General features: G+C 32.2%; 1 protein-coding gene and 1 long non-coding RNA gene across 3 annotated transcripts; one reads left to right on the plus strand and one right to left on the minus strand.

The window, feature by feature from the left end:
- Window positions 1-10,661: 10,661 nt before the first annotated feature.
- Window positions 10,662-21,967, plus strand: LOC121125964 (uncharacterized). The gene is made up of 4 exons (XR_011782282.1): window positions 10,662-11,021; window positions 11,164-11,322; window positions 11,395-11,492; window positions 20,867-21,967. It is a non-coding gene; the product is annotated as an uncharacterized lncRNA (long non-coding RNA).
- A 19,882-nt stretch (window positions 21,968-41,849) lies between these two features.
- LOC121126090 (uncharacterized) lies at window positions 41,850-44,627 on the minus strand. 2 transcript variants are annotated; one of them, XM_040721390.2, is made up of 10 exons: window positions 44,487-44,627; window positions 43,820-44,374; window positions 43,599-43,766; window positions 43,507-43,545; window positions 43,276-43,446; window positions 43,181-43,204; window positions 42,942-43,112; window positions 42,856-42,894; window positions 42,623-42,793; window positions 41,850-42,105 (listed from the first exon to the last, which is right to left on the minus strand). In XM_040721390.2, exons 1-10 carry the CDS (start codon window positions 44,545-44,547, stop codon window positions 41,939-41,941), a joined length of 1,566 nt encoding a protein of 521 aa, XP_040577324.1. In that variant the 5' UTR covers window positions 44,548-44,627; the 3' UTR covers window positions 41,850-41,938. The 2 variants fall into 2 exon arrangements, with proteins under 2 accessions (XP_040577324.1, XP_040577322.1); XM_040721388.2 differs by having other exon boundaries at window positions 43,181-43,216.
- Window positions 44,628-59,459: the final 14,832 nt, after the last annotated feature.

Below are 59,459 nucleotides of genomic sequence, written 5' to 3' on the forward strand. Positions count from 1 at the left end.
ATTTGACGGTAGTGCAGGCAAAGGTTACGCCAAATATATTTTATGTACTGTCAACTTCCAAATTATATGCAGCCGTAATATATTCATCATATCAGGATATAAGAAAAAGGATAGTTGCAAATATAAGAAACACGATGGTTGACATTTGCTCCACAAATCCTGAGACATAAAAATCTGAGTAAAGGAAAGAGGTGGATTTAATATCCACCTCTTTTCAGATCGAGGCTCTGAAGAGATGGTGAATGGAAAAGACCACCCATGAATTCAGAGTGGAGGAATATTCGGAAAGATGGGGTCTGGATTTTAAAATGAGTCCAAAGTTCAGGTGATTCGATCCACAGGAATAAAAGAAAAGACATCAGGATAAAGTCAAGCATTAGGCCTTCAAAGCTCGTGAATTAATAAGAGAATCCTGCCAATGGTGTAGAAATGAGGTACACTCGAGAGAAAAAAAGTCCTGCAAAGGGCTGTAAATGCAACAAATGTAAGGAAATTGGAAACTGTGGGTAAAGTGTGCAGAGGGCAGTAGAGTATGGTTCAAGAGGTTGTAGAGGAGTTGCAACGATCACAGGGCTATTTCATAGCAAGGATTGAAGATAATGCTACAGCAAAGAAAACTAGTAATTGTGCTTGGGGGACGGAAGTGATTGAGGAAGGCTAACGCCATAGTTTCAATTTAGAAAACTATGCCAATATAGCAGTAGTTCCCAAAATTGTTTATGATCGTCTTTTCAATAAATTTTAAGGAACCCCACGAAGTTACTGAACTGACCGAATAATCAAACGTTACCTGTGATTGTTATATTCACTAGATATATTAAGAAAAGAGACAGGAGGAATCAGTAAGAAAAATATGTGATTTTCTTCTTATTCTCTATTACTTAAAAAAGAGACCTGTAGTCCCTTAGGAGTGGCAAAGTTTATTCAGCGAGTGATCACGTATCCTGTTAGTTCTCCAAAACTATAATGCGTCAGAAAACTATATGACACCTCTGTGTAAAAAATCCGTTTAAATGCCTTTAATGCCAAAGAAAACATGATCATTCCTAAAAGATGTAATTTAGTCGGAGAGTTAAATGTTTTGTCATATTTTTCGTTGCAAAATTTTTAATAAAATATACAAATGTTTAATTAGGATTTGATGCAACTAAATTAATGTGTAACTGCTGAATAGATGAATTACAAGGTGGTGCCGCCAAAGATTACACCAGACAAACATTATGTACAGTCAACTATGCTTCCAAATTCTATGTACCTTTGTATAATATATTTGATCATATATAACAAACACAGCGACTCACCATTACCTTAGAAATCCTTAGCCAACAAAATCCTAAATTTGAAGTGGTTTAAAAGTCTCAATCCTCTCATTTAGAAATAATTACATGGTAAATTCTGAAGGTAATTTGAAAAAAATAGCCGGTCATTTTCATTAAAAAAAGTGATTTTTTATATGCCAGCTTAATTTATCAAATCAAATGAAATATTGTAACTGAACATGAGAGCAAGTCAGACTGGAGGCAGACACCGAAACTCAGTATCAACCACCAGTAGCTTCTACTCTGTTCAAGAAGCTGCAGTGCTAATCTTTCAACAGCTGTGCCCAGAGCGACTCTGTGTTTTTCACTCCTTCAACTGTTAAGAAGCAGTCAGACACTAATCATCTTCTTAATGTGAACAATCTCTGATCTAACTGTGTGTGTCTATCAAGTGAGCAGTGTCCCCTGGCCTGTGTGCACACGCTCTGTCTTTGAAAACAGACACGCAAGCCTGCACGTATTGTGCATATGCGTGGCTGTGCACTACATTATAAGCCTCTTCCCGTGTCGTTGGGGATCGCCAGTCTCTGGTACTGTTATTTTGGGGGTTGCAGCCTGAAAAAGTTGGGGTACCCCTGGATTATTTAACCATCTGTTCCTTAAATACCTCGTCAGAATGGATTTAATCATGGTTATAGCTATTTTATTTTCTGCAATGACTAATTGATAAGTTAGCTACAAATATCTGGTTTTTCCATTACAGTTCCATTATTTATTATTGGAACCTATTACTTTTTGAAGTCTCATAACTAATGTTGTCCATGAGGTAAAGCATTCAAGACAGACTAAAAATACAAATAATAGTTTTTCTCTATACACAAAAACATTCCAGAAATTATCATTTATGCATAGTAGTTTCCCCAACACGCAATAATACTTATATATACGCATAGCTCAAACTGAGTGAGACTTTTGTAATTATCCTATGTATAAATAATTGAGGTAAATACTATTCTCTTCACAATTGCTGTATCCTTATTCAACATCTGTTGGCAGCAGAGTGAGCTTAAAAATAGATTTTGGGCTTGAACCGTCTAGTAGTCTGCCAAAGGAAAAATAAACCTCTATCTGCTCATTGCATTTTAAGTCCTTCGATGGAATCAATTATAATGAGTTTAATTATGGTTATAACAGCTAAATTATTTCAATATCTAATTGATAAGTCAGACAAAAATATCTGGGTTTTCGATAGTATTTACATTATTTACTATTGGAACCTATTATTTTTGAAGTCTCGTAACTTCTGTTAAACAAGAGGTAAAGCATTACAGAAATGTCAGAGTGAATCAATTGACTATCTGCTCATTTCACTTTAAGTCCTTCGATGGAAACAATTATAATGAGTTTAATTATGGTTATAACAGCTAAATTATTTCAATATCTAATTGATAAGTCAGACAAAAATATCTGGGTTTTCGATAGTATTTACATTATTTACTATTGGAACCTATTATTTTTGAAGTCTCGTAACTTCTGTTAAACAAGAAGTAAAGCATTACAGAAATGTCAGAGTGAATCAATTGACTATCTGCTCATTGCACTTTAAGTCCTTCGATGGAATCAATTATAATGAGTTTAATTATGGTTATAACAACTAAATTATTTCAATATCTAATTGATAAGTCAGACAAAAATATCTGGGTTTTCGATAGTATTTACATTATTTACTATTGGAACCTATTATTTTTGAAGTCTCGTAACTTCTGTTAAACAAGAAGTAAAGCATTACAGAAATGTCAGAGTGAATCAATTGACTATCTGCTCATTGCACTTTAAGTCCTTCGATGGAATCAATTATAATGAGTTTAATTATGGTTATAACAACTAAATTATTTCAATATCTAATTGATAAGTCAGACAAAAATATCTGGGTTTTCGATAGTATTTACATTATTTACTATTGGAACCTATTATTTTTGAAGTCTCGTAACTTCTGTTAAACAGAACAAGAGGTAAAGCATTACAGAAATGTCAGAGTGCATCAATTGACTATCTGCTCATTCCAATTTAAGTCCTTTGATGGAAGCAATTATAATGAGTTTAATTATGGTTATAACAACTAAATTATTTCAATATCTAATTGATAAGTCAGACAAAAATATCTGGGTTTTCGATAGTATTTACATTATTTACTATTGGAACCTATTATTTTTGAAGTCTCGTAACTTCTGTTAAACAAGAGGTAAAAACAAGAAGTAAAGCATTACAGAAATGTCAGAGTGAATCAATTGACTATCTGCTCATTGCACTTTAAGTCCTTCGATGGAATCAATTATAATGAGTTTAATTATGGTTATAACAACTAAATTATTTCAATATCTAATTGATAAGTCAGACAAAAATATCTGGGTTTTCGATAGTATTTACATTATTTACTATTGGAACCTATTATTTTTGAAGTCTCGTAACTTCTGTTAAACAAGAGGTAAAGCATTACAGAAATGTCAGAGTGAATCAATTGACTATCTGCTCATTCACTTTAAGTCCTTCGATGGAATCAATTATAATGAGTTTAATTATGGTTATAACAACTAAATTATTTCAATATCTAATTGATAAGTCAGACAAAAATATCTGGGTTTTCGATAGTATTTACATTATTTACTATTGGAACCTATTATTTTTGAAGTCTCGTAACTTCTGTTAAACAAGAGGTAAAGCATTACAGAAATGTCAGAGTGAATCAATTGACTATCTGCTCATTCCACTTTAAGTTATTCGATGGAATCAATTATAATGAGTTTAATTATGGTTATAACAGCTAAATTATTTCAATATCTAATTGATAAGTCAGACAAAAATATCTGGGTTTTCGATAGTATTTACATTATTTACTATTGGAACCTATTATTTTTGAAGTCTCGTAACTTCTGTTAGACAAGAGGTAAAGCATTACAGAAATGTCAGAGTGAATCAATTGACTATCTGCTCATTCCACTTTAAGTTATTCGATGGAATCAATTATAATGAGTTTAATTATGGTTATAACAGCTAAATTATTTCAATATCTAATTGATAAGTCAGACAAAAATATCTGGGTTTTCGATAGTATTTACATTATTTACTATTGGAACCTATTATTTTTGAAGTCTCGTAACTTCTGTTAAACAAGAGGTAAAGCATTACAGAAATGTCAGAGTGAATCAATTGACTATCTGCTCATTCCACTTTAAGTTATTCGATGGAATCAATTATAATGAGTTTAATTATGGTTATAACAGCTAAATTATTTCAATATCTAATTGATAAGTCAGACAAAAATATCTGGGTTTTCGATAGTATTTACATTATTTACTATTGGAACCTATTATTTTTGAAGTCTCGTAACTACTGTTAGACAAGAGGTAAACCATAACGAATTGTCTGATTGAATGAATGGATTATCTGCCCAGTGCAATTTAAGCCCCTTGATAGAAACACTTATAATGAGTTTAACCATGGTTATAGTAACTAAAATTATTGCAATATCTAATTGATAAGTCAGACACAAATATCTGGGTTTTCCATAATATTTACATTATTTATTATTGGAACTTATGATTTTTGAAGTCTTGTAACTTCTGTTGGACAAGAGGTAAATTATTACGAATTTTCGGAGTGCATCAATGGACTATCTGTTCATTCCGATTTAAGTATCTTGGTGGAAACAATTATAATGAGTTTAATTATAGTTATAGTAACTTTTTTGTCTGCAATATCTTATTGATAAGTCAAGCACAACTATCTGGGGTTATCCATAATATTTACATTGTTTACTATTGGAACATATTTTTTTTCCTTACATTTCATAACTTCAAAATAAGAAAAACAAGTTTTGGTTTGCTTATGCTATGCTTGAGTCTTCAGGTTATCTCGTTTCTATTGGGCTATGATCTAATTTCTTAGGTTTTGATATTTGTAATTTTTGAGCCTGGAGTAAAAGACTACAAAGAAACATAAATTTTTGGAATTCATATTAGCTATCAATATAGTGTTATTAAGATAATATTTCTTGATGGAAATTAATGAATTTATTAATGTAAAAAGTCACAACATCAATCCTGATGGAAGGCAATTTCACAGCTCAAAAGAAATAAGCTTTAAGTGCAGCAATTTGCCATTAATCTGGTAGAAAGAGAGCATTGAAAAGGTATATAACAACTACATTGTCGTTAGAAATGATAGAACCGAAACGTTTTACCAAATTTTGATAAATATCAACTTGACTAATGCAATATCAAATTCATAAATGTATCAATCACAAGAAGAAACTACGTTCTAAACAAAAGATAGTAGGAAAAGGACTAGTTGCTGCATTCAGAGGAGCTACGTCAAGTTTCATTAGACTTTACAAGGTTTGGATCCACATTAATTATAACATTACTAGATATATAAATAATCACTCATCATAGCCATATTCAATGGAAATTCAATAACCTCAACCAATTTTCCATTCAACTCAATGAATTATTTATCATGTTGGATAATTATGATATTGAGCGTATTATAAATATTAAGAATCTGCCAAAACTATGCAAATACACAGAGGCACATAAATATTCTCCAAAAGAACCAAAATATAGAAAATAACTCAAAATTAAGTACGAAGATTGTCACTAAATACTACTTTCATCAACGAGATATTTATTTTAGGGTGAACTTCTTCAATTTTTGACAAATATCAGAACAGAACTAAAACTCATACGCACAGAAATAATAGTTCCAATTAAGGAATGTAGGCAGCTTTAAAACATCACCTTTCCATCCTTTTCTATATTTAGATCTTTAGAATGTCGGCAAAAGTTCAACTATCTATTTGTATGGGACACATGAATAATGTGCTCCGCATGGTTTCGTACGTTGATTGATATTTTCTATGACTACTTAAAAAGGACGTATCAATTTCAACAACTACAACAATCTTTACACTTTATAAAGTTATTTTTATGAAAAATCCTAAATGATTAGGAAATGAATCAAATTATTGCTTTATATGATTGAAAATATATATTTGAATAATTGCATTTTTTTGAAGAATTGGGATTAATTTGATTTATAATAGATTTACTTTGTCATCACAATCAGCTTAACTTATTAAAGGCACAAATGTTAACATAAAAATAGTCCTTTAATTTTAGTTGATTAAGCTTGTCTAAAAAATAAATAGGGTGTTGACCAATGAATTCCTTTCACAATTATTTTTGCAAAGTTTAAAAGGCAATCTTATTAATCACTTACCCCAACCAAATAAATACAGGTAAATCCAGAATAAGGTTTTCCTCTCAAAAAAACGTGGAGAACAATTTCAAATAGTGAAGACATTCCTAATCCATTTTTCTATAATCAAAAAATAGTATATATATATATTTTAAACTAGTTAAAAAAAGAAACATTGTCTATAATTTACTTACATTAGTTTCCACCATGAATACATCTTCAAGGCACTACTTTATGTAGAAAATGAGACCTCTCCTCCAAATAAATAAGCTGTCATTGTTGCAAATTATTTTCGATGGGGAATAATCTGCCAATTCCTTCATTGTATTCCGACTTCAAGAACTTTCACTCTTTTGAAAAAAAAAAGTAGATTGATTCAGATTCATTATTTTCACCAATCCGCACATTTAAAATGTTTACAACACAAAAAGCCTGCTTCAGTTGAATTGGAAAGTCTAAACTCAAATTGTATAAGTTATTAATCCCCCCCCCCGTCCCTCCATCCCAAAGAACATCAACATTAATCAGGAATTAATTGTCTTCGTATTTTTTAGAGCTATCAATACGTTTCAATACTTACAAAATTATGCTGAGCTTCTCTGAACAATATAAGTTTTTTTTTTAAAAAAGAAAGAACCGATAACCAGACAGAATAGACCGTACACTGTACAGATTATGAGAGTACCGAGGAGCTATGAATGTTCCTTATTCATGTTAGGGGTAGAGTAATACACAGAGAGTACCTTTCTATTTTAGAATCAAATCAATACTGATAGCAATTTAATACTTTTGGGATTGTGAATGGAATATTACAATTCACACATGACTACAAAAATTAACGTATACAATACGGAGTTATATGATTCTCAAAACAAAGTAGCTTATATTTTAATGACTCTGAACGATGTATTCAAGATTTATTACCATACCACGGTTCTTTATAAACATTAATAAGTTTTTTAAAAATATTTATAAAATTTGTTTGTATATTTAAATGAATTTTCATATTTCAAAAAGTTAAAATCCTAATCCTATAAACGACGGAACTATAGGCAATTCAATTATCGCAACCTTTGATAATAAGGAAATTATATTGTGAGGAATATATTATTGGAGGATGAGGAGAGGTTGAAGTATCATCGGAACCAGGTTTATATTGACCTACTGTATATGTAATTGTTATTGTAATTATGTTATTTATCTTTGTAATATAAGTAATGTATGTCAGTCTTTGTATTTTTAAGTGATGATTTATGATGTAATGGGTTGTTTTAACGTTGAGATGAAACAAAAGCTAATATTTGAAGCGTTCATGATAACGAGTAACGAATAAACAGATGTCATTTCAACATATGGCTTTATATATGTTGAAAGGCTCTCAAATGTTTTAGGAACAAAAATAAATATTAAAGTTAATTGGAAGTTTAATTTTCAGACAACCTCCAAATGTTATAGAATGAACAGTGCAGCGCGCTATTTAAGAAAGTATACAACTTGTACACATTTATTTCATAAATTCCTCAAACTGGCATCAATAAATAAGGAAGGCCTAAGCTATTCTGTTAGTAAATCATCTCCAACGTAATTTATATCCATGGGTAGAATACTTGTTCGACATTTTGTTACTAGATATCTTTAAAAAAAAATATAAGTAACTCTGTAGTAGTCTTTTCCAAGATTGTCATTTCTAGCTATCAGTCATTATTTTCTTCTTTCTTATAAATATTATTTAATCCTAGGTATTACTGAAGAAAATTAAAAGATATGTAGGACCGTAGGGCTGAAAGACTGATGGAAGTCTTTAGGACCGTTGAAAGGGTCAAAAAGATCAGACTGATAAAAAAAAAAAAGACTTAAAGGGGGGTAAAGAAAAACTGATAAGGCACTCAGTCCTAGATAAACAACAAAGTTCGTCTCAGCGTTTTCGTTCATTATCGGTTGGTAAACAAAATAACCCGGATACATTGCCATGACCAAATAAGTGGGAGAACCTTCTTAAGCAATTGAGGAGCTCAGAATAAGAAACTTAAAAGTATATATAGTACATTATAAAGAGTAGTTTTTTTACTGATTTTATTTGTCTATTTTAAATTCTTTGGTGTTGAGTAATAACCAAATTGACATGCAAGGAAAGTACAAATGGAATTCCATGGTTTTTTCCAATATAGATAAAAAAATATTACGAATGATAGCCCAAAAGAGCCTTGGGATTAAAAAGAAATGCCATTAAACGGAAGGGGAGGAAAAAATAGGAAGTTACTTCACGCTCTGATGAAGCATTCATTTATTATCGGGTGGCAGACCTGATGTAATCTGTCTTCTAGATGTTGAATCCGAAGTTTCCTCGTTTTGTGACAAGCATGATTCTTTTGTCTGTCGCAATCATTCTACGGCTTCTTTATGGGGAACGGTTCCACAAGAGGGATATTGAAGCTTGTGTCGAAGAAAGTAGAATATTCTAAATGTAGAAAGGTTGTGGTATATAATTATAATCTCGACTTGTGGTATAAACTTTTTTTAATAAATTCATATAGTCCTAACGAAAAATCGCGTCTGGTTTTCCAGCCAATAATTAATATTCAAGGAAAAGAGCCTACTCTACTTTTATTAATAAATGTGGATCTTGAATCCTCAGGAAAATATGCAAATAAGTATGTTCTTTGGAAATTGATTTAGTAGACACTGTTGGTATTTTTATTCAAAGGGAGAAAAGAAAAACAATTTTCAAGGATTCATTTGTCTATTCAATTTTCCGTTTTATTTTCTAAGGTTAACGCTACATATGATCACCCTGAACCTTCTTCAGACTATTAAATATTGGAACTTGAGTGTAGTAGTATTTCTTCAATCACGTATATTCAAGATACCAAAGTGGATTTTAATAGAGGATAAAAGTAAACAACTTCGTCAAGTACAGGATATATTGAAAGGGAATTTAATGCATCCTTTATGGGACGGAGGGCAGCCAATACTTTGAAGCATTGTATCCTAGATTCTAGTAATAATATTACATTCTAATTTAAAATAAAAATCAACGAGGGCAAGTCACCCCCGACACTCTCAGATTTGGATGATTTTTGGCACACAAGCTTAAATGCATGAGTGTATTAAGTGTGTCAAATATCAAACTATAACTCTGAGTCATTTCTGAGGTATAGATACTTGACTCAGGCCTAAATTTTCAAAGTCACTTTATAATATTTTTACCGAATCCTACTTCTTCTTGTATTTAATTTAAATTTAAAATATGACAAATTTGAAAAGTCCATACTTTTTTATATATATATTTTTTTAAAACTTAATTAAATATTAAATTTTCTAGTAAATCTTCAATCTCCCCCTGCAGAAACACTTGATATAGACTTTATGGATATCCTTTTCTATGCTATTTCAGTTTAAAAAACCCCAAAAGGTTCTAGAAAATCTTGGAAACCTATTTTAATGTAATTAAATAAAAGCCTTGACTGTTTTTTACATTATAACTCCGTATTGTAACTGTTACTTTTTGTGGTCATGTGTGAATTTTAATATTCCATTCAAAGTCCCTACAGAAAGGGATCAGACCAGTATTGATTTGATTCAATAACTGGAAAGTACTACCCACGTCTCTTAAATATCCATAACTCCTCGGTACTCTCATATATCTCTATGTATTGACAATCAAAATAGACAATATTCACCTTTTACATTTAATTTTATAATGACGATGTTGTTATTTAATTAATTGAGGGGAGGGGGATTCATAATTTCTAAACTGAAATTTCAAACATAAAATTTTTTGAAATTAAATTTTTCTAAGAAACATTTCAAAAATCCACAGAATCTCACAAAAAATTAAATTATTAAATTTTTTTCAAAAACAAATACTTCAAAAATCCTCAGATATTCACAGAAAATAAAGTTTTTTGGACAAAAATTTGAAAATTAAATTTTTTGAAATAAAAAATCAAATATGAAATTTTCTAGTAAAAACCCAAAATTTTATAATTTGGCGGAGGCTACATTCCCTGGAGCCCACATCCAGCGGACATCCCTACCTTTATAATGTTGTAGAAATGTTTAGATGACTGGAAATGTGATACGTCCTTATACGTAAAAAAGAATTTACTCTCAACATATATAAGAAACACAGTTGCCGCTAGTATCAGATATATTGCATTTGTGAAGTTCACATGTAACATGATATAGCACGCATATGCGAGTACTCTTTAAAAAAAAACATTAACAAGTTCAACTCTAGTCGACAGTCCACTTATTCCTCATCATGTTGATTGTTTACTCAAAGTAAAGTAGAAGAATTTCTGGCTTTAAAATAACTTACAGCATTTTTTACTCGTTTAATACTGTGTAACTCAACAAATAAAATACGAATCATCTCAAAAAACGGTTCGATCCTCATATTTGAAAGCCCAACGTATGCAGATAAATTTGGATGATTTGCAACAGAATCTCTATGTTCTTCATTCATAAATTCAAATGGATAAAACAATATATGATGTAGTAACCGTAAGCCTATCTCCTTATCTTACAAATTGCGTTTTCATTATATATCTGTCTATTTTGTATTATTTATTTCTTTGTCAATGAGTGGATCCTCTACAGATTTCGTGATATATTTAATGAACCTATATCAATCTTCATTTTTCAGAGGAGAGAGAGTTCTTGAAATCGGAATATAATGAAGGAATTCGAAGACTATGCACCATCTAAAATAATGTACAGCAATAATGTCTTATTCATTTGGAAGAAAGTTATCATTTTCTTCATAAAGTAGTACCTTGAAGATGTATTCATGCTGGAAATTAAAGTAAGTAAATTACAAAAAATGTGTCTTTTGTTTACTGTTTTAATATATATATATTCCATTTTTTTATTATAGAAAAATGGATTAGGAATGTCTTCTCTATTTGAAATTGTTCTCCACGTTTTTTTGAGAGAAAAATCTTTTCTGGATTCACCTTTATTTAAATGGTTGGGGTAAGTGATTAATAAGATTGCCTTATTAAATTTTCAACAAATATTGTCAAAGGAATTCATTGGTTTTATTCAATCTTAATTTAACTTAAATGTTAGAGCACTGTATTTTTAAATGTACAAATGTCTCTTTAATAAGCTATGCGGATCAAGATGAACAAGTCCATCTTATAAAACAAATCAATTCCAATTCTTCCAAAATAAAAAAATCAACTTTTTAAATATATATTTTTTAATCTTTGAAAGCAACCATGTGATTCAGATAAGATTGTTATTAAATATAACTTTATAAAGGGTTAAGATTGTTGAAAAATTGATACTTCCTTTTTAGGTAGTCATAGAAAATATCAATTAACGTTAAAACATTGCAGAACACATTATTCCATGTGCTGCATTCACCCACATATAAGTAGAAAGTTGAACGTTTGCCAATATTCTTAACATCTAGAAATAGAAAGGGATGGAAAGGGTATGTTTTGACACCTCCTATATTCAATATTTTGAACTATTATTTCCGTGCAAATGAGTTTTAGTACTTAGGTACTTGATGCATAGTTTTCAGCAGAAAGTGGTAAAATGAATAGATACCATCCATATGCAATATTCTGATATTAAATTGTCGCCAAAATATTTTTCTACAAAAAACAACACAAAATATACATTTTTTAACTTTTTTATTGAAAATCAAAACTATGACGAGCATATAGGTATAGAGTAGGTATAGAGTACATCCCAGGTGTCCTTTAGCTTCTTACGGATACGCTGAAGACTCCGTAAATTCACTCCTAAGGTTGAAGCAATCGTTGAATTGGAGATTTCACTTCCATTATTAACCAATGCAAAGACTACGGCGGACCTCGAAAGCTCCTCGTTCCCCTTATAGCTCTTTATCTTCACATATGATGACGGCATGATGCTAACTGAACTACGTATCGTCAGCTGACGAAAATAGCTTTCCTATTTGGTAACCGGTTTTTTATTTGATAATGTTGTCTTCAAGTGATCAAGGTTTAAAGTAGGCGACAATTTAATCCCCGATCCTTGTATTGTGAAACAAAAGTATGAACACTTTTTCCAATATTCCGGATGTTTTCTTCGTATTGTTTCTCTCAAGCTGTGCATAACTTCAAAATAGTACATAGTGTCAAGGAAGTACCGGAAATTGTGAAAGAAAATACAAATTTCCCATTTTATCATTAAAATGTATGTCCATTAAATGCAATACACATATGCCAACGTTTTTTTTGGTCTACGAAAAAATTATATACGGACTTTTTGGCAAAAGCCTTTGTCTTTTCCCACAAATTTTGTTTTATAGGTTCAATACACTCAAAGTTGACTTTTTGTGACTTTTTCTTCTGATCTTTGTAAATGATTGAAAAGGTTCACTCTGAGATCCATTTCTCGGTTATAAGATTAACATTATCCTCATGTTTGAAATTAGTTTTTAAATTTATTTCCATATTTTTTCTCTTTTGGAGAATATTTAAGCGCTTCAGGGAATGTAAAAGGTTTTTGCAGATTTTGAATATTTATGATAAGCTCGATATCATTGTTATTGAATTTCATTGAATTTCCATTGAATATGGCTGTGATGAGTGATTATTCATTATGATTATATGTCGTCTCATTATGATATAATCAATATGACTCCTGTAACTGGTAAGTCTCTCCCCATCTTTGGTTTCGCAAGCAGTTTCTTGTTCTGCTTTATCGTATTGGTGTTGATGAGCACAGTGATTTCTAGGTTGTCTATTTTGATATTAAGATGTCGGTATTGGTCATCCAGCGATGGTGTGCGTATTAATTGCGTACTCTTTAATACTCTGGCTAAAAAATCCATGTCGCCATTGTTGTTGATGAAATCTCTCGGGGTTTTTCATAGTGGTCTTTTGTGTTTACGTTACTAACGTTCGGAATACTTTCCGTCAAGAAAGTACCGAGAATTATTAAATAAAACACAAATTTCATATTTAATCATTCAAATGTATTGTGTTGCCTTCAATGTAATCTCCATTGGAAATAATACATATATGCCAACATTGTTTCCCGTCCTCAAACAAAGAATTTTAGCATGACCTGTTGCTCCTTCCATGATCTTTGTTTTACGGATTCAATAGACTGAAAAGGGTTCCACGGAGGTTCAGTTCGGTGGTAGAGGACACCCTATCTGTGATCTACAAATGTCATAGATACCTTGACTATTGTGTTAATAATTTTTTATAATGACTTAATTCTGATATATTGATTTCAGGATGTTGAAAGTTTAATTTGTTTAATTTGGTTCAACTAAAATATTACACTTAGATAAACTCCATATCTATAAAAATATCCTTCACAATTAGCTGTAGTTAGCACACGATTATTGCTAATGATTACTTCAGTACATAACATTCGTTCAGTAACTTTGTTTATTATACGTGCATGCCAAGGGATTGCAACATTATTTGGAACTTCTTGTACACTTCCCGCTTGCTAGTTACACGAGATTTGTGTATTGTTAAATACTCCACATTGTATGCCTACCACGGTTGTCGAACGGAAAATAACATTATTTAGCACCAATTCTAATTTTTAATAATATTCATAAATATTTTTGTGGTAAAAATTAATGAAGACTAAATGAACAAACTTTTGCCTTTAGCGGAAATTACTAACAGTAACAAGATCCATATAGCAATCACCTTCATAGCTTAGCCTTAGATTCGATTTTTATATTTACTATTGAAATATTTGAAGAGTTTATTGACTTTCTGAAATAGTAATTAAAATTTATATGCATATACATATGTATTTAATACTAAAAATAACTTGATTAAAAACAAGTGCTTGAACATTTACTTACCTAAAATGGCCTGAGTATTCATTCCACAATATTCGGATTGATATTTTTTCACATCTGTTCCAGAATAAGTATTTGTCCAAAATAAGAGCTACAACTCATTTGTAATATATGTATGTAGGCAATTTGAAGTATTTAAATATTAATAATACTTAACCCTACCTTCAAACCCACAACCTGATTATTTTCCTGGGGTTTTAAATAGTTTTAAGACACTTTGCACTTTATAAGGTGTTTATATATTATAGACTTATAGCTTTGTAAATCTAATGTTATAGTCTGTTGTGTATAAATATTAAAGTCATTTTGCGTCAGTCTTTCCACTGTTTCGACATTCGGTCAAGCTTGCATAGCGCATAAAGTCTTTATTTTCTTGTGTCATAGCATCAAAACCTCATTGACGATTTGCCGGATTCTGGATAAGAATTCTTGTGTCCTGACTCCGTCACTTTGCTCTCAGTCTTTATTGCTCTTGTCTACCAATCACCTTTAAATGCCGTCTCAAATTCCTCAATAACATTTTCAAAAAAACCTCCAACTGAGTCATTGAATTGTTAAACGGGCCTCGTGTGTTGTCCCCCCCAAATAAAGGTTTTTTAGTGGATTTGTTGGATGATTGAGAGGCCAAGGTATCTGCAAATCCGTTGAATGCTCTTGCTACTTCCTGTAGAAACTAAAGCACAAAACATAGGCACCCTTTTTGTAACTGGGGGTCCATTTGACAACTTGGAATTAGCCGCCGTAGATTTTTTTTTAATCGAAGCTGTCAAGAAGGGATTTGAGCTTTTTTTCACTATTTTCGGTTCTCCTTTTTTGTGTTGTGGGTCTAGTGATGGTAATTTTTGACGAAGTAGATTCCTCTTCCATTCTATGGTCTCTTGTATCTTTTTTGATTCAAGTGTACGAATGTTTCTTCGGTGTTTACTTGCTGAAGAGATTCCACATGCTTCCTCGTCCCCAGTATCGCATCGCTGTCTGAAGTTTAAAATATATTTTATTTTTGATTGAAATTATTTACAATGTTGCTTTTAGCCAAGAAATGCCGTTGGGACCCATGATGCTCATTGCAGCTATACAATAATCTTTATTCAACAATAGCAATCATTAGTAAAAAGAAAACCATTCTTTTTAATTGATTTAAAAGAAAATAATAATTAAAGTTTATCTTTTAGCAAACCAAACAGAGAGTACAAGACTGTTGGACTCCACAATTTCCATTATTTTATCCACATTTTCGTCATTTGGCTTTCCATAGCATTGTGCATCTTTGACGTAATAAATTGCAGAAAGTGAATAAACAAAGACGAAGTTTAGTATGATTGGCTGTTATAGTACCCGAACCATAAACACTGTTCACATTTTCAGTCTTGTTTTTATTTATTATTAGTTATCAAACTTGATATTGAGAATTTGTTGAAAATTTCCTTAGCTTTGCTTTTGATTTTAAAGTTGATAAAATGTATCCATGTTTTTGATTGTATCTGAAAAATTAATTTCATAAAAAGTTTATATGGTCTTTAAATTTTCTGGGTTTTTTTTTGTTTTGATTGGAAAATTATATCAGCTATATGGTGACCACAATTCGCTATGCAACTTTTGGCTTTTTAAATACATTTTTCATGACATCCTGCAACATTTCAGGCTGAATTTCTTCAATTTCGAGAGGAATGTTGTCGGTATGATGTTTAATCGTTTGGGGGTTATTCACATAAACTTTTGATATAAAAAACCCCGTAAGAAAAAGTATGGTGCTGTTAAATCTGGAGATCTGGCTGGCCATGCTAAATATGCCATTTCTCAAAATTAGTATTCGTGGAAAAATGGCATTCAATAATAATTGAATTGTTGAACGGCCTATGTGTCCCGTGGCCCCTTTTTGCTGAAATCCCATGTCCTCTAGACCTTGCTGTTTCATTTCAGGCACAAGAAAAGTTCGGATCATGTCTTGGTACCTTTCAGCATTAACAATGACCTGAACACATCGGTTATTTACAAAAATATAGGTACCAATAATGTTTCTAGCATGAATACCACACCATACAGTTGTTTTTAGTAGATGCAATGATGTTTCATGAATTAATTGAGGAGTGTGTATTAGCCAAAACTGACTGGTCTGTTAATTGACGTGGCCACTAAGAAGAAAATGGGTTTCATCGCTCATTATCAATTTAGACGAAAAATCTTTTATATCACCACACAGTCTTAGGATTGCATTACTGTATTCAACCCGTTGATCATGATCTCTGTGTAATAGTTTATGGACTAATTGATTTTTATAAGGGAACATTTTCAAATCAGTTTTAAAATTCGCCTTAAACTACATGCAGAAATGTGAAACTGGGAAGCACTTCACTGAATTGATGTTTCCTGAGACTCTGCAGTACTATCCCGCACCAGAGCCACATTTTCAGCTTTTTCGAGACGTCCGTTGTCTTCCAAAACGAGGTATGTCTGCTGTCTTACCGTACTGTCCAAAACTCGCATGTTAACGATAAATTGTGGTTTTGTGAGGCACTGGACGATAAGGATATTTTTGATAAAATTTCCGCTGAGTGGCCATAATAGAACGATTATTTTTAATAAACATTGTCACTATTTCTGGTAGTTCTTGGGGCGTATATTTATCGATTATAAAATTTGGGTGTCTGTACAACACAATAGTAACAGCGAAACTGAGATACACGTCACATCAACAGATGGCGTGCAATCGAAGTAGTAGTGGGACTTTTGCCCACCCGTTATATAATGATGTACTTTATGTAGAGGGTTATTTTATACAAAGGATTTTTCAGTAAGATAACTTCCACTTTTTTTTTATAAATAATTTACAAACGGTTAAAATTTTTGTCAAACTTATTTCTTCTGTACCATATACATTTATGCAAGAAAACCGATTTCTCTAGCGTGAACCGTTTAAGTTTACCGAACCGATTCAATCGATGAATACTGTTATCTAATACTTTTACAATAAATTGCATCAGTTTGTCATTCAGTATTTTCTCTGAATGCTCTTCAAACGTCGTCAGCTTATTGCTGTATACCAATAACTTCACGTAACTCCAAAGAAAATAATCTAAAGGTGTTAAATTGCACGATCGGGCGGCCAATCAACTGGTCCATTTCTCGAAATAACACACTCACCAAATTTGCTTTACAATAAATTGATTTGACAAGTGGCATCATTCTGTAGAAAGCACATCTTTGCCAAGTCCATAGCGTGTAATTGGGTAAAAAAAAACAGTTATCAAGGTGTCCTAGCAAATTTCAATATACTGTAACTTGTGATTTGCCATCATCAAAGAAAAAATATGGTCAAATGATCCTTCTAGCATGAAGTCCACAACAAACAGTAATTTTTTCGGGATGTAATGATGTCACATAAAGCAACTGTGGATATTTGCATGACCAATTACGCATATTCTGCTTATTAACAAAGCCGTTGAGCCTAAAATGAGCTCCATCACTTAACATGATTTTGTGCTTAAAATCAACAATGAACGGTTATTTCGATAATATATTTGGATAATTTGCAACGCTCCACGATCAAATATATACGAATGAAGTTTCTAAATATTTATCATAGAAGAAAATATACATGGCGTCATTTTTTCCACCATTGAAAACAAAATTGAAGCGTTCCTAATCTTAAAAAAATCTTTTATTTCATCAAGATGTTTAATTAAAGTAGGCCCTCTTTGTTGGTAAATGTAGAATTTACCCCTTTTTGAATCCAGTAGATAAATTCCTTTTGTGTGGAACGTACAATTTTTATGAAGGCTTATTTGTAAGTTGCTTTTGTAATTGTTATTAAATGTAGCTCAATTTCTGAAGTGTTGTTCCCTCTTGAGGGAAAAAATGGACGTAAAAGATATCGAAAACCTGGATCGCAGTTTCCTTTTGGGTCTTCTGATAGTGGCCAAATTAATTAACGTACAACTATTTGAGCTCCATATACTCATTAGGCAGTGAGATACAATGAAGTAATTATATGGAATGATACTATTGGATACGGATAGTGCATGACGAGGTTGATAGTTACTTTAATTCTGACTTTATTATAAAACAACGCGTCCTTTATATACATTTGGAGATGTAATCTCTCGGGACTTTTCATAGTGGTCCGGGGCTTTTGTGTTTACGTTACTAACGTTTTGAATACTTTCCGTCAAGAAAGTACCGAGAATTATTAAATAAAACACAAATTTCATATTTAATCATTCAAATGTATTGTGTACCCTTCAATGTAATCTCCATTGGAAATAATACATATATGCCAACATTGTTTCCCGTCCTCAAAGAAAGAATTTTAGCATGACCTGTTGCTCCTTCCATGATCTTTGTTTTACGGATTCAATAGACTGAAAAGGGTTCCACGGAGGTTCAGTTCGGTGGTAGAGGACACCCTATCTGTGATCTACAAATGTCATAGATACCTTGACTATTGTGTTAATAATTTTTTATAATGACTTAATTCTGATATATTGATTTCAGGATGTTGAAAGTTTAATTTGTTTAATTTGGTTCAACTAAAATATTACACTTAGATAAACTCCATATCTATAAAAATATCCTTCACAATTAGCTGTAGTTAGCACACGATTATTGCTAATGATTACTTCAGTACATAACATTCGTTCAGTAACTTTGTTTATTATACGTGCATGCCAAGGGATTGCAACATTATTTGCAACTTCTTGTACACTTCCCGCTTGCTAGTTACACGAGATTTGTGTTTTTGTGCCTCTATCTCTGGGTATGTCATATCACGATCTTGCATTATCACTTCACGCACTGCATCAATTATCTCTACCACAATGGCTGTTTTTGGACGACCTTCACAAAATTCATCTTTGAGTGAGCGTCAGCTACTATTGATACTATTGAATTCAGTAAACCAGTTATTCACAGTGCTATAGGATAGTGCTTCATCGCCATACAAAGATTTAAGTTCATCAATTCACTCTTGTCGTGATAATCCAAGTCGAAACTCGTGACATATGAACCGAAACTCACTTCGTGTGCCTAACCTTCCTGTCGGTGCCTCTTTATAGTGACATCAACATCCCAGGTGTCCTCTACCTTCTTACGGATACGCTCAACTGTCCGTAAATTCACTCTCAAGGTTGAAGCAATCGTTGAATTGGAGATTTCACCTCCATTATTAACCAATGCCATGACTACGGCGGACCTCGAAAGGTCCTCGTTCCACTTATAGCTCTTTATCTTCTCATATGATGACGGCATGATGCTAACTGAACTACGTATCGTCAGCTGACGAGAATAGCTTTCCTATTTGGTAACCGGTTTTTTATTTGATAATGTCGTCTTCAAGTTATCAAGGTTTAAAGTAGGCGACAATTTGATCCCCGTTCCCTGTACTATCGAATAATGTGAGTCTCCATGTTCAGCGACGAATGGAGAAACATATCCAAATGGGGTCCCTAGGCATTAGCTATTTAGTCTCTGAATAACTATGGAATGTTCTTCCACAATAAAATTCATTAGAAAATCGATAGTGGTAGAATCTTGTAGCTTACTCTTCTCCTTTCATTTCAACGAGACTGTCTCAATCATTTCGGATCAGGCTAATATAAAGGCTTAGTTGCTAATCAACTACAATTAAATATGCTTTGGAACAAAATTAAAATTTTGAAATTATCTATCGTTACTGGGATGGGTAAATGACCATGTGTCAGGATTTGTTGTCACCAAAAGCTTTAAAGTGCTTGAGATTTTATCTCTTGATGATTTTACTTCAAACTTGGACCTTTTTATTTTAGAGCTGTGAACTGTCCAACTAGTCCATCAGCATCCTTCTAACGGAAGACGAATCCACTTTATGATTTTCATTTCCTATTTCTTCTCATGATGTCTTTTTACCACTTTATCCATGGCTAATATGCAGTCAAACATTAGATATTTGAAATTATTATGTATTGCTTAAGGATTTATTGGACTAATTTCTCCCCATTAGCAAGATTGATTTATTTTTTATCAAAAAAGTTTTCCAATTAACTTGAGGGCATGTAGTTAGTTAATAACTTTGGGATTGTTAAAGTCCATTCAAATAGAGTTCCTTAAGTTAGTGCAAACAGAACTTGTAATGAATAGTTTTTGGATTTTTTCACGATGCTCTATCAATTTATCAGCGGTACGATATAATTAAATAGTTATAAAGAAAGATTATTTAGTCTGAGGTACTTAACACATCCTTATCACCTTTCGCCGCATCAATATTGTTTTTCCTCGCTCTTTTCAATTATGGATGGAGTTTCTTCATTTCTTCAGTCATCAACTGAGTCATGACTATGAATGAGGTACCACTAGTCAATAAGTCCTTTTGAAATAGAGTGAAAATTATATGTCACGTAATTGATCAATCTTAAGCCTAAAAGGGATATTTCATATAACTTTCAACAATGTTTATAAATTTTTAATAATGTATTGGTATAATTCAGTATTTTTGGAAATAATCTTATTTAAATCCCCCTATAAATCCAATGAATTTCTATCCTCATCAAAATGTGAAATCAAGGCAACTTATTCATCACTTTATTCCACTACTTAAACATGTATTTTTACACATTTTATGTTTATTAAATTTGTTTTATAATTATCTCATTGCTATATTTTCTTTTAATTGATTGATTAATTTATTTTAGTTATTGTATTACGACATATTTATTTATGTAACTCATCATTCAATAATTCCACTCTCTAACAAATATATTATAGGGTAATATTGTCGACAGACACACGTAATTTCTAACCTTCCAACATTACCTCTCAAAATTTCATCGCATTCTGACAGTTAATATAGAGATTCCAGACGTTTAAGGGATTCGAGTTTTGTAATTGTCAAGACAATGGATCGAAAGTAATTTTGTGGTTTGATTAAAAAATGGTTTTTTTATGTGTAAAAATACTGTTCAAGCAAAAGATTTATTTTCATAAGTATTATGGAAACTCTAGAACAAGGAAATCAACTATTATTGACTAGTATGTATGTTGAACTTGAACAGCAATCCGTATTTTGGGACAGGCTAAGAAATAAGCAACACTGTTATATGCTTTATTGGAATGACTGAAGGCAGAAATTAAAAGAAACGGCCCCACGTGCAAAAGAAGGCACCAAGACAATGCACAAAATCACAGGTCAATGGAAACAATGGTTAAATTGAATGAATTACTTCTTAAATTGCTTGCCCATCCGCTGTACCCTTCTTCAGATTCGGAACCCAGTAACAATAGGCTTTTTGCCCATTTAAAATGATCCTCTGGATCAGTTGTTCTAAAATGGGGTTCCCCAAAAATTTAAAAGATAAAAATGATGCTCCAGGGAAGTAAACTTGGCTAATTTAAAAATTAATTATCGCAACTGAAGCCTACTCAATAGCAAAGACAAATCGTTTTACACAAATGACATCGAATAGTTGAAGGAGCGTTGGAAAGAATGTATCACTCTTAAAGAAGAATACGGTAATGAATAAAGTGGAATTTTGTTACAAAATGTTTGTTTTTTTAATTCGATGGGAGACTTATTGAGTGATGTGATATAGATATGTTTTATGTATTATGATTTTATTTTTAGCATTGGCCATTATGTAATGATCAACAAAATAAATAGTCAAAAATATTTAGTTCCTCTCATTTATGAAAATAAATACTACATCATTGAATCTATGATGCACAAATGAAGCAATTAGAGATAATTACATTCTCAATCAAAGTGAAGGATTTCCCAATTTATTGAGCATGAAGTATTCTAAATTTGAATTTAATTTCTGGTCATAAATCAATGTAATTTTATTTTTAAGAAATATCATGAATGTTTACATAAAGTTCTTCCAAATATGAGCAATATGAAAATTTTATTTGATTGTGACCCACTATTATTTATATTTCTGCCGCCTTACTTGTTTTTCCTCCTTGTTCGAAGAAAAACTGTACAATATAGCGTATTTTCTCTTTGCTGGTGTCCATCTTTGACGACCACTCAAACAAAATTACTGAGTCAATACTATAATTAAAGAATAAATCTATTAAATTAAGTAATAGAATTCATTATTGGTGAAACTTAAAAACCCATATATTATATTCAAAACCTGATTGAACATTTGAGTGTTCATAAAAGACGAAGAGTAATATTAAGTTTTAGTTGCAGAGTTATTATTGTAAGCCCTTGTTGGACTCAGAGTTGAATTAAGGATCCATATTGGATTAATTCTTGCCATTGCCTTTATTTACTTCCTTCTACGTTTCCCCCATCCACTTCACAACTGCTTGTAGCTGATGAAATGAAGCATCATGACAGCTAAGCTGTTCTCCTCCAAAATATTCTTCAAAATATCAGGGTTACCATGTTAATTTTATGTTTCTTTTTTTTTCATATGCCCATTCCACACTGGATTTTCAACTTTGAAGAGGATCTGTTCTATTGGAAGGGGGGTGAGTGTTTAGAAATGAAAACAGGGAAGGGGGATGGGGAAAAGAAATAAAGAAAAATTATTCTTATAAAGCATGGTATCTTCATGGGGCCAATCATTGTTCCTAACAAAAAAATTTATATAAAAAAATTATTTAAAAAATATATATATTAATAAACTATTAAATGTAATTTTAGTTGTTGACTTGTATTATTTAATCAAATCATGTTTGGTCGAAGGATTTGAATACATTGATGACAATAGGAAATCAAACTCCAATTGAACTGAATTGCAATTTTTAAAATTTGTTGACACAAAACATATGGTGTTATTGTAAAAAAGTAAAAGGGCTTATAGTTTTTGATGCAAGACGGAAGTACTAAAATATTCTTGAAAAAGAAGTACATCACTATCTGTGTTCTCAATTTTAAATATATATATTTTTTTTCCATGTAAAATAATAATAATTTTTAAATATGTGTTTAAGCCAAAGTAAATTAATATTTTCGTTTGATCAAACTAAGAAAGGAGTTGAAAAACAATGTGTTATAGTTTAACAAACAAATCCAAGCCATGCCTTGGTACTCCCACCTGTACTCAAATAAAGCTATGTTGAAATGATCTCAAGTGTAGTATTTATACTTTTATTATTCTTGTTGCCAAATATAAATTTTATTCTTGTGTAGTTTTGTATTTTATTTAGGTCATTTGATTTTAAAACGTCAATCGTAGCTATTATGATATTGTACATATTGTATTTAATATTGTCTCCTTTTTTTAAGTTCTTTTTGAATTCATTAAAAAAATAGAATAAAACATATGGACTGGCTAAAAAACCGTAAAAGGTTTAGTAAATCATTTATTGTATATTTATTTCACAAATAAATATTGTAGTTGTTTAGAAGATGATTCCACATTCAATAACTTTGTGACTTGTGAAGATATTCTGTTATTCCAATAAAAGTGTACCGAAGTTAAGAAGTCAATTATATATTTTTTTTAAACACATAATCATTTATAACTATTTGTATGTACGTGGGGGAAAAAAATGAACGCCATTCATTTTTTATTGCTTCTTATGACTATTTTTTTCAAAGATTACTACATTTTATTTTCTTCATTATGAGTAAAATTATTATTATCCTTGAAATTGCCTTTAATAAAATAAATATATATATATGGTAAAATTTTGAATCCAATTTTGTGTTTACAGTTATCAGTTACTATGTAAGTTGATAAGTGAAATATGGTCCGTCAATATGAAAATAATCTGGAACAAAAATCAACATAAGGAAAAATCCGAATTTATTTTTTACATCAAGTATATACACGGCCTTGAAATTTGAATTTTAAACTTCAACCAGATATAATTTATTAATTAACAATAGAATTTCAACAAAATTAATTTTATAAATAGATGTGTATCTGAGCTCACTTAATCAATAATGTAGCAGCCCTTAGCGGCAATTATGGCTTCCACGAGGTGGCGGAACGTCTGGCACCTGCTGTTGATATAGTACTCTGTCATGGCGTCCCAGTGATGGCTGACAGTGGCTTTGAGGGGATTTATGTTTGGATGACCATCACCTACTTAATAATAGAAGCAAAGAGAATTGGATCTGAAAGGAATTGAAATTTTGTATTTAATTATTAATGTATCGAAATTAAGTAAAAATATTCATAATTAATTAAAAACAATGCCAGTGCGCCAAAGTGCAGATCAGGTTACTCCAGCAATCCAAAGTAGGACATTTTTCTTTGGTAGGCTACATATGAAAAATGAAATCTTCTTCATAGGTGAATTAGGACTTTAAATTTACGATTTCTTAGGACTATCTATCTATTTATTTCTCTTTTAATGATATTTAAGGTAAACTTTGAACAAATGTACCAATACTAAAAGTTTCCATTATTAAACTTATAAGAAAGGTAAGGAACTGAATAAAAATTCATGGTTTTGCAGCAAATATTTTAGACAAGAAGACTATAAATCTGAGCGAACAGATTCAAATCCTCATAGAAAAATGCCTTCTCTCTCGCCGTATCCTAAAGAAAAATGTAGTTTCATCTATATTTGAGTGTGTTCACACCATATTACTCGAAACTAGCCTAGCTCAGAGAACTACTGCTTCAAGTTCGGCTACTAGGTAAAAAAATAGTACTTTGAAGCTAAGCCAAACGTTCATAAGTCATTTTGAGGAACTAATAATTTTTCTTAAATAATTAAAGATTCCAAAATGGAACAAATTGTCGACTAGAAGCAAAAATAACTTATTTTGAAAGAAATAAAATAAAATCCATTTTTATTATAAAAAACAAATTAATTTAAGTTGTTAGCCGTCTAATAGTCATCTTATAAAATAAGGAGATAGTCTACTTTTTGCCATGTTTATGCAAAAGTTCACCAACTTTATTAATTCTTTCAAATATTTGATAATTTAAAATTGCATTATGTATTCATGGCACAACTATAACCGAACGCAAATTTAAACATATATATAAATTATCTGAAAAAATAGAAATTCTTTGTCAAATAGGAAACTTACTATCTTTTTGTTAATCTTTCTCTTCTGAGATTTGTTCGAAATCAAAGCGTAATGTATAATCATTCTAACCATCACCACTTCTAGAAGACACTCAGTTGCTCTCAGTATGCGTTTAATGTCAAAATATAAAGAGACCAGGGATTACCTTTATTCCTTCCGAGATTTTTTTGAGAACTTACACATTAATGGCGATAAGGGATTGAAGAAATAAAAATATTGAATTTGAAGGTGCATCAAATGTTTTAGTGGCAAGTAATACGAGCAAAATCTTCAAAATGAGGCAAATTGTTTATTAATTTGTAAATCCTCTGTTCATTTGTATATTATTTTCCATGAATATATTTAATTTTGTAAATAATTAAGTAGGGTTTTACTTCATATTTTTCGCTTTAGATAGTGCGCATAGTAAGTGTTCAGATTTTAATGGACGCCTCCGTATGTAGAGCTTTTCTTTTTGTTATTGCTTTCTTATGTATATCATAATTTATATGCTGTTGTTTAGCCTCACCTATAATACTTTATTCTAATTATATAATTACATGTAATGATACAATAGCAGGAAATGAGAAATGTGAGCTAAATTTAAAAAAAATGAATATATATAAATATGATCGGAACAAATCAGGACACACCACTAAACCTCCCATTGTATGATATTCTTAAAGAAATCATGCGGTCCTGTTCCTCTGTCAATTCCTCTATCGCAGCGTTTCCCAAAGTGGGCCATACCACTCCCCTGGGGGCGGTGCTTTGATGTAGGGAGGCGTAAATGCGAGTAGAAGAGATTGGGGGGCGATAGAGGAAAAAAGCTTAGATTACATATTGTTACATAAATCGAACAAATTGATCTACAAAATTTAAAAAATGTGTTTACAATGCAGCAGCAATTAATATGTTGAATATTTTCCGGTTGATAGGATAAAAGTACGTATATTGAGATTGTATAAATGTACTTCATTATTGTTCCCTTTATATTTTACTATTATTCTCAAATGCAAACAGACTATATTGAATAAATACTTTTACTTTAGTTAAAAACATGGGCTTAGCTTACAAAAAATAAGATAGGTACATAAACTAAAACTCAAATTCTGTACCCTAAAACTTCAAGCAAATACTTAAAGGACGTCTAGTAAGTATAAAAATTTATTATGATATTTTGTACATCAATAATCTTTTATTTCTTCAACTATTTAAATCTAAAGTCCCTGAGAATCGTGAAACCAGTTTGTTTTCTGCTTCGAGCCAAGTTCAAGGCACAAAAAACTATCGGAAATATGTTCTAATCAGTTCACAACAATCTGCTAACGGTTGGAATGATTCCTACAGCATATATTTGCAAATTGCTAGATCTGGTAAGGATTACACGATTGGGCCGTAAGAAAGATAATGTACACAATTTCGACATAAGTCACGAGGCCAAATTATAAAGTTTATACATCTCACTTATAGACTTATAGAAGAATAGATTAAATATCTGAAAACATAGAAGATAAATTGTGCAGCATTCTTACTGGAACATAATTTAGCTTGCAGTTAGATGAGATCATTTTTCTGGGGAATGAATATGTGCTTCTCACTAATGTTTGTTTTTGTCAAAGATATCAATTTGGTTCAATAAATAATATTCGTAAGAAATCTTTATTTATTTATAGTAAATACTATTGGATAGGTGTTATTTGACATCATTGATGCACTAAGTATATGTTGAAGCGAAGGAGGCACCAGTCTGAAAAAGTTTGGGAAATCCTAATCTATCGTATTCTAACTGTTAAGGTACTCCATAATTAATCAATAAAATAACATTTTATCATTGTTTTTTCTTACAATTCTAGATGTTTATCTACCATATTGACAATAATGTACGGTAGGAAATCCAGAGTACCTCTGGACGGTTGCTATAAAGTGTTTCCCTTGTTCAGAAAACATATCTACCACTATTGACTGAAATCCTCTTGAAAGTTTCGGTCCTTCAATTTCTAACTCTGAAGACAAACTCTATTTTATTTTATTTTTTTTAGGTTAATTTTCTGTAAATAGCTATAGACTTTCTTTTTTATTAATCCAAAAAGCTTAACGTTTTGTGAAAATCTGTGGATTTTCGACTTATAAAATTTCATTTTTGAAATTATTTTCTCGAAAAAATTTAATATTTTAATTTCATTTTTGAATATTTTTTCCAAAAATAGTTAAAATTTATTTTTTATTTTCAAATAATTTATTTCTTTCCAAAAATTTAATTTTCTTTGAATAGCTATAGACTTTTTTTTTTTTTTTTTTTTTTCAATAAAATTTAATATTTTCGATTTTTTTTAAATTTTTTCTTCATAAACATGCCTTCCCACGAACGCCCTTGATAACAGGTATAAAAAATCACAAAAATTACAATCAATTAACCAGAGTATTTTTATGATTATATCTAAATTGGAGTCTCGTAGCTTCAATATTAACGAAGATATAGCGACCTAAATATTGAAATTCAAATCTCTCAATTCAAGCTTTTGTCCAGAATGAATGTCTTGGTCAACGATATGCACTTCATAAAATCTGGGCGTTAATGAATTTATAGACAAAAGTTCTAAAATAGGAATTTAGAAAAGAAAGGTGGGTCAAACTATTTTAAGTCAACCTGGATCTATAAAATAGGCCTAGGATTGAGTCATCAGTTTATATATTGAATTTGGTTATAAAGGACACTAATTTATTTGGCATTGATGTTTGTTATAAATATAAAATCTAAATTTACTTTGCAGCCTCTTCGTTCCACTTCAGTAATTAAATATGGTCATTAACTGATTGACTATGAATCATTTATATTTTTATACATTGATGTATGTTCAATAGAACTGAACTAGTATATGATATGATTTTTATTTCTCAATTAGTTAAAATGATAACATTTTCCGTACGAAAAAGAAGGTCATATTGCTATTTAGTCCATGTCTTGACGGATGGCGCCCAAAAATATCACCACATTTCACCACTTTCCTGCATTTGTGAGAATCATTTATCTTTCTTAATCTTTGTTTTTGGAACTGTTACATTCCCTTTTAACACGGATTTTGTCTAAGCACAACAATTGAATATTTAATTAGTTCCTCAATTTTTGTTTGATCCACTTTTATTTTTCCACAAATCATTCGCATCAAGTTGCTCTGTCTGACTTGTATTTTTAACCATTAATGAAATGTAAAGTTGGATAATTTCTTGCTTTAATATATATAATTATCATAGGAACTATAATACCCATTTTTATATTGCACAATGTATATTGAATATGCTTGAAATCTTCATGATGTACCTATTTATAAAAAACCTTGACCAATATATTACATTTATTTTTCTGAAGTATATTTTTTTCTAACATCTAAATGATTTACTCTTGTGAATAAAGGAGAAAACTAAAACAAAAAAACAATGTACAATCTTTAAAAACAAATTTATGCCTGTGAAGAAAATTTTTGGGAAAAAGTAAAAGAAAAACATGCTATAGAAATTCAGAAGGAAGATTGGCTTATGGCCATAGCTCTCCACAACTCTACTTCACCTAGAAGCAGATTGAGCGATGAAAAAAGTTTTGTGATAAATATATCTCAGTTAAACAACAGACTCAGTCCTTAGAACGTCTAGTGGCCTCGATGACTTTATGAATTGAGAATTTAAAATTTTATATTAACTTAACAAAAAAGAAATACCTTAAATTAGCGTATGAGTTTCGATAATCATAAATTTGTTATTTTTTTAATGTTGTGAAGATTTTAAAAAGGTGGCCAACGTCTCTCCAAAGATGACACTCCGCCAAGGGTGTGTTTTTTTCAATGCCCATGCACCAAGCATAGCCACGCTTCAAAATCTAAATGACTGGTATATATACTTTCTATAGACCTTGGAGAATGGGAAAAAGTCAAATATTAAAAGGTGAGAAAAAAAAAGTTAAAATTTGAACAGGTCCATTGTTCCGTGACTAAATACATGTTTATAATTTAAAAAAAAAAATATATTTTAAAAGTTATTTAAGATTTGTTGCGTCAAATACTATTTTTGCTTATTTATTAAGCTATCAAGGCATATTATTAAAAAAAATTGTCTGCTAATGACGAAACTCTCAAAAAATATATATTTGTGGTATTGAATTAGTCAAATAGTAAGTGGCAATTTCAATTAAACGCAGGACATCTATGTCACACGCTATCTAAAATTTTGACCAAATTTTGATGAAATGGTCTTTTATATAAGATATGCGTAATTTCAAAATATCAGCCTGAAATTGAAAGTCCTTCAAAAGTTATGAGGGTTGAATATTGTTTTAGTTTATAATATTTATATTCAGCTATTTCTATAATAGATTGTTTTAGAAAGTACTTTTTTGTTCCTCAGTACAACTTTATTACAACTTAATATTTTTATTTTATTTTTATTATAATTAGTATTAATTCTTAGGCATATTAGTTACAATAGCTAATGTCTCTCAGCTCATTATCACGCGTAGATATGAGGGGTGTGTACTAAGACTTGTGGACTCGCGTTTTTGTTATGTTTTCTTAGGACTCGGACACGTCTAAGTTTAGTGCTAGACCCAAGTCTTTTCCTCTATTTTGTATTATTCATAAAAGTTAATTAAAACCTCGTCATTCGGGCACAAGATAACTAGTCAAAAATTGTAACCTATTTCAAGAAAATAGTATTCAAAGATGCCGTCATTAATGTCGAGAATGAACCTCAACTACGAGGAAAAACAGCCTAGAACCCATAAATAAAGATCCCTCCTGGTATGTTAGTGCTCTTGCCTACATATTTGTCTCAATGCTATCGTCACAAGTGAGTTTTGAGAGATTGTTCTCTGATATGAAATTCATTTTTAATTACCATAGGGGGGATCAGAATAAAGGAAGATTTTTTGAATAGAATCATTTTTTTAAGGGCGAACTGAATTTTAGAATTCAAAATGCTATAATTTATGAACTAAAAATAGAATTTCCACAAAATTAATACTATTAATTTTGTAGAAATAGATATTATTAACATAAAAATATTATCTTCTAGGTCAAGGCTAATTCGGGGTAAGAATGATAAAATGAACTCTTTATTTTCAAGTTTCGACAAAGATTTTCATATTAAGTAATTAAGATGTTTCTATAGACAATTTATTTAGATGTAAAGGTTTTATTAAATGAATAGATGTGTGTCTGAGCTCTCATTCTACATCATTAATGTAGCCGCCCTTAGAGCCAATGACGGCTTGCAAGCGGCAGTGGAAAATCAAAACTAAATTACTAAATTTTATATTATTAATTTCCTTATACTATTATATGTGAAACCCTTTGCAGAGTATGGGAGTTTTTTTCGGGGTCCGGTACTTTTACCTTAAAGTTATTTTGCCGCAAAATATAAATAAATGAAGTTTTTCTGATACTATTGATATTCTGCGTCAGAATAATAATAAAAAGTTTTTCTTTAAAAAGCTCATAGACCCAAAAAGTAGGAATGGGCAGGGTTATCTAAGAATATAATCACGGTTAATAATATTGACCATAATTATTTTCTTCAATAGTGGAAAGCGCTTCTTCCCACTGAAAAGAGCTGCAATCATCCATCTCGCTCCAATTCTGTGGCACTTATGAATGAATTTTCCCTCCAACTCTGAAAAACAGGCGGATTAAATCTCCGATGAATATTTAAGTTATTTGAACTTACCTAAAACACGGAAAAATAGGATCAAGAGTTCCATATCTAAAATCATGGATTGGGCAATTTATTGCCCAATTTCAAATATTCTCAGGTTGTTTATTTTTTAATACTTTCTCTAAGGACTGTGGCAAAATGTTCAAAAAACTTATGGATGCGTTTGCTAGTTGCCCGGCACTCCAGTTTTTAAGAGATATTTTAAAATCTCACAGAACATAATTGGAATTACAGAAAAAATTATAAGGCCTTTAATTGTATTTAGTCTCTCCATAAAACTCCAAAGTGCTCCTACAAAAACAGAAACTATGGAGTTTGCCTCAAATCATAATTGCTAAAAGGTTGGCAGTTGTGGAGCCTATCAGAGTCGAAGAAATCTGAGCTATTCTTATCGCAGCCGTACCCCAATATTCAGCCTTCTCCGTAAGGATTCCAATAGCGATTCATGGAACTACAGGGAGCGGGGATCAAATTGTCGCCTACTTTAAACCTTAATAACTTGAAGACGACATTATCAAATAAAAAACCGGTTACCAAATAGGAAAGCTATTCTCGTCATCTGACAATACGTAGTTCAGTTAGCATCATGCCGTCATCACATGAGGAGATAAAGAGCTATAAGTGGAACGAGGAGCTTTCGAGGTCCGCTGTAGTCATGGCATTGGTTAATAATGGAGGTGAAATCTCCAATTCAACGATTGCTTAAACCTTAAGAGTGAATTTACGGACTATTCAGCGTATGTGTAAGAAGCTAGAGGACACCTGGGATGTTGATGCTACCATAAAGAGGGTACCCAAGGAGGAGGGCGCCGACAGGAAGGTCAGGGACACCGACTTTGTCGACAAGGTGAAGAAGATGGTTGAAGATGACCCTACCAGGTCCATGAAGGGCGGAAACAGACCCTGGGTGTGGCAACAGGACTCAGCACCCTGCCATGTGTCCAAAATCTCCATGCAGTGGTTAACCGAGAACTGTTATGACGTCGTAACCAAGGATTTGTGGCCTCCTAACTCTCCCGACCTTAATCCTTTGGACTATTTTGTCTAGGGCTATGTCGAGAGACATACCAACAGACATCCCCATAGCACCAAGGCCAGTCTGATGGACTCCATCAAGGAGGTATTCGGCAACATGGACAATGAGATGGTCAGAAGAGCCTGCGGCCGGTTCAGAGGCTGTATTGAGGCCGTTATTGATGCCAACGGTGATTATATCGAATGAATGGCTACTCTAAACCTATATGCTCGTCATAATTTTGATTTTCAATAAAAAAGTAAAAAAGTGTATATGTTGTGTTGTTTTTTGTAGAAAAATATTTTGGTGACAATTTGATCCCCGCTCCCTTTATACTAAACTTTAGCTTTTTGCGCCGTTTAATGCACAATTATAAGAACTTTAAATCCTTTTCCGGATCTTAAGAATAATAATTTGTTTTTTCCTTTTATTTAAATATTATTTAACACCTGCTTATTCTTTTTTATGAAATTTTTAGCCATTTTGTGGCTTTGTTTTGTTAACTTATTTATTGTCCAATTTTATAGAAATTTATAGTATTGTTGAAAATTTGATTGATTACGAATGTCATAGATAGCAATTTTTTAACATGTTTGACTTTGGTTTAGGGAATGTATTTTAAAATAGAATGTTCATGTATATATGTATCTTCTCTGAATAAATAAAGTCAATAAATAAATAAAAAATTTACGTCGTTTTTTGCTTATTTTTGATTAAAACGTACGTTCTCTTTGATTTTTTTGATCCAAATAGGTTATGTGTATTACTATAAAACGAGTTGAATGGTTGTTTTCTGTTGGACTAAGGATGTCATTATATTCTCTCCTCATATTGGCCTTGTTTGTCAATCCATCAATCTTTTCTAACATAACAATCCATCCAGTCTAATGATAATTAATAACGGATTAGGGATTAGCACTTCTTCCCTTGGAATCGTTGTCGTTTTTATTCTTATTATTTTAATTTTATTAACTATTTTGTCTCTGGTTCGAACTCATAAAATAGTGAAATTTCAATAGTATGTATGTATTGAAATTCCGAGAATAATTATGTCCTTATTTATATATCTGTAAAGGGGAAATATCCTTGAGGCAAATAACTTTAAGGTGACATTTTATGTGGCAAAATATCCCGAGGCAAAATAGTTTAAGGCAAAGTACCTAATGTTGTTCGTCTTTTTTGTCGTAGTGTTCATCAAGATTGATTGACATATTGTAGTATGCATATAACACAAATATCAAGTGTGTGCCTTGTCAGATTCGGAACTCGGTTTTGAAATTCCCATTAGACTCGGGACTTGGTAATAGAGCCAAAGTCGGACTCGGTCTCGCCCTGAAATTTTAGCGAGTTCACAGCCCCGGAAGATATTTGAGTCGGAAAAGAGTGAATAATTTTTTTCAAATCATCATAAATATCTGAGTTATAATATAATTAATTATGTACATTAAATGAACCTTCTACAAAATGATTCTCCTACAAACTCCAGAATATCTTATGTTCTCTATCCAGAAATCATTGATGGCAATACAGTCACAAACAGGGTTATATATATTTCGATTTCTATATTCAGAGTCCAACAGATGTATGAGAAATATTATATTTCCATAAAAACCCCTGTTCCTAATTATTTTCGACATAATTGTTGAAGAAATTATGAGGAGCTTTAGTTTAATTATTTTTGTGGTATGTATTTTACGATGGAAGACATCTCTTGGTAAGTACGTATTTTTTTACTATATAAATATATTGTGATGATTTATATAATCGCACCAATATTCCAAACTTCATGAATATTCTACTGTACAGTTGATTTTTCTATAAATTGTAAGGGTTTTGATCTATATGGTTAGTTTTATTATTTATTTGAAAATCATAGGGCAAATAACAACGAAAAATTTAAGGTAATAGCGTGCTTCTTTTTTATATGATGGCATAAGTTATCTTAAAATATCTTTTATAAGGTTGTATTATACTTCAGGGACGTCCGCAGGCGATAGGCTGGAGGGGCTGTAGTCCTCCCTCTCAGTAAGGATATTTTTCTTTTTATTAGAAATTGTAATATTTGAAAGGAAAAAAAAGTGTAATATTTGAAATTTTATTCAAATTAATTTAATACCAATTTGTTTAGCAACAGGCATTAAACATGGGGCCTCAGTAGACAATTAGGGCCCAGACAAGGTTAATCCATACAAGCAGGGCTACAACTCCCTAATATGCAGAGTGCGTGGTACCCTAAGTTCAAATAATAATTGGAAGGGTAACCATATAATTTTTTTGGAATGCACATTGGATTATGAATGTGTTCATTTAGATAACATTACTGACAAAACAAAACCGGGTCCTGGTAAGTAATCTATTTAATAAATTATCATGATAATACTAAAATTAGCTTAGTGAATAATATTTCACTCCTAACAGATTTTAGAAAAATGTAAAACAACTCTGGAAGTCGATTGCATATTCCTATTTATTTAACCTGATATAACTTATAGTTCATGCACGGTTGTTGAAAACAATGGAATTAAATGGTGAACCACATCACTCTATAGTACTAAGGAAGTGAATGTCTATGGAAACTGTAAAGAAGATTGTAAAGGTAATTTATTGCTATGTTAGTCCAGAGTATTTCAAAAATGGATGGAGAAAATAATAAAATATATTTCCGATAAAGCTGTTAAAATAACAACAGCAAAGTCAATAGGTAATGGCTAATTTTGAAAGGTTGTGTGTCAAATTGTCTTTACTCAAAATAACAAATATTCGTGGTATTGAAAATATGTCCTATATTTTTTACGATGATATTAAGGAAGGTACAACAATTTGGCAAAAACCCACGATTTGTTGAACAAGTTCATTCCTTGTTTTAATTGTTATTTTTCATTTTTTTTTTTTTAGACAAATGTCAAACATCTCAGGATATTGATTGCATATTCCCATTTATTTAGTTGGGTATATCTTATAATTCATGCAGGGATGCTTAGAACAATGGAATGTAATGGTGTGCCACATCACTTTATAGCACTAAAGAGATGAATGACTATGGAAACTGCAAGGGTAATTTACTTTGATCAGAATTATGAAAAAAAGGAATTACTTTTTTCTAATAAATAGATGAAAGGATTGTAAGTATTACGACAAAACCTACATCTGATATACAAGGATGTAAAACAGAGTCGGGCTTGGAGTGTATATTTCCATTTAGTTATGCTGGCGTGACTTATGATGACTGTACATATGATGACAATAATGGAATCAAATGGTGCGCTACTTCTCTTTACTCAACAAAAGAAGTCCATGTATTTGGAAATTGTGGAAGGAATTGTTGACGCTAGTGTTTAATATGATATTCATTCAATATTTATTTACAAAAAAAATTATAATTGTGTGTTGGATGTTTCGTCTCTTGTACGAGTAATAGGCAAAATTTTAAAATATAACATAAAGTTAGTTTTCACAGTGACTTTTTAATTGATGAATTGGAACTATAAAAAGGTTTGGTAAAAACAAGCAATTATTTTTAAATGGTTTTTTCCTTTATTTATTTTAAAAACTATGTTTATCTCTTCGGCAATCAAAATAGTCCTTACGTGAAGGTCGGACTCGACGATTTCCATTATTTTATTCACATTTTCTACAATTGGCCATCCAGAGCGTTGTGTATTTTTGACATCAAAATTATCGAAATAGAATTGACAAACCCAAAAATGCACGTGATTGACTGTTATAGTATCAGAACACCATCTAGTATAAAGGTATCTATTATAGGGGATACACATTAATAAAGCCATCCAATGAAAAAATTAAGGATTTTTGTCATAGTGAATCTAAAAAGCTTGTTAGTGTCATATTCATTAAAACAAAGTGAACACAATATTGCGAAAAATCTTATAAAAAGTCATTTAATGACTAAAAAAAAGAAAAAAACTTAACACTCACTACCAGTATTTAAAATGTCACTAAATTACACCTTAAAAATCCAAAAATCCCCCACCCAAAAAAAAAGTTTACAGAATATCAATAAAATTTGACATGATCCTTCATTCAGTTACAGCGTGCAGCCGAAACTTTGAGTACAAGGTCTGGTTGGACGTTGTTCATTAAGTTTCCGGCTAGCCAGATGTGTTTGGCGTCAATAAAAAAGGGGCATCAATCCACAATATAGTATTTACTGCATAATTGTGGAAAATGTAGAGTATCCTTGTTGCAATTTACCCCGAACGACCCAATTTTAAGGTTGCAAACTTTTTATGCACTTTTTTTAGGGTACCTGGAAGAGTGAAGAGTTCAATATGAGTCCACAGAAAGTTGTGTTGATCACAAGATTAGGTTAAACTCCCCTAAGGATCATGATTTCATCGCCACTTTGTAAAAAAAAATCGTGGATATTGAGCCATCCAAATCGTTAGGCTATTGCCTAGCATTTCAACTATTCTAATAGGCTAATCAGGAAGTGTGTTACAGATGATTTGCTGTATAAATTATACCAGAAGCGAAAAGCACAATTTTGACCTGGTTTTTAGATATTTTTTTACATTCATGGACCTTGTGTTTCCCTCCAAGCTCACCGAACATCAACCCCATGAACTTTTTTGTTACATACCAACAGACCTTCCTGAAAAAAGGTCCTTGGATGAATTCTGAAATCTGCCTAAGGAGAGTGCCATCAATATCTGCTCCTGTTTCCAAAGTCAAATCGAGACTTTTATTGATGTAAAGGCAATTATATTGAAAAACAGTAAATATATTTATTCAGCTTCTTTTTTTTTTTTTTTTGCATTGGTTATTATTAAAATCAGATGACCCGTTAAGTAGAAAATACATTTAAAAAAAATAATAGTCTTATTTGTTAAATAGAACTTGCAATCCTTATACCGGTAGTTGCATAAATACGCGGACTAATTGTGGCAAATAATTAAATGTGTAATAAAATTCGTATGACGTTTTTTTTTTTTTTGAGAATTATATAATAGAAAATTTATTCTGTTATAAAATTTAATATAATTACTGAATATAACCGCCATCAGCTGCTATGACACCCTCCAAGCGCCCGCAGAAGGCCTTGTACACATTAATGATGTAATGGTCTTCATTGCCTGCCCACTGCTCATTGACACTGGCTTTCAATGAGTCCAAATTCGGGTGGCGGGTAGCACAGGCCTTCTTCTCAATTTGCCACCACACACTGTAGTCAAGGGGATTCAAATCAGGTGATTGAAGTGGCCAAATGTTTTTGTTCCAAAATGGCATGTTGGCAGCGAGCCAATCCTGAGTCATTCCAGAGGTATGGACAGGTCTTTCAGATATTTCACTCCTTGATAAGCTTCTGGACCTTGAACACAGTAGTCCTGGATAGTCCAGTGTCCTTGATTATCTCATTGACAGACCTACCGGCGCGGAGGAGAGTGGCAACCAGATGACGTTGTGCCTCGTCATTCATCGTAAACGACTTTGTTTGATGCGAGTAAGAAAAATAAAAACAAAGCCAAAAGATTTACCGAGTTACTTGTGCTGGAATGTTTTATTTCCGGTCACGGAACCTCGAGATATAAACAAACCTTTAAAAATTAGTCTGCGTATTTATGCAACTACCTTTATTTTATATTTTCCATCAATAATATTTGCAGGTAAGTCTATAAAACAATTTTTATATGTCTTGGCTGATAAAATGCAGCCCATATTAAATAAAAATATTGGAATGGCTCAAAAAGTCTTCTTGAAGAAATGGAAAATTTAAGATTTTGTCACGAAACATCCAAGCAGCTATCGAATCAGATAGTAATATAAAAAAATATGGAGCTATTATCGGAGTTGACTTTAGTAAGACGTTCGATTCGATAAATCATCGTCATGTTTTCAAAGCTATTAAGAGACTTCTAACCCAACAAGTTTTTAAATCATGTGAGGGTACTTTTACATAATGGTGCATCTACTATTTCGTTAAATGGAGCAGAAAGTGAACCAATTTATTTGAAAAAAGCTGCAGACAAGGCTGCCGACCGCGCCTCTTCTATTCATTGCATCCATAGAAGATCTAATTATATATATTTTAAATAAGTAGGGTGGGTTTTTGTGTTTATTTTCATTACAAACCACATCTGATCGATTTATGTGTCACTTATTTAATTCAGAGTCACAGTTTCTTATAAGAATCAAATCCACTTCTTTGAAAAGTATGAGAAAATATCTGGTGTAAGACTCAACAGGCAAAATAACACCATTCTTTCTCTGGTTGCTTGGAAGCCAATTGAGGATCAAAAAGTAAGAAGTTGTCAAGTCAAAAATAAAATTGAGATCTTGGGCATGCTTTGGGAGTGTCCAGGCGTTCATATTTTGAATTGGCATTCTATAAATAGTGCTATTTACCGAAACCTATCTATGAAGAGACATTTGAATCTTCTGAAAAGAATTGATCTATATAACACACAATTACTCCCCCAAGTTATATACAAAAGCACTCCTTCCTCACAATTTGCTCAGAGAGTGATGAAAAAGGAACAAGAGAGGCTGAAAAAACTATTTCACCAATGCTATTTGACCCCAATAAAAAGGCCTAAATCACTCATTGGAGGCGGAATTGCAATTCTTAGGAATATAATACCCTAAATTCATATCAAGATTTTTATAGATAAGTCCAGGGAACTTGTCATTGAATGGAGGAGAGAGGTTTCATTCAGTGAGGTCTACCATAGACTTATGATTGGTACTAACCTCACTAACAAGAAAATTGCTGATCACTCCCCGATATAGGTTGCAGCTTAACTTATTATTTGGTCAGCTATTCCTTTATTCAATGGGGATTATATTCTGGATATAGTACGAGGCAAAGTTAAGAAGCCTGTATTTTTTTAAGAATCTTAGGACTCCGAAGAATTTAGAGGAAGAAGCCCAGGGAAAAAATATTTTAACCTTTCATGACTTCAAGGAGCAAACCCCCTTTTACGATGGTCGTTTTTACTACCCTTTAAAAAGTGTGAAAAAGATTTTATTGTTCCTAGACCCTGGCATATTAAAATTACTTTTATTAATCCAAAGAACGAAGCTCAATCTATGTGTGATACTATTTAAATTTTTGTTAGGACTTCGAAAAAATTGGAGAAAAATAATTTTATCTTTCTGTATGTATATTTTGGATGGTAGGAAATTTACTTCTCAATTTCAGATCTCTGTCAATTAAATCAAATTTTATAAACCATGCAAAGATTGATATAAATTTTTTAACAATATACTGCATGCCTTTGTGGATTGCAGGGCTGTCAAAATTCTGCAAAGATTCGTCTCTATCAACATTAAGGGTCTGGAAAATGGACCTTTGAATTTAATCAAGGCTTTTATACACTTCGGATTATCTCAAAGGAAGAAGCAGTCTCCACAGAAGTCTAAAGCCATTAATTTTGCATTATTAAACTCTAAGGCATTAATTGCTGGAATGCTTATATCCTATGAGCCAATATACCCTTAGCAAACTTTGAGCAATTTCGATGGCATTGCTGTTAGATATACCACCCTTTCCTTGAAAGTCCCCAATGATGATGACACGTCCTGGATCCCGGCGGCAAAAGAAGTGAAATTCTATCCGTTGGTATCACTCCAACATAAGAAACTACTAAAGTCAATCCTCAGAAGTTTTAGAATTTATAACCTGGACACTTGATTGCTTGTATTTATTTTGGTTTCAACTATTTTAATATAGTACCTTTTATAGATGTGTTTTATTTAGGATATTATTTTAATAATTATTATTGATGCGCTTCGTTTTTGTATTTTTTTTTTTTTTAAATCAATGACACTCAAGTAGAATACACTGGATTTTTTTTTTTTTTTTCCTATGCCCTTTTTGAAAGTTCTTATATGAAGCAATAACTTTAAACAATAATGTTTTTGGTCCAAGTCTGTATATCTGTAACTTTTGCTGTAATCAACAGACAACTAACAAATACACGGAGCTAAAAACATGAGGCTCCGTTCAACATTGTTGGCGGAGGTAATAATTTTAAGTTTTGCAATTCTACGACTTAGGAATAAAGTTTAATAGTAATATTTGAATTGAATGAAACTGAAAATGATTCCTTATTGATTTCCAAAGATAAAAATAACCGAGGGGTAAACTTTGACTATATCAAATAATAAAAGAAACCGGAAATTTGAAGAATGTTTGGGAGGAGAGTAGCTCAGCTATTACGTCATTGTATTATATTAGCAGCAGGCACTCGTGAGAGGAATGAAATAAACACAAATCCCACTCTGTATACAGTAAGAACATATAGGATGAAACTACTCTAATGATAATCCTCCATTCTACTCCGATTCCAAAAAGGACTTACTCCGGAACAAACCCTCATTATTAGTATCTGTCTTTCATGAACACACGCAGTAGTTAATGTGTAATACTTAGATGTTATATCTTCAAAAAATAAATATGAATGATAAAAGCTTTGGAAAATAAAAATATCTGTTCAAATTGCTGATAGAAAAAGACACTTACAATTTCTAAGACATATTTCATACACCTCTGAGCAAATAAACTTAACTTTTTATTTCTATTTTAGCGTTTTTAAATTCACAACAAAAACAAATGATTTGATTATTATCCTACCTAACAATGATAATTTATAAATAAAAGTATTACAATTTTCTAAAACAAGGGTAGTCAAATCTTGAATTAAGCAATTATTATGTCAGGCGAAAAAATCCCTTTAGATTTAAACAATAACTCTTCACCAGAAAATTTTAAATAATTTTAATTTTTTATAAATTATTTTCTCTCTAAATAAAAGTTTAAAAAAACATATTGTGTCCAATGAATAAAATAAGTTTTTTAATCCTCACTAAAATTCCATAATGTTGTTTTTTTCAAATATAGAAGCTAAAGTTAATTTTAAACACCTTATTTTTTAAACACCTACCAGTCAACTAAATCTTAGCACAATCATCAATCAATCATACAACGAAAATACAAATAAACCCCGGTTACTCAAGATGATGAATGTACTAAAGAAGAAACTGGAGTTGGGATACCTATAGTAGCTGGAAGTCAAGATTTTAAATGTATCTGAGGCTTTGGGTAGAAAAAAAACCCTGAAAATAATGAAATGTGTATTCTTCTTAAAATTTGATGTCTTGAATTGATATTAAGTAAACTATAAAAACAGCTCAACATCTCGATTCGGTTCAGTTTTAAGGGCAATCCTCCACCATTAGAAGAATTACTAATATCATTGGAACAAACTAACAAATACCATTTCTAAATTTGTGAAACTCATCCAAGTTTTATTCCAATTATATTAAAATGAGTATGAGTTATGATACTTTGGAAATTGATTATAGTTAGTGAAGGAGAAATAGGCATAAAATGCATTGTTCATAAAAAAAAAATTATACAATATCACAAAAAATAATCCCTTATTCCAAAATTTTATATGAATTAAAAATCTGGTCAGTCTCATACAATCCCTTAAATTAAGATTTTATCATCCTCAAGATCTTTTAAAAACTTGTTTTTATAAACTTTTACATATATGAATTGCCTTGAAATTTGTCAGAATTGTTGTTAAACTAAACGGAGAATTTCTACTAAATATTAGGAGTCGATGAACTGAACTAGAGACTAAACTTTTTTTATAATATAGATACAGTATAGAAAAAATGAAAATATCAATATGGTAACCATGAGAATTGCAAAAATACTTGAGAGGAGATCAGCGTAGCTTTCATGACGTTTCATTCAATTATCTGTGAGCATCTAGGAGATGAAGAAAAATATGCGCACATCTTAACCCATATACAACAAGGGTAATTAACATAGACAGTAATTTCGATGAGGTTGATGTTGAAAAATAAATGTCTAAGGAGTGAACATAAAAAGTCATCTTTATTTTCTCCAATCAGCAAATTTATATATTTTTGAACAAAGAAATTAAAATAAATGCTATGAAAACTATTTAACAATTAGTTCCACAATTGTCATAATTTTGTGCCTCGTTACTCGCGTAACGTGACGTAGCACACCATTTGACTCCGCCATTTTCGACATCTGTGCAAGCATTGTACGTAGTTCCAGAATAAATAAATGGGAATTGGCAGGCAATACCTGACACTGTTTCACATCCTTGAATAATTAGTAGAAAAATTTACTTACATATCCATATTATTTAGAGCGATTATCATCTTAGAACATTCGTTTCAGCCATGATTTATTTGTAAGAGAGATTTAATTTAATCAGAATTTCTATATAATATATATCACAAGATGAATGAAGTCATTTTTAGAGAGAGAAAAAAAAGATACAATGACATTGGCAACGAGAATGAGTTGATATCTTTCTTAAAGATATCAACTCCACATAGACTGACCAATCAAAGTGTTTTACCGCCGTCTCACTGAATTATTTCCACAAAAACTTGACAAACAAAGAATTGAGAGAAAATCTGAAAATAGCGTCATTTGCATTTTAAAGACCACTCCAGTAAGTAATGACGTCATTAATTTTGTACTCTATTTATATGGAAATGTAGCTAAAATTTACATTTATGATATAAAGCTCACCCAAATAAATCCTCGCTCAAATGAGGGAACGCGTTGTATATAAGAAATTTTACAAAAAACTAATAAGATATTGCGTTACCCTTGCAGTCCGGTTTGCAGTTTCCATAGTCTAAAGCCTCCATAGAGGCGTAACGTGAAGTAGCACACCATTTAACTCCATTATTGGCCACATCTGTGCATGAGTTGTATGTTATACCAGAATAAATAAATGGAAAAACACATGCAACGTCATTGGTTGTCTGACATTGACCTAAAGATAGCGTAAAACTAGCGTTTTGAGCAACGTCTAAAATGAAGTATGATGTTACTTACCAGCAGAAGGTTTGGCCGTAGAAACTAAATTAGTTGTATCTGGAAAAAAATAATTTATGTATGTTTAGTGAAGTAAATCAAGTTACCTTTGCAGTCAGCCTTGCAGTTTCCATAGGTATTGGCCTCTTGACTATCATAAAGAGATGTGGCACACCATTTGACTCCATTGTTTTGAACATCTGTGCACGAGGTATAAGATGTACCCAAGTAAATAAATGGAAAAACGCAATCCACATCCTGTGTTGTTTGACATTTATCTAAAAAAAAAAATATTATATTCGTTTACAACGAATAATGCTAAGTTTTATTTATTTGCAAACCATACCCAAAGGTTTTACAGTGGTTGTTCCTAGAGTGTTATCTGAAAAAAAAAAAAATGTTATTCCTCTGTCTCTCACTTTATATAAGAATAATAATTACCCTTGCAATCAGCTTTACAGTTTCCAAAGCCATTGGCCTCATTAGTATCATAGACTGAGGTGGCACACCATTTAACACCGTTATTAGCAACATCTGTACATGAATTATAAGTCACACCAGAATAAATAAATGGGAATTTGCAGTCAACTTCTTGTGTAGTTTTGCATTGATCTAAAAGAAAGAGTCGTGAGTATATTTTTTATATATTGAGTAGTGTTTATAGACACTCACTTCCCAGCGGTGTCACTGTAGTTGAACCAATTGTACTGTCTGAAATGGGTAATAATTTACATCTTATAGGTTGAATTATTTTACAAATTTACCCTTGCAATCAGATTTGCAGTTTCCATAACCATTGGCCTCGTTAGTGGTATAGAGTGAGATTGCACACCATTTAACTCCATTGTTATCAATGTCTGTGCATGAATTATAAGTCACACCAGCATAAATAAATGGGAATATGCAAACTAATTCCTGTGTTGTTTTGCATGCTAAAATTTTAAATAAGTATTAAATTAATTTGATTAAATAGAGTTAAACTTACTAGTAGATGGATTAGTGGATGGAGCCATGGGTGTTGTTGATTCCTTGGGTGTTGTTGATTCCATCGATACCGTTGATGGCTTGGGAGTAGTTGATTCCTTTGGTGTTGTTGATTCCATAGAACCCGTTGATGGCTTGGGAGTAGTTGATTCCTTTGGTGTTGTTGATTCCATAGAACCCGTTGATGGCTTGGGAGTAGTTGATTCCTTTGGTGTTGTTGATTCCATAGAGCCCGTTGATGGTTTGGGAGTAGTTGATTCCTTTGGTGTTGTTGATTCCATAGAACCCGTTGATGGTTTGGGAGTAGTTGATTCCTTTGGTGTTGTTGATTCCATAGAACCCGTTGATGGCTTGGGAGTAGTTGATCCCTTGGGTGTTGTTGAGGCCATTGGCGTTGTTGATTCCATGGGTGTTGTTGAGGCCATTGGCGTTGTTGATTCCATGGGTGTTGTTGAAGCTATTGGTGTTGTTGATACCATTGGCGTTGTTGATGGTACAGCAGTTGGAACCGGCGTTTTAACGGGTGGCTGCGTTATTTTTGCTGTAGTTTTTTGAGCTGTATGGAACGTCACAAAAATCAATATTATTTTAATCAGACTCAAAATATCCATATCACTTATTTCGTCGAGACAATATACTTTAAACATTTTTTTAGTGATGATACTTACAAAGAGTAGTCCTCCATTGAAGAGTAAATAACAAAACAATAATAAGATGAAAGCTTTTCATGATTGCTGATGAATAACTGTTGAGAGAACGAATATTTATATGAAATATTAATATTTCTAGAAGTGAACTTCTACTTTAGAAACACCTGAATGTATTTGCTAAAAACATCAATATAATTGTAGAAAATAGTTAATCAAATCTTTTTCTGGAGGGTTCAAGGTTATAATGATGATAATCCTAATCCCAATTGATACTCAGATCAAATATTCATGGTATATTGACTTTGATATTCATTTATATCTTCCAAATTTGTAACAGAATTTTTTTTTTTTATCAAGAGAAATTGAAAAAATGTATTCTATAAAACTGAACAGCCCATTTTTCAGTTTTGTGTATCATTTGTTGACCCTTGTTGTTTTTAAATTGCACAAAATGACACATTCTTTTTTGGTGGTCTTTACCATTCTATATAATTAAAAATATCAGCGTTAAATGAACTATTGATTTCCAGGGTTGCATCAGTCACGTCTCTGTTAATAATTTTTTAGCGGGTAACGACAAAAATTCATTGATTTTGGAGAGGACTGAAGGCCCCTGGATTTCAAGCCTTTGCAGATAAATTGGGAATTTTTTTCTAGCCATATTAGAATTTATAGCATGACCATTTAATGATTAAATACCTATACTGAAAATTTATGAAGTTATTGTCAGTGATCTTGTGTTTTGATTCATTATATGCGACCTCCATCTTCAATAAACTTTTTGACCTTTGGATCAAATCGTGCCGCAGCCTTAGTGAAACGATCAGCAGTTATTGTCTTGCGTTTCTGCATGATGCTAGTCTATGGGGAACTCTCATTGCAGTTGACCAGTTCTTAAATGATACTTCATAGATAGTAATAAAGAGTGTTCTAATTTGGATTATTGCTCGGCCAGATTTCAGCCTGTGCAAAAATGGGAACCATTGAGATAGGAATGACTGAGCTGCCTTGGGGACATGGCAAGGGATAGAGTTCCTTACAGGTGCTAAATTATTAAGTGCAAACTTTTATTCCATTCAGCGGAGCTAGGAGGTCACATTTTCTTTGACCAAGACATAAAAGTCTTAAAAAGCTGTTAGAATAAATCCCGTTCCAATTACATGATTTAAACAAATCGTACCATTTTAAAGTTCTAACATGACAACAGATCGGTGAACATTCATTTAAGCTCTCTAGAATTATAATCGAGGTTGAAAATCCAGCTGAGAATGGACGAGTTAAAAAAAAAAAACGAAAATCAATATTGTAACCCTGACAATTTCAAGAATGTTTTGGAGAAGACAAAGAATAATGCTGGTGCATTATATCTACTACAATCAGCTGTGTAATGTTCATGACGGTGCATTATATCTATTACAATCAGCTGTGACAAGAGAGAAGGGAAAAATAAAAAAAGAAATTTGAGAGAATTACTCCGATGTCGTTTTATGAGCACACACGGACTTCATTCAGATTTTGAATATAATTGAATCTATTTAGGAAAGGATGTTCACTATTCAGGAATTACATAAATGATAGTGACAAACGCTAAGGAAAAGAAAATTCCTTTTTTATATTACCAATTACAAATTAACGGGCCAGCCCAAAAAACACCGGATTTACATCATCGATCATTATCTATATGGTTATTTGGGTCCTTGAGCGTGCGCCCAAAACAGTATTCAATACTATCATTACTAATTTAAGTTGAATTTACCGAGCCCACTTTCATGGACTTAGATCTCAGGATTGCCAAGATATTGATGTTTAAACTTGTTCCGGAGTTTTAATCCCTCCCTGCATATGGCATTCAATACTATCATTACTAATTTACCTATTATTAGGGTTGTATTTCCAAGCATTTTTTAGCGAGCTAGCTTCGTTGTTATTTCGATCTGAAAAGAGTTTTTTTTATTCCCAGGAAAAAAAAATATATAATATCTTTATTATATTTATAATTTTGTTTTTCCTGTTATCGTAGATACTATAATTCAAAACGGGGGAACAGATTAGTCTGAAAGTTAGCATGCAGACGAATAAAATAACCAAGTATGTTCCTATGATACTTTTTCGGGCCACCAAGGTCATTAAGAGCACTTTTTTTTGACGAAAACGAAACCATCCTTTCCTTCTCTCTTGCTATATATATCTCCTTTTCTTTTTCATTCTCTCTCACGTCGTTACCTGTCTTGTATCACGCAACCTTTCCTCCAAAAAGAACCCCCAAAAAAGGGATGAAATTATTGTGTAGTTAGCCAAATAAGTCAATCATACCAACTGCTATTTATCTCTTATATACTCCCAGACTACCACTCTCATATCATTTCTTCATCATTTTTAAAATGAATTACATATCATTAAAATCTCACTAGTATTTTATTCTTTAATGTATTATAATATTGCTAAGTGATATTTTATTCAAAAAGAGGTTATACATTTGTATTTGTAAATGATAGCCGAAATTTATTAATATAAATAATAACATGGCCAATTTATATATTATATTATCGTCGAAGGATCAACAAGAAATTGTATATTATTGTCCTTTTGAAAACGGAGCAAAAGTATAGAGCAACTAATTACTTTGTTGATTTATCAAAATAAATAAATTATGAAATAGACATGACGCATCAAACGAGAAGAGGGAGTCGACAGCTGACAACAAAATTCATAGGGGATTTTTTGTTAGCAAGCTAACGCAGTATCCTCTGTCTCTTTCGGCATCCCTATTTCTGTCTCATTTCTTTAACCTTCATTTTTTGTTTCTATTCCCCTCTATTCAGCCCTACAACGTGGGTATACTCACCTAGTATATGTATATATATAATAAACCTATTTGTATATGTAATAATATAGTGGTGTTGATAATTTTTGGTGCTAAGGCCTACTCCTTCCCAAATTATGAAAGCTAGCAACGCCCTTGGCTGTTATCATCATTATTTCGTTCTGGAGGTGATAAAATCTCATTATCGAGTGAAAAATACAAGAACCTGTGCTCATGAATGACGCAAAGCAAGAATAAGGATTTGGTGTGGAGTTATGATGGACTCAGAGTGAAATATAGTATTAACAAAATAAATCGTTTTTAATTTTATTTTTCATTGATTATTCTTGAAGAGAGAACATCTAACTATTAAGTAATCACGATTGCATGAAATATGAGGAGTAGAACTGAGGATTTGTTGTGGAGATATAAGTGTAGTCCCCGTTGGAATCAGAGTAGAATTTAGGATCGACAACGGAGTAACTCCTACCTATGTCATTACTGGATACAAATTAGAGTTTGTGTTTATTTTTCGAAGGTCATTTAATAAAATCTTATGACATCTAAGCGGCTTTCCTCTCAAAAATTATTCAATTGATATGGTTTCCATGTTAATTTTTGGTTTAAAGCTTAGGATTTTCAACTTTAAAAATTATTAACCGGCCCAGATGAAGCAGATTAGTTCCTTCGTGTGGGCAGGAAACTTTTTGAATCCAAATCAAAGAAATACGTCGTGGTTTTAAAACTTTGCCGAGTAGATATAAATTTAACAAAAACGGGACGAAATGTAGCGGGTGGCTCATTGAAATTTAAATACTTACTAATTCAATAATGAATGAATGTTGATTTATTGAAATTGATTCATATTTCAATATATATTAAAGTATAAACAATTAGTTATAAAACAAAATAACACTCAGCTCCCTAGCGTTTGTAAAAGTCGAAAAACAAACTTGAAAGTGATCAACAAATTTCCATTCTCGCACCCCCAAATCTTTAGGCTTCTCCAGGACCCTCTCATTTACACCATTAACAATTCCAAAACGTTGGAGAGGAAGGAGGGCTCTGTCATAAAGGTCAAACTGGGTACGGAGAAGTTATAGAAAACAACCCACCCCAACCACCTCAACTCCATGAGGGATCATGCAAGAAACCTTGGGATTTCACTCCAGACTGTCGAGAGAGCTATCAAAAAGTGAGTGAAAATAGCCTTGTCAATGGTAAAGAGGCCACTTTTGACACCAGCAATGAAAAAAAAAAAACATTTTCACCGAAGAAAGACTCGTTTGAACTTTTTTTTGACACTTCTGCACTCCCTTCCCCCTACAGCACTGATGCCAACACTCTCTACTTTACCTTTTGAGTACATGTCGAGGAGAAGGTCCTTCATCCAAATACCAAAGCTACTGTAATCCAGCACTTGGACGCCATGAAACAGGACACCATCTGCAGCGGGTGTCAGCCCTTCCACCACCACCTAGATGCCATAATTTCCGCTAAAAGAGGTACGTTAATGATTAAGAGAGCTCTGACTCAAATCTATTTATAGTATACATTTTTTTATAGTCTAGTGTTAATGAATAAATTATATCATATTGATGTTTAAAACTCAAATTGTTCAGATTTTAATGGACTACTCGATAATAGAAGGACATCAGACGTAACAAGACGAAATTAACTTTGTTATTGATCTATAATCATTGATGAAAATTTGAAAATATTGAATATAGCAATTATTATTTATATTTAGAAAAGAGGCAGATGTTTTCAATAAGTTTCTACATTAGATGGAACTGAAAAGATAGAGAGAATAAGAGAATTTTATATATACAAAACAGATTCAATTTGTGTGTGTTTTTGAGTGACTATCGAGGGGCCTATGAGGCTGAAACTTGCCATGAGAATGACATGTATCTCGATGTAGCATATAAAATAATCTTCCTCAATTCCACGCTATATATGATCCATCCCTCAGCTAGTTTTTGGGCAATTAGAGTCTTGCAATTACTTAACACCGCTTTTAAAGCCTCCTCCTCATTGAAGCAACGCTTACGAATGAAAGGAACACCAAACAAGGCCTTTAAGTTGCCTTTGTCAGTAATCTTTATGTTTAACCTTATCAGTTCCTTCAAAAGGTACAATCCAGGGCACTCTAAAAGAGCATGCACCTCGTTGTTTGCTGCAATCTTTACAAGGATGAAAAAATTGGAGTGTTCTCGTTGAAATATGGAATTGTGAGGTGAACTTCCTTCCGTCATAGATACCACTTAATGACTTTAATATCCTTACTTTCCATTCTTGTGGTATGCCTAGGTTGGGGGTACAATATTCGCAAATCGTTGTTGTATCAACACTCAAAAATTAAATTTTAAATGCCGAGGGACAAGGGGCAGATTTAGGGCTGCTTTTCTTTACAGAAGAAAAATACACCTTCAAGTAAAAATATGTTACGTGGTCTTATGTCATGCATTGATATTATACTTTTTTTTTAAACTTATAATAATACATCCCATATAATATGCAGGTGCTATATTACAATGCAGAATAGAATACCCTAACGCACACCCGCACCGAAGAGGTCTAAACATCAAAAAGAAATAGGATTGACCATTGTCAATGTGATTTCCTACGCCCTTCTTGATCTGAGAAACCGGGGGTAACCTTTAGCTTGTAAAAAAATAATTTCAAAAATTTGGAGAATTTTAGTCATTTTTTTGATATTGTCGTTTTGATGTGCGTTGGATAAATTCAGTGTTCGATCATACCTTGCCGATTTTGTAAGTTTGTCCACGAATAAAGATTTCCATTAGCATTGATGTCCGGAGACTTGCTAGGCTACTCTATACCTTAATGTGCTTCTTGTATCACTCCTGGACTACTTTGACCGTATGTTTGAAATCATTTTCATAATGGAAAACTCATTTTTAGAGCTCTTTCCTAAGGTTTCCGACCAAGATTTTAAGAGTACATGGCCCCATTTGTTGTTAAATTGTCATAGAAATAATCAAACTTGTATTAAACGATCGGGCAAGGGGAAATGAAAAAGAAAACATTTAATGCTAGGGATCTCTTAAACAAGATTTTCGATTATGACGGCATTAACTTGTCATTTATAGAATTTTGGTAAGACCGATCCATGCCAAACTTTTTTCACAAAAAAATCAGTAAGCTGTACAACCGGTCTAGGATTTTCAAACCGAAACAAAACACTATTTATTACTAAAAATTCCTCCTATTTAACCCCTAATTAACAATTGAGAATATACAATAATTTATTAATTATTGATTCAAAGTATTCAAAATTATATATGTTTATTTGTCAACTTTAGTCAGCATGTGATACAAAAAAAAAAAAGAGACCAACCTATACAACTATTGTTACTCCTAATGCCTTTGTTCAAAATGGAGTAAAATAATTGTTAAAAAGAGTATATTTCTATATTTAATTATCTACGACACTTGTTATTCATAATATATAAACATCTAAATATTGAAATCATATACCAAGGAATTTTACATGAAAAAAAAAAAACTACTGTTTACAACTTATAGAAGGTTGAACAAACTTCAATTAAACGTGTAAGTTGTTTTTTTTATCACAGGATTGCGGGAAAATATGTGTGTTTTCCTCACAATACTACTGATTAAATATAAATGAAAAAAAAATGTGTCTGTAAGTACATCTATGTATCCCGGGGTTGTCCCTCAAACACAAAAACATAGACTGTATTTTTATGTCAGCTGTCAATGTTTCTGCTTCTTTTAATCCTAATCTCAATCCAAATTAGCTGTCATTAAGCTGTGAATATTGATAAAATAATCATGACAAAATTGGGAAGAATTGGCTTAGAATTGGTTAACTACCAGACTTGTGACCGGAACGGATTTTTTTTAACATTGAAAACTAAAAACGAGGTTTAAAAGTTCCGTTAAAATAATATTTACAAAAAGAAATCAAGTCCTCAAAGTTTATATATTTTTTTTACTTTTTTAAATATGATTTAAAGGCCTGATAAAGCAAAGGCAAACGCTTGGGATACTATTTTGTGGCCGCGGCAAAGGGTCGGGGCTGAGGTGGCATTTTTTGAAGGCTCTTATCGAACATGAAAGTTTCTAGTACTCTACTTTATCTCCCATATATTAACTTGTTGACTGGTTCAATAATTGTGAATCATGGGAGTGAGGCTCATCATTTGTCCATTAACTTATGCAAATAGGTCACTAAAATTCCCTGAGGACCCCTTTATGAAACATCAGGAGTCATGTGCTAAGATAATTAGGTATCTTTCGATATTTACATAGTACTTCTTGTCTTTAGTTATCTCTTATATACAGTGTGCAACAGCAAAGCATGACTTGTTAGCGTAGCTTATGAAAAATCAACTTCATCAAGAACAAACATTGTTTTGAATGATTTGGCTATATATTATTCAAAAAACCAATAATTACAAAGTAATTTCTCGAAATGGCCACCCTTTGCTGCGACCATGGACTCCATCTAGGCCCAGAAGTCTACACACATCATGACAACGTGGCCCTCGGACATGGACGCCCACTGCCACTCGGTGGAGGTCTTTAGCGCGTCAATGCTTGGATGGAAGACGACACAGGTCCTATTTTCGATATAGCCATAGTCGAAAGGATTCATGTTAGTCGAGGAAGGAGAATACAAATCGTGTTTCTGGACATTGGAAAACATCTCTTCCAGCCATTGCTGCGTTGTTCGGGCCTTGTGCCCCGTGTAGGAATCCTGCTGGAACACAAAGTTTAGGTTTTAGTAATTACAACATCTTGTATTTAATTTTGAATTGAATATTATTTTGAGAAAATATAGATAGTAAGACAATACATTTTATAAGATTCTAAAAAGTTCATAAGAAATCAACAGCCTACCATGTCAAACAAAAACCATGGAAACTGCACAGTTAAAAAAAATAAGGTCTTTTTTTACGTTTTTAGACTAAAAAAAAATTTTTTTGTCGAGTGAATCAGATGGATGATTTTCAAATAATGGGAAAATCAACACTTCCATTTTGCTATCTTTTTCAGCAATACCTGAGAGCTGATTGTGTCTACCGACTGTAGGGGATCTCCGGAGGTATGAATCTACTCGAGGGAACAAAGTAAAGATGACTAGAGGAACTATCCCATGAATCAACTAATGGGTGTCATTTACAATGCTCTGATGATTGATGAGTGGAGAAAAGCCAATGTGCATTAAGAATGTTTTTAAGAAGGCCAAACGTAACCTGGGAATTATTCAATGCAACTTCAAAACTAGTGATGCTTTGTTTATGGTAAAATATATAAACTTTATGTCCACCCGATTTTAATGTACGAATCTGAGATCTGGAATCCTTCAAGAAAGTACTTTATTGATTCCTTAGAAAAGGTACAAGCCAAGTTTGTGTCGTTTTTTTCCTTCAGCGGGAGATAACGAAAACTACGAATGCAAAATAGCACAAAAATTGGCCTTATCACTTGTCACATAGACGTGCAATGATTATACTACACCGAATTTTAAGAAAAAAGATTAACCTATCTCCCTCAACCTGGATACCAAATGAAGGCTATCTGTTCCACAAAACCAGACTCTCCACTCAAAATCCCATCTACCAACCAAAAATCAAAGTTTCACATTTTTAAGCATAGCTTCTATTACAGATCTATTATTCTTTGGAACATAAATGAATAAGTCAACTATAGGCTTATTATACAAATTACAGGGATGAAGTAAGATACCCAAGAATTTTAGCTATAGTTTAGTGCCTATATTTGGTTTAAGAGAAGTATATATACCCCGATTTGGGTCATAAAATGTGTACATATATAATACATTTATTATGACAATCGATTTTGTCTACTTGAAGCACAATTTGTGGCACACCCAAAGGGGCAATAAGAATATTTTAATGATAGAAGTTGAGTGAAACTCATTGAAAAATACAAATCTTATTCACTCTAAATTATGACAAAAATCGTTCCCACTTGCTTTTGTCTGGACCAACCACAAAAAATACATCCACTCCAATAGTTAATGAACATTTTTAAGTCAATTATGGGCTTATTATACAAATTACTGGGATGAGTAAAGATAACCAAGAATTTATATAGTCTATTAATCTTTTTTTTATTCACTTAGTGTAGACATCAATTTTAGAAATTGAGTGCAATTTGCAGCCCACTTAAAGGCTAAATAAGAATAATTCAAATGTAATCCACACTCAACTTTGACAAATTACAATTGACAGAGTGGAAAGTAGGAAGAAGTTTGGAGCAATAATAGCAATAGTCTTCTGCAAAGCTTTCGACTCTATTTCAGATAGGCAAATTCTTAGATCTGTAAAAAAGTTACTTTTGAAACAGGTTTTTTACCCCGTTCGTGCCTTGCTATAGAACGGCACTTCAACGATCTCATTGGATGGACTAGAAAGCCAGCCAATCATCTTAGAACAGAGATGGTACAGAGGCGTTGGGATTAGCTTTGAGGGATCTCAGTATATTATTGATTTGTATGCAGATTATGTAACTTTCACCGTAGAGGCAAATTCTGAGTCTCAGTTAATTGCAGAATAACGTCTTACTTAATTATTTTCAGAAGTTTCAAGAAAAATGGGTTGACTGTGAATAAAAATAAGACCTCTATTTTACCTTTGGACTCCAGGAAGCCTGAAGAGGATCTTACAGTCGGAAGCTGTAAAATTAAAAGAATGGTGGAAATGTTTGTTATCAAATGGAATAGCAGTGGTATTCATCAAGATAACTTGAACGAAATTCGGACCTCCGTCAACAAAATAACTTCTTTTTGGAAAATATTCAACCTTCAAAAAAGAGGTGACTTTTATAACAATTTGGTAATAGCTTTAATTTTATATAAGGCTACATCAAGTCTGCAAAAAGCTATTTCAGAAGAAGACAAATGACTTAATTGTTTGTTTTATAAGAATTATATCAAACCCATGAAAAAAACCTAAATTCCATATAGGTGGTGGAGTAGCCCAACTATCTCTTATTGTCCCGAAAATTTACTCCAAAATTTTTGTGGATATTTTGAGAAATCCAGAAGTAGAATAGAGAAGAAGTATAACGAACCGAGAACTGTACATTTGGCTTATGATGGGGACTAATTTGACCAACAAAATTACATCTTTGAACTCTCCAGTTTGGGGCTCAGATCAGAGAATATTTTGGATACTCACCCCTGCATTTAAAAATGACTCAACCCTTTATATAATTCGGCAAAATAAAAATAAAAAGTTCTTTTTTAGAAATTTAAAGGACCCCTCAATTTTAGAAGAACGCCCAATCACACGAGATATTTTAACTACTCATAATTTAAATTCGAAAGAATTGCTCAACGATGGTAGAATAAGATTTCCACTTGTTTATTCTTCAAAATATTATTCAATGCCATGCCCGTGGCACGTTAAGATGGTCCCCCCTAAACTTTGATGCAGCTATAGATTGACTCTGGGAGCTGCATAGTAAGTGTTTGGGCCTCCCTATGGGTTAGAAAAGAAAAATAAGTTCTTCTCTGAGGGGAATAAATGATGATAAAAAGTTTACCGTGCAGTTACAAATCTTCACAGATTGTATTAAATATACTAGGGCCTGCAAGGACTGTGGAAAACTATATAATAACACACTTCATGCGTTTGTGGACTGCCCTGTCATCAATATCCTAAAATATTTTGAATCTATAAATCTAAAAGGGTAGACGAATGGGAAGAAAAATATGTTAAAGGTCTTGTTCTTTTTGTAATTTCTAAGAAGAAGGGTGGAACTTCTGAGGTAACAAGGGATCTGAACTTTGCAATTCTTAATTGCCAGCCGAGTAACTAATTACCAGCCTATTCGGGAGGATGAGTTAAGAGGTATCATCTTGGCAGCTTCAGCCCGCTACTCAATGAAAATTTCTAAATCAGGATGTGAGTCAAGGAATTTTGCAGGGGAAGAAATCCGGTACCTTCCATCAACTTTACGGAATCATTGAAGTATTTGAAAAAGGGTTCTAAGAAATTTTAACAAATATTGATCATAATTGTTAATTTGTATGTTTACTGTTTTTTGGTTTTTTTAAGATTGATATTTAGAATATCAGTTGAAATTCAACCTTGGAGTATTAAGTATAAACTATAATATTTATATATGTAATTATTTATGCATTTGTCCGGTTTATTTATATATTTATGTTCTATATAATATATGTACCAAATAAAGAATGTTGAAAAAAAAATCATTCTAGCCTACTTTTGTGGTAAAATATTTTGTATATAAATCATTTCATTTGTTGTAGGCGTATGTATAATTGAGAAAATGACTTTTTGACACTGCTATAGAGTATGTGTATAATTGAGAGTATAATTATCTCATAAAAAGGCTTTTAAATCAAATCATAATGATTTTCAGTATCTAGACAGAACATCACAAAAGCAAAAAAAAAAAATATTCTTAAATATGATTGAAGGACAAAATAATTATATTTTTATATTTCTTTAATACAAATTACATTGTAACATAAATTGTATCTCGAAACCTCTCATTTTAAAAGAAACCGAAAAATGGCCAAACATCCCTTGGTAGTTCATAGTTTGCAAATTCCACACTATTAAGTTACTATTCAAATTTAATTGTTGAAAGTTGTTCAGAGTGTACATTCAATAACCAATTTGAACCAATGTTTAGAGCACTTTTAAGGAGGGTAGTAGAAAAATCCACAGGGGACAACAAAATACAATGTATATTTGTACGTTTATGAGGTAACGCTCTTAAATATAGACCTCTTTTAATGATTTACAAATATGTTACTGCTAATGATTAGTTTGTGCTTCATTGAGAGGTTTACTATCCCATTCTCTGATAAGGATCCTATCATTTTCCTTAGCTATTAGTGTTGGGGCTCGGTCTGAAAATCTGAAATCGGTCTGAGATTTGTATGATTTTTAGTGAGACGAATGAGTTTGATCCTTAAAGTAATTTTGGTTTGGGTTAGACGTGGGCTGATATATCGGATCAAAATTGGAGAACTGATATTTTGGACAAAATATCGTAACGGTATCGGAGGAAATGCTTAAAAATTTCGATATTTATCTGATATTTTGCAGGGCTTAAAGATGACATCCGCCCTCTTTTTGAGTGGCACTGCAACCAAAGGTCGTCCTCACATCATTTTTTTATCGTATGTAATATAGGTACAAGCAAAAGACTTCAATCAGAGTCTAATTTCATCACAATAGAAAAACTTTACACGTAGCTTCCGGAGATTCAGTTCACAGAGGAGGAACAGAGATGCGTCGTAGTTATGTTCCTAATTAATAATCAAGGACAAATTAGCAACTGTGACATCTGTAACAATACAAGGCTCACAAAATGTAACTTCCAGGAAACCAGGAAGTAACTGGAGGATTGGAAGAACCCCCAAAAGACTATTTTGAGGTCACAGAAAGGTCTGAAACGAGGTGTTCATCGAGAAAGTGGGCACCCTCATGACCAGTCCCCAACAAAGTCATTCGTCTCAATTGAAAAGGGACTTGATTCAGCAACTGGGATATCTGTTACACCCCTTGACTGATAATGTGTTATGTCCATGAAACCAGGAAGTAACTGGAGGATTTGAAGAACCTCTAGATGACTATTTCGAGGACGTAGAGTACACAGGAGGACTCCCGGAAGGTCTAAAACATGGATTTCATAGAGAAAGTGCGCACCATCATTCACTGGTCCCCATTGAGGTCCTTTGTATCAATTCGAAAGGAACTTGAAGTCAATGACAAGAATTTTAGGTCAATGGTGAACGAGGATCTCAAATGTGAAACCGGCAAGATCTTGACCCCTTCCAACGGCTTTGATCTTAATCCTATGGGTTATTTTGTTTGGGGATATCTTGAGGGATCTACTAATAGACGTCCCCCCCCCCATAGTTAAGGCAAATCATCCACCTGGAATCCTTGATCTCGGACGTCGTAATCAAGACTTGGTCCCACTTCAGAGGCCGTATCAAGGTCATGATCGATGCTGTGGGATATACTATCATGTAAGCCTAAAAACACATGACCTAAACTTTTTGAAGTCATGCTCCAATTCCCATGTCTCATTACAGTGACTGCAGAAGTTCCACCCATCCTTAACTACTCTGATTTTGATGATTTTTTAGAATTGTTCACAGTTTAAAAAGAGCTAATTATAATTCAACCAATCAACGTACAGAACACTGATTAAGAGAAGAGATTAAGAGAGGATCAAAAAAAATCGCCAGTAGACCACAAAATATAAAGTAAATTTTTGCGTGAGCTAGGTAACACCCTGTTCACCACAACACAAATGTACATTGTGTTTGGTTGTTAGCCGTCGATTTTCTTCTTCTTTCCCTCTAATCAGTGCTCTTGAAATTGTTTGGTTAAGTACGAATTAGTTTTTATGAAGCTGGTAATAGTTCTCAACTATTATTCAATAATAATTCCATAGTTTGAAGAAAACGCCAACTACCAACTGATTTTATGTCTTTTTTCTGTTTCTTTGCCGTAGGAGAGATTGTGAGATAAAATACAGGTAACGACGACGTACCTTTTGTTATTCTTATAATAAATAATAGTTATTTTCCAATCTAAATAACATTAGATATTTTTTGTTTTGGTATAGGTAATCTCTAAAATGTAGGCTATATCATTTTTATTTTTTATTTAAGTCCGAACTTTGAGTGAAATGCAACTCAAATTGTAGCCAAGTATCCGTTCAATTAGTGTTTTGGAGTTGGGTAGGTGCCCAAAATTTACCACATATTTACGTCCAAGGATTTGAATCGACCCGGATCCAAGAAAAAATGAATCTGTCCTATCGTTACTATTTAATTGAAATTTCCAGATGGTTCACAACAAATCAATTATTTGATAAATTCCACATTCTAGTAAATCAATATATAACATATACGTATAGTTACTGAGTGGTCCATTTCAAGTACGAAAAAATACCGGCCAATGTCATTATCAGATCGGACTCCCAATCAGCAATTCCTACAATCTTGAATGCACTTACTACTAGTGAAGAAGTTTTAAAATGTAAAGAAACCCCCATCAAAGGAATGAGTGAAAAAATATACATCTAGAGTGGTGCAAAGGACATTCTGACATAACAGGAAATAAATTTGCAGACCATCTGGTGAAGAGGGCTACTGACTCCAAGCTACATAGAGAATGTAATTAATGACTTCTTCTGTCAATATGGGTGGGACCAATATAAAAAGATCAAAGTATGAAACATACACATACTATGTATACTTAATAAGCCGAAGTCGAAGTGTATCAAGCTGGAAGAGAAAAATTAAGACTCATTGTATAAGCCTACACTGGGCATGGCCCTTTTCTTGCCCACCTAAGCAAGTGGAAAGACATAATCTCAACGTGCAATGTCTGTATGGAAGAACTACAAATCAATAGATGAGATAGACATCAAGCAATGAATGAGGAAAACGAAGAATTTCGTATTTTAAAATTTATGAAACGTAAAAAATAAAACATATTATTGAACAAAATTTTAATGTAAACTTGGTTTTCAAATCTAGTAGAACAAATACCCCGTTGTGTGGTCGTGTTCGTTGCCTTATATTTGTAAAATTTTATATTATGTAAGTATGGCAAGCAGTAATTGATATTTAATTAACTAACTAGTATATCAGAGTGGTTCATTACAATCTGAAAACTTTGAATTTTAAACTTCAACAATATATAATTTATTAATTAACTAGAATCTACAAAAAAAAAATATATAAATAAATATGCGTCTGACCTCTCTTAATCATTAATATAGACGGCCCTTAGCAGCAATGATGGCTTCCAGGTGGTAGGGAAAGGCTTGGCACACGCTGCAGATGTATTCCTCTGTCATGACGTTCCAGTGCTGGCTGACAGTGTTTTTGAGGTCCTTGGTGTTTGGATGACGGACATTTACTTTGTTGTAAATTAATTTTAAAATACATAAATATAAAATATACAAATGAATTTAAAAATTATTACAAGATTGTCCATGACCCGATGTTTTTTTTAAATGTAGAAGGTTGTCTTTTTTAAGGCACTAATTCAATTTATTCAAAAAAATTATATACAGCTGATGTCAAGAAGGGTCTTTATTCATTAATGCTCTATGTCCCGCTCACACTTTTCCTTCCTGCTCCTACACAAATCCCATCTCTAAAT

Source organism: Lepeophtheirus salmonis, chromosome 11 (genome assembly GCF_016086655.4).
Source record: "Lepeophtheirus salmonis chromosome 11, UVic_Lsal_1.4, whole genome shotgun sequence".
NCBI lineage: Eukaryota > Metazoa > Arthropoda > Copepoda > Siphonostomatoida > Caligidae > Lepeophtheirus > Lepeophtheirus salmonis.

Bases quoted from the DNA above. Each gene is read 5' to 3' on its own strand.
- LOC121126090 (XM_040721388.2), bottom strand. From the start codon at position 44,547: ATGAAAAGCTTTCATCTTATTATTGTTTTGTTATTTACTCTTCAATGG. The intron at 43,546-43,598 runs GTAAATTTGTAA...TACCCATTTCAG, and splicing joins CTGCAAATCTGATTGCAAGG to ACAGTACAATTGGTTCAACT. The intron at 42,106-42,622 runs GTAACGCAATAT...TAATTATTCAAG, and splicing joins CTGCAAACCGGACTGCAAGG to GATGTGAAACAGTGTCAGGT.